General features: G+C 52.0%; 2 long non-coding RNA genes across 3 annotated transcripts; one reads left to right on the forward strand and one right to left on the reverse strand.

The window, feature by feature from the left end:
- Positions 1-9,670: 9,670 nt before the first annotated feature.
- On the reverse strand, positions 9,671-30,598 carry LOC136399615 (uncharacterized). The gene is made up of 4 exons (XR_010750176.1): positions 30,496-30,598; positions 23,972-24,128; positions 15,702-15,982; positions 9,671-11,426 (listed from the first exon to the last, which is right to left on the reverse strand). It is a non-coding gene; the product is annotated as an uncharacterized lncRNA (long non-coding RNA).
- Positions 30,599-30,734: 136 nt separating this feature from the next.
- Positions 30,735-34,502, forward strand: LOC136399614 (uncharacterized). 2 transcript variants are annotated; one of them, XR_010750174.1, is made up of 5 exons: positions 30,735-30,853; positions 32,006-32,130; positions 33,573-33,645; positions 33,781-33,906; positions 34,169-34,502. It is a non-coding gene; the product is annotated as an uncharacterized lncRNA (long non-coding RNA). The 2 variants fall into 2 exon arrangements; XR_010750175.1 differs by lacking the exon at positions 30,735-30,853 and adding an exon at positions 30,886-31,008.
- The last annotated feature ends 33,989 nt before the right edge of the window (positions 34,503-68,491 follow it).

The following is a 68,491-nucleotide window of genomic DNA, read 5'->3' on the forward strand; positions in this document are numbered from 1 at the left end:
CTTCCTTCCTTCCTTCCTTCCTTCCTTCCTTCCTTCCTTCCTTCCTTCCCTCCTTCCCTCCCTTCCCTTCCCTTCCCTTCCCTTCCCTTCCCTTCCCTTCCCTTCCCTTTTCCTTCCTTCCCTCCCTCCCTCCCTCCCTCCCTCCCTCCCTCCCTCCCTCCCTCCCTCCCTCCCTCCTTCCTTCCTTCCTTCCTTCCTTCCTTCCTTCCTTCCTTGATTTTTAAAATTTATTGATTTTAGAGAAAGGAGAGAGAGAAAAAGAAGGGAGGGAGAAGCAGGAAGCATCAACTTGTTGCTTCCTATGTGCCTTGACTGGGCAAAGCCCAGGGTTTCAAACACGTGACCTCAGCATTCTAGGTTGATGCTTTATCCACTGCACCACCACAGGCCAGGCCTGACCGCCTTCCTAAGGCGGGGTTCTTACCTGCAGGCCACGCACCTAGAGGGCAACCAGGTGCATCGATTCTCACCAATGTTCCACAGGAATCTAGCATCTCCTTGGCCTATGAAGGTGAGCTACAAGTCCTGGAGGGTTTTTTTTTTTAGGTTTTTTTGGGGGGTTTCTTTTTAGCAGTATCTCTGATTTTGCCAACAATAGAATTTAAAGATATTTTCATGTCATGTTTCATATTTCTCAAAATGCCACTCATGCTCATTACTGCTTTTAAATTATTGTTCGTATTAGACCAGCTGCTGCTGGATCTTATGTAATGTGCTAATAAGGGGCACGCGTACTACTCTAAAACATATTTGGTTTTATCAACTATTCTGATGATTACATAAGGTCTACCGGAAAGTTCTGTCCGTTTCTATCACAACAAGTTTCAACACGTAAGCACGTTTATTTGGCGCATGTGTGCCTCTCTATTTTTATCGCTTAGCAAATTAACTAAAACATAGCAAATTAACTAAAACAAAGTTGATTCATGTTAGTCTTATGTGTGAAGCGATAGTGTACCCATGGCTACTGATAAAGTTCATTTACGCCACTGTAATTTTTACAAATTTCAACAAGGAAGAAATGCTACAGAAGCATGTCTGTCGCATCCACCATATTCCCTAGACTTAGCACCCTCCGACTATCACTTGCTTTTGTCCTTACAAAATTTTTTGAAGGGGAAAAAATTCAAAAATGAAGACGGTATCAACAAGCACTGGTTCAATTTTTCGCATCAAAAGATAAAACAGCCCTGGCCAGTTGGCTCAGCGGTAGAGCGTCGGCCTGGCGTGCAGGGGACCCGGGTTTGATTCCCGGCCAGGGCACATAAAAGAAGCGCCCATTTGCTTCTCCACCCCCCCCCCTTCCTCTCTGTCTCTCTCTTCCCCTCCCGCAGCCAAGGCTCCATTGGAGCAAAGATGGCCCAGGCGCTGGGGATGGCTCCTTGGCCTCTGCCCCAGGCGCTAGAGTGGCTCTGGTCGCAGCAGAGCGATGCCCCGGAGGGGCAGAGCATCGCCCCCTGGTGGGCAGAGCGTCGCCCCCAGTGGGCGTGCCAGGTGGATCCCGGTCGGGTGCATGCGGGAGTCTGTCTGTCTCTCCCCATTTCCAGCTTCAGAAAAATACAAACAAAAAAAACAAAAACAAAAAAAGATAAAACAGGCCCTGGCCAGTTGGCTCAGTGGTAGAGCGTCAGCCTGGCGTGCAGAAGTCCCGGGTTCGATTCCCAGCCAGGGCACACAGGAGACGCGCCCATTTGCTTCTCCATCCCTCCCCCTCTCCTTCCTCTCTGTCTCTCTCTTCCCCTCCCGCAGCGAGGCTCCAATGGAGCAAAGATGGCCTGGGCACTGGGGATGGCTCCTTGGCCTCTGCCCCAGGCGCTAGAGTGGCTCTGGTCGCAAAAGAGCGAAGCCCCGGAGGGGTAGAGCATCACCCCCTGGTGGGCAGAGCATCGCCCCCTGGTGGACGTGCCAGGTGGATCCCGGTCGGGCGCATGCGGGAGTCTGTCTGACTGTCTCTCCCCATTTCCAGCTTCAGAAAAATACAAAAAAAAAAAAAAAGATAAAACATTTTTCAAAAATGGGATATACAAATTGCCCTCACGCTGGCAAGAAATCATTAATAATAATGGCAATTATATTATTTAATAAAGTTTATTGACGCTAAGAAAAATTTGTATTTTGTTTTATTCCAAAAATGGACAGACTTTTCCGGTAGACCTTATATTATACTACAGTAGTGCCACTTTGTCAATTCGCCTTCATCCTCTGGGTCCACAGGCATCGTTAGGCTGGCAGAGGGGTCTGTGGCAGAACCAAGGTGAAGAACTTGCTCCCAGGGTTTCCCTTGCTTTCTGCCTCGAGGGCCATCTGGCCATCTCTCCAGAGGACACACATTGTCCAGGTCTCAGGTTCACACAGGGGACTCCAGGTCACGCAGGGTGTATGTAGTGCTGATAACTCACCACCAGGAGGCACTGCTCTACCTGTGTTGGAGGAAGTCCAGGGACAGGTTCCACTTCCTCCCTCCCACCTTTGTCCTAACTAGGGTTGGCATCAGAACCTCTTGGGAGCTTTCCTCCCTTCTCCCTATCTCTCTCTCTTTTTAAACTTTTTGGTACTGAAAAAAGCACAGGAACCCACCAGGAGCCATCCGCCAGCTTCAATAATTATAGCAGATGATCAACCTTGTTTTATCTCAGCCCCATCTGGGGCACTTTCTCAGGGCACGGATGCCCAGGAGCCACCCTTGACAGGGGAGTCAGAGCCATAAGGCTGACAAAGCTCCCAGATGTTGGGAAACCAGTATTATGAACCCAGCACTGCCTCCTGGACACCAAGTACAAGTTTCCAGACAGGAGCACTCCTGGCTCTCAAGACCTTGACCATCCGACCCCCACCTGCCTGACGGTCTTTTCCTACCTCTGACCCAGACCCTCAATTCATACTCATTTCCCCTCGAGGGCTCCGCAGGACGTGGGGAACAGCTGGCCCCTGTCCTCCGTGCAGCCACTCTTCCTGCATCTGAGCGCCAGCGATCAGTAACCCGCGCGCCTCATGGCCTTCAGCAACCACCCACAGCCACACTCTACTGGCGGCGGGTCTTACGCTGCCTCTTCCTGTGGACGGAGAACAAACCCTGGAGTTGACAACGTCTTGGCTTTTCAGACTAGGGAGATATTGTCAAGCTGTTAACAGTTGAGTTCGAAGCATCCAGGAAAATCCCTGTGAATGGCTGAATTGTACAGATTCACCCCCCCACCCCCAAAAATGCGTATGTTGAAACAGTAACTCCCAGTTCATCAAAATGTGACATGTTTGGAACTAGGCTCTTTAAAGAGATAATTAAGATGAGGTGATTGGAGTGGAACCCAATCCAATCTGAACTTGGACACAGACAAGTGGAGGGAAGACCATGTGAAGACACAGGGAAAATTACATGCCAAGGAGAGAGGCCTCCAAAAGAACCAACCCTGCCCATACTTGGATCTTGGACTTCCAGCCTCCGGGACTGTGAGAAAACAAGTCTGTGTTGTTCACGCTGCCCAGTCTGTGGTCCTCTGTATTGGCAGCCCTAGCAGACTACACAATCCCCAGATACATACAGCTCACACCCACCAAATCCCTCCCTGAATTCTGATGAACCAGTTTCTAGTGACCACCGGAGGAAGTCCATGCATTCAACACAGGTTCCCTGTCTGTGTGTGGAGCCGGGACAGCCCTGGGTTCAGCTGGAGGGAGAAGTCTGGTCCCACTCGGCCCCCCTCACCCCGTCTCTCTGGGTCGGTCGGGCACCATCTTTTGCTGGAGCACCTGCTCTGCACCAGCCCCTCTTGGGAAGAGGGCACCAAGTCCCGTCCCATACCAGGTTACCAGCTTAGCTTTGATGTGGGACAGAGACCTCGTGCCTGCCCTTGTGATATCACCAGAAGTCACCAACTTATCACAAGGGCTTCAAATCAACCACCTGCCCCTCTGGTCTGAGCCTCATGGAAACTTCTAGACCATGACATGGGGGAACAGTGTCTATGCCTCATTAATTCTGTAAAGTTTCATCTCTTCTATCCTATCTGGGTTCCATGTTTCAGGAATGAACTCCAACAGGAAAGGATGACTCTGAAAAGTCCTTCATTTAGAGACAGGATAATCTGTACATTCTATGCATTTTGAAAATTGGACGAAGACTTGATGTTTGGCTGTGGATCCTGGGGTTGAGGGGAGAGGCAGCCAGAGGAGGGCAAAACCCCGGACTGCATCCAGTGGGGGTGAGTGGTTCCCCCAAGGTCCAGCCAGGTGCTACTAGGAAGGGATGCAGGGCAGCAAAAAAACAGCCACTGCCCACTAGTCCTCGGGCATCCTGGAAACACCCTCACGTGCAAGACACAGACTCAGTGCTGAGTCAGCACTTTCGTTTTGACTGGATTTCCCCAGCCAAGTTAACCACGGGTCCTGAAGACAGCCCAGAAAAGAGTGGCAAAGGTCATTTCCTTTTTTTAAATTTTTTTTTATTTTTTACCCCTTTAAATGTACAACAGCTACAGTTTATTTGTACATTTGCAAGCACAAGCTTGGGAAACAGAAAGGTAAGAATCTGGGTTTAAGTAGTCCAGGAAATCACAATCTAATTATTTCCATTTTTGTCTGCACCTCAGTCTCTGATCTGGAAAATGGGGTCGTATTACAATAAATTCTCCCTAGCACATGGAGGAAAGGGCTCAAGGGTCCCTACTGGGTTTTAAGCGCTCTGTAGAGTTCTTTGGAGGTTAACCAAACAAGGGAGTTAAATGATAGCACAGCTTATTTGCCAAAAGGGCCCTTACAGACCCACCTCAGAGGCATCCTTTGATGTCTCATCTAAAGAAAATATATTTTTTAGGACACTGGGTGCCTAGATCTGTTCAAATATAATACTGTGAACCATGAGGGAATAAAAGACATCTACTAAGAAGGGTTCTGGGTGGCTGAACTAAAAAAAAAAAAAAAAAAAAAATAGAGCCTAGCAGCCATTTTGCACAGGGGCCTCTGGCAGAAAGTGTAGTTCATGGAGAAGACACCACTGAACTGCCTGTCTGCACTGTGCTCCTGCCAGTTGAGCCAGCCCTTCCTTATAAAGAAGTTCCTGGGATCCTATTTCAACCAATAGGACTGAGGCTTTCCTCATCCAATCAGAGCCACACAGCTCTGACCAATCAGGAACCAGAAGCTAGGACTTCTGTCTATATAAGGCAGCTCTCTTCTGGCTCAGAGAGCGCACTTTCCACGAAGGTTCCTCTGCTGAAGCTGAAGGCTGGAGCTGAAACATCCAAGGCCATCTGGCGGGAATAAGCCAGTGCCACAGAGCCAACAAGTGCAGGCAGAGCAGAGCTGCCCAGCTGAGGAGGGGCCTGGCCCCAAGCTGCCTGGCCAGGGGCAGCCTCCCCAGAGGGCAGTGCTGTCTTCACAGTGGAGCTGTATCACCTCAAGCTGTTTGCACTAAGTAAAGTTTCCTTCTTCACCACACCCCAGATCGGGCATTCCTATTGGCGTTAGAATTGGTGCCAATGACCATCAGTTGAGAATACACACACACACATACCCACACACTCTTTTGTTTCTAATAACTTTTATATTTTGAAATATTATTAGATTTACAGAAGAGCTGAAAAGGATAGTACAGAGACCCCCACATGCCCCCCCCCCCCAGTTTCTTACAATGTGAACATCTTCTAGAGCAACCATTGTACCTTTGTCAAAACTAAGAAATTAACGTTGGCATGTGACTTTTAACTGAAGGCCTTTTTGGGTTCTACCATTTTTTCTACTCACGTCCTTTTTCTGTTCCAGAAGCCAATCCAGGGTACCACCCAGTGTCTAGTCAAATTGAAATACATAGGCCTCAACTTTCTATTTTGAAAGAATATATTACAGGAAATTACAAAAAGAAAAAATGTACAGACAGATCCCGTGTATCCTTTACCCAGCCCCCCTTCCCCAGCTGTGGTAACATCTTGTGAAATTACAGAACCATAACGAAACCAGGAATTTGATGGTCTGATCCACAGAGCTTATTACATATATATGTACACACATATTTTAAATCAAACATTTTAAAACCCCGCTTTGCCTCACCGTCAAGAAGATCAAATGCTTTCCCTCAGAACATAAAATTTGCATCCAACCCCACCTGCTTTCAAATCAAGTCCACCTATGAAATCCTGGATTCCTCTCTCCAGCCCACAGGCTCCTGACTACAGTCAGCCTATAGATTCCTAAAGTCAGAAGTGCACTCTGCCGTGCGTATGGATATCCTCAAAGTACTTGAACTTCCCAAAGTCATGGCCCATGTGTGGGGGGGGGGGGGAGGGAGGTAGCCCCTCTTTGTCTCAATCCATTCTCTAAACCTGTGAAGCCAAAACTGCTTATCTCATCTCCTTGTTCTAACAAGATAAAAAGCTAGATATATGTTCATGTACACTACCTCTACCAGTCAGAGTGATGACCCCATGCACCCTCTGTATCTGCTCTAAAGGCTGCAGAAATAAATTGAACTGCCACAAAGACATCGATTTAATCAAAGATCTGGACTGAAGAAAAGACTGTTGTTCCTGTTTCCTTATTTACAGTGTGTCCGTAAAGTCATGGTGCACTTTTGACCGGTCACAGGGAAGCAACAAAAGACGATAGAAATGTGAAACCTGCACCAAATAAAAGGAAAACCCTCCTAGTTTCTGTAGGATGATGTGGCGGCATGTACGCATGTGCAGATGATGACGTAACACCATGTATACAGCAGAGCAGCCCATGGCCATGCCAGTTGAGATGTGGACGGTACAGAGGAAAGTTCAGTGTGTTCTGTGGCTTGCTAAATTCGAATCTGTGACCAAAGTGCAACGTGAATATCGGCGCGTTTATAACGAAGCGCCACCACATAGGAATAACATTACTCGGTGGGATAAGCAGTTGAAGGAAACTGGCAGTTTGGTGGAGAAACCCCGTTCTGGTAGGCCATCAGTCAGTGATGAGTCTGTAGAGGCTATACGGGATAGCTACCTAAGGAGCCCTAAAAAATCTGTGCGTGAGCCCACATCGAACTGCACTGAATAGGTATGAAACTGGGAGAATTTTCCTTTTATTTGGTGCAGATTTCACATTTCTATCGTCTTTTGTTGCTTTCCTGTGACCAGTCAAAAGTGCACCATGACTTTACGGACACACTGTATTATCCAGGACCATTTACAGGTGAACTCCATATGAGCAGGACCACTTTTCTTGTTGCTATGGCAAAACGAAAAGCAAAAGAGATTCCTTGCAAATTATTTTTACCTGAACTCAAAGTTTAGGTTTTTTAGATGATAACTCAGGAGAGGAGGGGTCCCTTTAATTTAAAAGTTCAGGACCCTGAATCAATTGGCGGTGGGGAGAAGGCAGACATTCCTGACTTCCGCCTAAGACAGGGAAAAAAATGTGAAGACTTTGGCTGGGAAGCGATCCCCAGTGCTGTGTGGGTCAAAGCTCCTGTGAGGGATCTGAGTCTGTCTGTCCCTGCAGCCGGCATTCCAGGCATTCCATGGGCCCCACTTCAGCCCACACCCGCTCTGGCTCCTCCCGGCTCCTCCAGGCTGCAGAGCCCAGGGGAGTCTGTGGCCAAGTGGGCCTGGGCGCGGTCAGTCCAGGGTGTGTTACAAAGGGACCCTCTCTGAGGTAGGCCCTCTGAGCTCTGAGGAGAAATCGAACAATTCCTACAGGAACCCAATTTGTTCAAGAGGGTGCCGGGCAGCCCACTTTGCTCTCTAGCTTGGAGAAGCAGACTGGCTTGGCCCGGAGGACAGCCTATCAGCTGAGTGAGTCAGGGCTAAGGTTAAAGTCTGAAACCCAGGAAACCCAGGCCTCTCTCAGGGGCCTTCCAACTTTCATAAAGTGGTCAGAAAAGAAACGGCTCCTCTCCCATCCAACACTAGAAGGCATGGAGATAGGCAAGACAGAGCAAAAGATGGGGTCCAGAGCAGGTGGGCAGGGGTGGGGAGGCCCCTGGGCACTGGTTGGAAGGGGAGCAGCAGAGGGCATGAGGAGGCTGGGAGTGGGGGGCGTCACACCAGCTCCTGTCCTTGGCCGGAGTCAAAAACACCGGCGGGCCCATCACTTCAAGGACCCTGGAGGTTTGGTTTAGTTAATGGGATCGGAGGAGGAAGCCAGTGACATTCAGTCTCACCTCGCAGACTTGCGTGGATTTCTCTTAAGCATTAGACTGGGGCACCACAGGAAAATCAGTGGGACCGAGAGCTGGAGCCCTCAGGGCTCAGGGACACAGAGCACAGACACCAGCGGGAGAAAGGCCAGGGCCACGGTGGGTTCAGTGAGCTGTTGAATGCAGGGCCTGCTAACGGGCTATCCCAGACTCACTAGAGGCCATCCATGGGTGTGCCCCATGGTCCAAGACCTGGAGAAGCCACCACTGCGACTTCACTCTCCATCCTCTGGTGACTTGGGTCCAGTTCCCACTGCCATGGCAATCCAGCTGGCCTCACAGTTCACTGGACCGGAAGCTAGCATCTGGTGGGACCCAGAGAACTGAACACTCCTCAGCCAGGCTCCCCGGGAGGAACCATTCCCATCAGCCAATGGAGGCGGACACGACACCCATCATTCCCATCACCACCCTGGGCCTGGCTTCCGCAGGAAAGAAAGACCCTCCCCCCATGCCCACACGGGCACCTTCTCCGAGGCCAATGGCTATGTCAGAAATTAGTCTCGTGGGGACAGAGAATGGACATGTGTTCACATTCAAGTCACCGCAAAGCAGGTCCACAGGGTTGCGACACTACACTCAGCCCCTCTTTAAGGACATGAGCTGGTGGTTCAAGTACAGATTTTTAAGCCAGGATGCTTGGGTTCAAATCCTGGCCTTCCCTTTCTTTCAGCTGCGTCCTTACTTACTTTTGCTCATTTACTCTTTCTTCTGTGCTAGGTGGAATAATAGATTCACGCTCCGGAGGCAATGCATTTAGAATGCATAGAACGGGGCTCCCTCCGCCATCACAGCTCCATAAACACTGGCCATTATTATCCCCGTGTGCAACCTCCCCCAGCCAGAAGCCACCCATGCACAGCATGCTGCCTTTTCCTTTCGACTACCACGAGCAGGTCACTCCGGGGCTCCCAGAGCTCAGTCCTCCCAGCGCATCTCACCGACCAACATGGTGGAGCCCAGCTTCCGACGTCCCGCAGTCTCGCGCTGGCTCGGGCATCTCGCGGCTGGTCCCTCCCTCTCGAGCCCAACAACGTGCAGCATTTCTAGGGCAGTATACTTGCTGATTGCTTCCTTCACTATTACTCACAACAACCAGCTAAGACACTGCCAAAGAAACACCCACAGCTGGCCCTGGCGGTGACTCAGGGGGAAGGCCTGTCTTGCCTCGCCCCGGGACCTGTGGGTAGGAAGGACATCTGGGGAGGGGAGAGAAGAGAGAGGACGGAGGAAGAAGCCGAGACTGGCCACAGATCCCAACAGGGCGGGGCCACTGCTGGCCGACAATGAGAAAAAAAGAAACCAGCGTTTCCCTGGAAAAGAAAAAGTGAGAAAATGATGTGGTTTAAACGTCCATATGTCTCTCTGAAAGGTCGGTGATACGATGAAGCGGCCCTGATTTCTTCCCTGTGCCGGGCACTATTCAGAGTGTGGATCGGTCGGAGGACACTGCTGCAGAAACAGAGCTGAGAGATAGATGCTAAGAGATTTATTTGAAAGAAATGGCTTATGTGACTGGGGGCTGGCAGGCCAGGCTGAAACCTGGAGGGCATCTAGGAGGCGGAAACTCTCAGGCGGAATTTCTTCCTCCCCAGGGAGACCCCAGCTCCGCTCTTCAGGCTGTCAACTGATCAGACAAGGCCCACCCAGGTGATTGAGGAGCACCTTTAAAGTCCACTGAGTGCTGACGGTGACCACATCTACAAAACACCTGCACAGCAGCATCTAGAGCCGTGTTTGGTGGAATTGCTGGGTACGACAGTCTGGCCAACCTAACCTCAAATGGACCACGCCAGAGACCGCTTGAAGATCTAGTGATGGCTTTAGATGCACACGGCTGATGGGTCAGTCCCTGTTCTGTGTGGGTGTGGGGACAGGCAGGGTCGTTTTCTGGAGGGTCAATGTGATCTCTGTCTCTGCAAAGGGGGTCTCAGAAACCTGACTTCCAGGCAAGGTGATACAGATGAATGTAGCTCAAGCCCCTACGAGCTCTCTGCCCAAGGGGAGAAAGCTCCCCACACTCAGCGGGATGTGGGACACAGGCTTGTCCTTTTGGGCTATGAAGTGTCCGGTGGGAGCTGATAGGAGTTTGCTGTTACTTTAGTCCTCTGTCCCCAAAAGTGGACCTGTAATGCTCTGCCTATAAGGCAAAGCCAGGCTGGACTTAAGTGACCATCTGTTAGTGTGGGAAAGAATGCCCAGTGCGTCTGCTATTATCCCTGAGGTAAGTACCAGCAGAGCACCCGTACTGGGTCAGAATGCCTGTTCTCGGCCGCACCGTGCTGAGCCCAGGACCGGAGCTCGGAAAACGCAGGCTCTGGCCCCCCTCCGGGCCTTCTGACCCGGCAGGTCTGTGACGGGGCCACAGGCACTTTCTGCAGTGACCGTCCTCAAGTGAGCACAGGCACAATCAAGAGTCCAACTTCCAGCCTGGGCTGGACCAGGTAGAGGACCCCTGAACACTGAGAACACAGGTGGACTTCCCAAGGTAAAGGTCGGGACACAGGATTAAAGTGACAATGGCTGTGTGGCCTCTGTGAGCGTGCTCGGGCTGCAGACCCTGCAGGTGGTACTGCTGCAGCAAGCAGGGAAGGCGCCTCTGTGCTCCTCAGGGATGGAGCACGTTTGGCACTCAGCTGAGGTCTCAAGCAAGCAGTAACAGAGTATGGGAAAGGTGAGGGCAAGGGCCTTGCCAGCCCACCCTCCGGCTCAGAGAAGCAAGACCAGATGCCTCTTCTATTGCTAAGCAGCCCTCGCCCCCAATTTCCAAACAGAACCGCATTTTCTGAATCTAGACAGTGACCTGGGTGATGGTGACTGCATATCGAGACACCAGGGCTGATCAGCCAGGGCCCTGGAACTGAGAGGACAATCTTTCTAGTCAGACACAGGAAGCCAGGACTTTGGGGACAATTTTCCTAATCCGAGATTGCAAGACTAGACTTCAGGGACAATCTTCACAGTCAGAGGGAGGAGGCAGGACTCCAGGATAATCTTCACAGTCAGAGGGAGGAGGCCAGGACTCCGGGGACAATCTTCACAGTCAGAGGGAGGAGGCCAGGACTCCGGGGACAATCTTCACAGTCAGAGGGAGGAGGCCAGGACTCCGGGGACAATCTTCACAGTCAGAGGGAGGAGGCCAGGACTCCAGGGACAATCTTCACAGTCAGAGGGAGGAGGCCAGGACTCCGGGGACAATCTTCACAGTCAGAGGGAGGAGGCCAGGACTCCGGGGACAATCTTCACAGTCAGAGGGAGGAGGCCAGGACTCCAGGGACAATCTTCACAGTCAGAGGGAGGAGGCCAGGACTTCAGGAAAGGGAAAATTATCAGTCAATGCATGAAATGCGACTGTGTCCCATGATATACGCCAAGTCAGACTTTCCTGGAACGTCACAGCCTGAGGTCTGAGTGAAGACATTTAGTTCCTTTTGACAGAAAGGCTTCTGGTCGCACTACCAGGTGAGCTCCGGCTGCAGTGACACAAGGTGATTAAAGGGCCAGAGCTCAGCGGCGAGCCTGACTTTGCCTTCTCTCCACTCCTCCCAGGGGCCCTCGAGCCCCAGGCCCGACATGTCTTGCTGCAGGGTCAGTGCTGCTGGCCCAGGGAACCAGGAGGAATGTGAAAAAACCAGAAGTCATCTTTACTGGGAGAGTTTTAAGTTCCTTGTTCTTAACGCTTTGAGTAGTACAAACGTTCATATACGTCCCCACTCAAAGGGTTAACAAAAAACTCACTACTCAAAGGGTTAAGGTTTAAGCACTAAACAAAAAGTGGGTTCTGGTAACGAGGCCCTTGGATGTTATGACCCCTGAGGGAACAGGAGCCTTCTCCATCCAAAAGATGTGCAGGTAAACTCAGGAAGCCCCCTAATCCTACAGCACGTTCTTCAGAAAAAATGCACGTACCTTTCACCCAGCATCACCTGCTACGGGGTGCAGACAGCATGCTGGGTGTTCACTCGGCAGGGGGGATGGTGGATGCCCTGGGCCTTGTGGGACCCACAGAGAAAGAGAGGTGGGCAAGAGGAACTCATGGGTATGCCAAGTCAGAACTGTGAGCCATCCTGAGCCATGAGAACAAGCGTTTCTCCAGTGCCCACCCTGGTGGAAAAAGCTGGGTCTTGAGAATGAGACACAATCTTGCACCATGCACGCCACACCCCCGCCAGGCTCTGACAGGAACCCCTGGATGCAGTATACCAGCTGGAAGTGTCCTCTTGCATTCCATAATGAAATCGAAAGCTGGACAAGGATTTTCTGCCCTCACGCTGATCTCACCCAGGAAACCTGACCTGGTGGCAGGAAGGTGATGGTGGCTCAAAGGAGCTTCAGAAACTCAATCAGATTGACAGGTTGGAGCTGAGGTGGAGGAGAGAAACTTGCCTTAAGAGTGGAGGTCTTGCCTGACCAGGCAGTGGTGCAGTGGATAGAGAGTCAGACTGGGATGCAAAGGAGCCAGGTTTAAAACCCCGAGGTCGCTGGCTTGACTGTGGGCTCATCCAGCTTGAGCACAGGCTTACCAACTTGAGCTCGGGGTCACTGGCTTGAGTGTGGGGTCATAGACATGACCCTATGGTCACTGGCTTGAGCAAGGGGTCACTTGCTCTGCTATAGCCCCTGCCCCCCAGGTCAAGGCACGTATGAGAAAGCAATCAATGAACAACGAAGGAGATGTAACGAAGAATTGATGTTTCTCATCTCTTTCCCTTCCTGCCTGTCTCTCCCTATCTGTCCCTCTCTCTGTCTCTTTGTCACTATCACAAGAAAAAAAAAAGAGTGGAAGTCTTGGCCCTGGCCGTTTGGCTCAGTGGTAGAGCGTCAGCCCAGCCCGTGGATGTTCCGGGTTCAATTGCCTGTCAGGGAACACAGAAGTGCTCATCTGCTTCTCCACCCCTCCCCTTCTCGCTTATCTCTCTCTCTCTCTCTCTCTTCCCCTCCTGCAGCCATGGCTTGATGGAGCGAGTTGGCCCCAGGCACTGAGGATGGCTCCATGGCCTCCGTCTCAGACACTAAGAAGAGCTCAGTTGCTGAGCAATGGAGCAATGCCCCAGATGGGCAGAGCATTGCTCCCTAGTGGGCTTGCCTGGTGGACCCTGGTCGGGGTGCATGTGGGAGTCTGTCTCCACCTCCCCTTCTCTCACTAAATTAAAAAAAAAAAAAAGAATGGAGGTATTAGAGTTGGGACCACAAAAAAAGACCGACTTGGATGTTTTCAGTCTCAAAAATGACATCAGGTCTGTGTCTCCTGGAACCAGTGTCCCCAGCGGGGCAGCCAGCACCTTCGTTCCCCCAAGTTTCAGGAGCTACTTGTGGCCATGCTAGAGATCAGAAACACAACTCCAGCACGCTGCCAGTAGGGGAGGTTGGTGCATACCTGTTCCTCTGCTGGGCCCGCAGGGTCCCTGGGCAAGTGGCAGGCATGCTTGCTGGCTATGGATGGGGGGAGGGGTGCCGTTTGCAGAATCAGAAGACTTGTTTTGTTCATCTAAAGTCTCTTAATGTTTAGAACTCTTATTTTTTCCTATTCCAGTTCTTAGGGATGGAGCCCTGAGTAGCCAGCCAAGTCTGGGAGGCAGTGGATTCATCAAGAGGGAGTGAAGCCCACACACTTGAAAACCACCAGCTGAAATGCTTAAGGAAGAATACCTTCTTGGAGGATGGAAGGCTAAGGGTAAACACCACAATTATCTAAAACTGCCTTGGTGTTAAGAATTGAGTATAACATACATGTATTTTAGGAACAAGAGCTATTGGATTACCCCAAACCAGCTAGACATCGGAGAAAGTTTACATTTTTCTGAAGTAGCAGATGCTCTTGGCTGCCTGCTCCAAATCTATGCCCCTTCTCCTCCTCAAAGGCCCTGATTTGGTTCGGGTAAAGCACTCACGAGTCTCCCTAGTCAAGTGCCCAGCGAATTCCACTAACAATAACCCCGTCCCTTGCCATCCATTGGCTGGGGCTGGGCGTGGGGCATGATTCTAGCCAATGACAAGTGTGGGAAAGTCAGCAGGGGCGGTGGGGGAAGGTTTCCGCATGCGCATGCGTAAGGACAGAGTCCAGGTAGAGCTGGGAGGGAGGGGAGCAGATGGAGCAGAGCAGGAACATGGCGAGAACCCGACCTTGACATCGCTGAGCTGCTGGATGTAACCCGCCAGGCAGCTGCCTGACTGCTGGGCTTGACGCTTTATACAGTTATTTCATGTTCTGATTATTTAAGTCATTCTGAGTGGAGTTTTCTTCTACTCAGAGGAAGGAGCCCTGACCATCATCTAAGCAATTTGGGCATCACAAATAACCTTGGAATTAGAGAAAAAGAAAAAAGAAAACTACTTAATAAAAACACGTTTCTGTTACAAAAGGTTGCAGGTCTCCTGTCCCCCCTGCAAGTGCAGCGTGCAGGGGGGATTCCAGGCAGAGGGGCACCTGCCGGCCACGTTTCACTTCCTAGGGAGGTCCCTTCCCAGGAGGCATCGGGACGACTATCCACAATGGTAGCAGAGAGGAGCCCACCCAGGCTGCGGGGAGGAAAGCGGTAAAGACATTTCCCACAATGTCAGCGAGGCCAAAACCAGTCCTTGTTTCAGGTGGGGAGGGGGACTGGGTCTTTTCTTCAGACCTGTGCGTCCCCCCTTCCTGTCCTTGGGCCAGAAACCCCTCAGAAGCTGGTGAAGGGAACACTCCCTGGCTGAATCGTTGGTGTGAGAACGCTATCACCTGGCCTTCACAAGTGGAGTCTTTTTTACCAGGAGAGGTGATTCCAGAGCCTCAAACAATCTCACAATAAAAATCCAGCCCAAGGGGCTGGAATGTCAATTTTAGTTTTGGAAGAAGCCCAGCCGTCCAGTTTTTCTCTGAGCTGGGACTGAGAATGCCGCTCCCCCCCCCCCCATAAAGCCTAGCCCCCACCCAACCCCTTCTCACACTGAAAGTGCAAACAGCTCCCCAACTGTGGCAAAGCCTTCCTCAGGGCTGTCAGTGGTTACAAATAATCTCATCTTTTCTGGACCCTTGCCTTCCCAACTGGCCCTTAAAAAAAAAAAAAAAAAAAAAAAAAAAAAATATATATATATATATATATATATATATATATATATATATATATATATATATAGGTTCTGTAAAATACTTGTTTTTTTTAAATTTATTTATTCATTTTCGAGAGGAGAGGGAGAGACAGAGAGAGAGAGAGACAGAGAGAGAGAGGAGAGACAGAGAGAGAGAAGGGGGAGGAGCTGGAAGCATCAACTCCCATATGTGCCTAGACCAGGCAAGCCCAAGGTTTTGAACCGGTGACCTCAGCATTTCCAGGTCGACGCTTTATCCACTGCGCCACCACAGGTCAGGCCTACTTGCTTTTCAAAACCAAGGACCGAACAATTATTATTATTTTTTTTTCCCTAAAACCAAGGCCAAATTTCCTATGCAAACACCCCATAAATCCTCTCCAAACAAATTCACACTCCCCTGCTCATTCCAAAGGCCTTTCCCTCACGTTGACAGCAAACTAAACCAGCAGAAAAAAATGAAAAGGCCGGTTACCTGTTCTGTGGGCTGCGGGAGGACAGGGATCGGACCTTCAGCTGTGGCCCCACGGCGCGGGGCTGGCTCCACCTGTCCGACTCGTTGGGCTTGCTGCCGCCTCCGGGACTGGCATGGCTGCCAGGGGCAGGGCTCGCTGCCAGCGCCAGGGCCCCTCCGTAGGTGTGCATTCACCTGCAGAAAGGTGCCAACACCTCTCTGCTCCCCACCCTGTGACCTGCCCGCAAGCCAATCAGGGGCTGGAACATCTCTCCTGAGTCATCTGGGTTCCAAACGTAAAGCTGGTGAAGAGAAAGAACAAAAAGGGAAGAGGAAGAGGGTGGGGAAGAGAGGAAAACTCCGGCCCCACACCCACCAGCAGTCCCTCGGTGACGGTGACGGTCAGGTGGGGCTGGCTGGGACCAGGAAGCCTAGGCCAGGCTGTCGGGGTGACCGTCGGGGCCAAATTCCAGGGCTGCCCTTTCCCTCTGGGTGGCTATTTTGGGAAGGCAGCTTTGCTCTGGCAGTCAATAGACGGGCTACTGTGGACTCTGGAATCCGGAAGCCTCAGAGCTCCGCCAGGCCCCAGCGCAGGTGAAGGCAGGGAGAACAGCCCGGGAGCAAAGGGAAGTCCAGGCGCCCCCGGAACTCTGCTGAGCACACACAGGCCCGCCCACCCATCTTGTCCTCAGCCCTGCACACCTGGGTGCCGTCTGGTGTGTGGGACGAGATCCTGGCGTGAGGTATTAACCAGGGTGCCGAGGAGCACGGCCGGCAGGGCTGGTGGCACCAGGGCCAGCAGGGCCACTGCCCATTTTCCTGCCGTCCAAGACTGAGCGGCCTTGGCAGCCAGCTCTAGCTCCCCTTCCCTCTCCCTCTCCAGCCCCCGATGCCCGTCCTGCACAGTGGTTTGTGGGCCCGGGAGCTCACAGCTGTCTGAGGGCAAGGACACAGACCTGCCTGGTAGGGAGGGTGCAGGCGAGAGGGACCGGCCATCCCAACCATTGCTCAAGTTCAATCGTACGCTTTTCAGAGGCAGCCAATCAGACCGAGCCACCGGGAGCCACTGCGGAGGATCCGCAGGCACCTGAGATCTCCTGATAACCAGGATTGTCAAGTGCGAGGTCGATGGTAAGATCTACTCCCCTGCTTAGGAAACCAGAACCCATTTCCCCAAAGAGACAGTGAAGCAGAGAAAGGAGCCAAGAGAGGCCCAGTGGTGAAATTCAGACAACCCCACCTCCGTCCTCTGGGTGACAGCCCCGCTCACCTAGGCAGAAGGGAGAAGGCTGCCTCGCCCTGGCATGGCCTCTGAACTCAGGGTTGTGTCCATCCATCCTCACAGCCCACTGCACTTTGTGAAGCCCCATCTCAAGGCCAGCGGCTCTCTCTGTGACCCCAGAGGGGCCAGCAACAGGCTGCTTCTTTGCTCAAGGAGCTCAATGCATAGCAGTGGGGGGGGGGGGGAACCCCAGGTGGGTGCATCCTGCAACCTGACTCCCCCTCCTGGCTCTAGAACAGCCAGTCCTTCACTCTCTGACCCCAGGGTTGGGTCAGAAGCCCTAAGAAAGTCCCCTGAGCGCTAGCCAGCGTCAAACCGCCCTGGCCCTTAGGTCACCAGCTCGTCACTGAGCGAAAACCAAAAGCCACGGGAGAGCACTGCTTGGCGATTGCAGAACACTGAACTGCAGAGGTACCCACGGTAAAAAGAGTCAGCGGGAACCCTCCTTGCTCTCAAAACACTTTAGGGAAGTATCTACCAGGAGGAGCTAAAAAAGAAGTTGAAGGTTCTTGCCTTCAATTTAGTAGATGATAATCTTTTAGATTTACGTACAAAGTCCCATGATAAGTCATTTGGGATCCCCCAAAGTGGGAAGGCTGCTTGTGGTTAGAACCGGGTGAGTCAAACAAACAAATGAGCCCATGAGCTCAGCCTTCTGGAGAAAGAACAAAGGAAACCACCCTAGTGAGACGTGGCTCATGACGGTGCAGAAGCAGAGCTCCCAGAAAGCCCCCTTCTGATCGAGTCCTGAAAACGGGTTCTCAGTGGGCAGGGGGTGGTTTGACCCCCATTTGGCAATGACTGAAGACATATCTGGTTGTCACAATGAGGGAGGGGTGCTTCTAGTGCAGGGGTCCCCAAACTACGGCCCGCGGGCCGCATGCGGCCCCCGGAGGCCATTTATCCGGCCCCCTGCCACACTTCCGGAAGGGGCCCCTCTTCCATTGCTGGTCAGTGAGAGGCGCACATTGACCATCTCATAAGCCAAAAGCAGGCCCATAGTTCCCATCGAAATACTGGTCAGTTTGTTGATTTAAATTAACTTGTTCTTTATTTTAAATATTGTATTTGTTCCCGTTTTGTTTTTTTAATTTAAAATAAGATATGTGCAGTGTGCATAGGGATTTGTTCATAGTTTTTTTTATAGTCCAGCCCTCCCATGGTCTGAGGGACAGTGAACTGGCCCCCTGTGTAAAAAGTTTGGGGACCCCTGTTCTAGTGGGTAGAAGCCAAGGATGTTGCTAAACATCTCACAGAGCACCAGACAGCCCCCCCACCACAGACAACTGTCCCGCCCCAAATGCCAACATCACTGCCAACAAGAAATGGCTATAAGGCAACAAAATTAAGTATTTTCCTGGGAAAATAGTCACCTTTAGTCACTAAACACGTCCCTCAGCCCAAAGGGCCCCTGGCGGGGACACGAGCTGCCTGTGGTGCAGCCAGGTGAGAACGAGGTCAGTATCCTTGGAGGGGCCTCTGGGGACAGGTCCCCGGCTTGGGCGAGCCGTCTGGCTGCTCCAGGCCTCCACTTGGCCCCCTGGCCGAGGGGTCCAGTCCTCAGAACTTACCCCCTGCCGTCAGCAACAGGGAGAGGACGGTGACAGTTCTCATCCTCCAAGCAGGCACCTCACCTGCGCCAGGTACTTTGTGGGTGGCAGTAGCCTTTCACCTAGTTTGTCTTGCCTGAATAAACAAATCCTCATCCATTAAAGCTGGCTTTCTGCGTTCCTGACCTGCCAGGCCTGTGGAACACACAGAGGTGTCACGTCCGAGTGCGTGGGGGGCGGGGGGATGGCATGGGGTGTCTGCCCTCACGTCAGGTGAAGGCAGGGAAGCAGAGAGCTGACTGAGTGCCCCTAGCCGAGTCCAGCCGGACTTCACCCCCACCTCCAGAGACAAACGGTATGAGGGTGGGAGCGAGTGACGATTCGAAGAGCTCGAGGCTCTGGAATGATAAGGAGCCCCTTAGGGTCCTGGAGCGTTTTCTGGTCTGCCACACCGCTCAGCAAAGAGTCACCAGAAACCACTGAGAGCTGGGTGGACACACTCCCAGGGCTGACAGTGGCTGCCCGTGGGGAGTGGGGAGTTGTGGGGAAAGGCAGGCCAGAAAGGAGCTTAACCATTAACTTTATTTACCTCTGGATCGTTTGCTGTTTTATGAGTATTATTACTAATTTCATAATTACTAATTTCATTTAAAAAAAAAAGGGCAGAACATGTTATATCCACACCCACTTTCCTGGGAACGTGCTCACCTGCTCAGAACACTGTCCACCACAGTCTCCCACTGGCTGCTGATCAGGGTCCCCAGCCCCCAGATGGTGGCTCCAGGTGAGACTCTCTGCAAAGACGGAGGCAGAGAGCAGAGCATCCTCTCTCCAGCTCGTCTCAGGAAATGAGAAAACAGTTCCTGCGCCAGGCCAGGCACCCACACAGCAAGGCAGCTGTGGACCCAACAACCCCAGTCTCCTGCCAACACCTCAACCAGGTGGCCATTACCATGCAGGGTCCCCTCAGACCACAATGAGGCTCTAGATCCACCACTAGCCCCTGAGGTTCATGATGAGGAAGAAAGTCGTGGGTGCTAAAACGCTCCCCACCCACAGCACCTTTAAGCTTCGAGCCTTCTTGCCACCGGGAACTGCCACGCCAGCCACCACCGCGCCCTGATCCCCGAGCCTCAGAGCCCTCCCTCTGGTTTTCCAGGCCTGAGACCCAGCCTTGTCCCTGCTGCTGCATGCTCTTACCTCCCTCCACCGTGAGAGCTACGTGCACCCCTCCGCTGGCTCTGCTCCCCACAGCCTGGCAAATAACACGCAGCATACAAGGGGGTGTCCCCACGACCTCCCACCTCCCCAGGTTCCGCCGTCCTGCCAGAGGAACCCAGACACCCAGGGACAAGGCTGGAGCTGCATGGACAGGAGCTGACCCAGATAGCAGCTGGGACATCTCACAGATTCTAACATCCTCATCACTTCCCACTAACATCAATGGCAACACTAGCAATGCAACGTTGGGCTGTAAAAACATCATGTTTTCACGATACAGTGCACATTGTAAACTGTGGTAAGGAAAAGTGGATAGATCGGCAAAACGAATAACTTAAAGAGAGAGAGTGTGTGTGTATGTCGTTAGCTTAAGAATATAACACAGTGGGGCAAATGTAGGTTTACAGTTGTTCCTATAGGAAATAACACAATAATTAATAAATAATACAAGAATTAACTGTGTTTCACATACTCACACCTATAAACCTACTTTGCCGCACCCTGTGTAGAGGTACTAAGGCAAACGAGAACAATATTCCTAGTAGGCTGGACAGAGAAGTCACTTTGATGCCACAGAGGTGCTGCCCCCCTGGGTCACAGGGCAGGGAGCAGCTCCCTGCAGCCCCATCCTGGGGTCCTGGCACTGAGAAGGCTGCCGCCTCGGGGTGCTAACTGGGGATCTGGGAGGCAGGAGGGAAGAGAGGAAGAGGCACAGGAGCCAAGCAGACGGGAGTCCACTGCAGTGGGCGGGGCGGGGAACTAACGGGCAGGAAGTAACGGAACCGTCCTACCCTCCAGAAGGAAGGGCCGGAGGACAAGCACCAGGACCCAGCGCTGGTCTAGACATGGTGGGACAGGTGCGGGCTGGGCTGGGAGAGATGATACAGCAGGGATGCTGGTGGACCCCCAGTGCTGTCCCATCTGCTCCTGTCCCACACCCTTTCCACCTGCACCTTCACCATCCTCAGACCTCGCCTGACCTGTGTGTGGTTCACTGAGCAAAACCTGCCCTCAGAAAACCCCAGACACCCTGACCCACAAACTGGTGGGCCGAGCGGGAGCCTTGCCCCAGTGCAGGGGATTCTGCATTTGCAGCTAGAGTAAAGGTGCCGCCTGGCTCAAGCCAAAAGAACGAAGTTCTCATTTTTCACTTCCAGCCGCAAACCAGCTCACTGAAGGAGATGGGTGGGCGTGGCAGGGCAAAGGGAGATCTCCCTGGGATCACAGACCAGGGCCTGCTGCCCACGGGGATGCCAGCTTCCCTGCTCTGTGCCTCAGTCTCTCTGCCTGGAGGATCCTCCCCGCCAGCTCCACCGAACAGCCCTCCGTGGTCCTTCAGGCCTCGGTCAGCCCTCCCTTCCCGAGGGGAGCCCAGTACACCCCGCAGCAGGCTCCAGTGCCCCCTTAAGAGTTGCCGGATCAGCATATCACCCTCCTCACAAGACTCAGGGTGAGCCCCCTAACACAGGAGACAGGGCACACCAGGTGCGAGCGAAGGTCTGATGAGGGAGCCAGGAAGGACGGGAAGGAGAGGGGGACAACGGGGCCGCCGCCGGCCTACACCTGGTCAGGCACCCCCTCACATTTTTCCCTGGCTTACTGGCCTGGCTGAGCCACAGGAGCATCCTGTCCAAGGGGAAACACCATGGCACAGGTGAGGCTGCAGGTGGGAATGTGGTCTAACAACTGTGAATGCACGGGAGTCCCACTCACAGCTCAGATGGTCCTCGGGCGCACCGCATTTCTACAGTAACAGTGACTTGGACTTTTCCTAAGTTTATTTGTAAGTCGGGTGCTTGGAATCAGGCATGCCATGCCCCAGAGTGACAACACTGTAGTCTGGGTGGGAGCTCAGAGCAGACCTCAGACATCTGGAAACACCTGCAGGTGCCCCCTCCAGGGCAGGCCACACCTCACTTCACTTCTGTGTCAATGCACCTGGCATGGTGGGGGCCGTGAGGGTGGCGGGCACCCAGACACTGAGTGAACGCATAACAAGATGAGTAATATGACTGCAGCAGCACCACCAACATCATGTGGCCCCACTATGCGCCAGACACTGTTCTATGCTTCAGTGAAAAACATCGTGCCCCCCCCCCCCCAGAGTCACATCAAATCCCTGAAACCTGTGAATGTGACAGTATTTGTAAAAAGCATCTTTGCAGATGTGATTAAGAATTTTGAGATGAAGTCCTCCAGGTCATTTGGGTGGACCCTACAATCCAATGACAAGTGTCTGTCCTGATAAACTGAGGCAGACGGAGGCTTAAAAGGCGGAAGAGGAGACACAGACACAGAGAAGGCGATGTGGAGACAGAGGCAGAGATTAGAGTGACGCAGCCATCAGCCCAGGAGTACCAAGTGGCCAGCAGCCATTGGGAGAGGGCAGGAAGGAGGCTGCCCCAGAACGAGTGTGGCCCTGCTGGATTTTGGACTCCTGGCCTCCAGACTGTGAGAGAGAAACTTTCTGTTCTTTGAAGCCACCCGGTTGGTGATCATTTGTTAGAGCTGCCACCAGAAACTCATACAGTCCTGGAGACATCAGTGAACTCATCAATCGCAGCAGAAAGGAAGAGCAAGGGTTTGGGGGTGCAGGGGGGTGGGGAGGAGTATGAATGAGGACTCCGGGCACCCCAAACAGCAGTAACCACTTCCTGCCCTTCCTGAGGCCATACTGTGACCCCCGCATATAGTGTTCTGTTAATATTCTCATCCTCTATTAGCCTATACTCCCCTGGAATAAACACATCACCCCCGCTTTACCATTACCTGACACTCAGAATCCAGTAAGTGGTAGGAGGACTAACATGAAGCCAAAGCAATGCTCTGTTTTCGGCCGACGCCTACTGCCTCACTGTGATATCAGGGAGGGGCAGGCCTGCTCTTGAGGTCCATCCACCCGTTTCTTCCACATAATGCTGCCTGACAGGGGTCTGAGTTTGTGGCCCCCCACCCCCGTCCTAGTACTTTAAGAGCAGCAACTCAGAAGGGAGGAAGAGGTTTGCTGGAAGCAGATTCATTGCCAAAACCAAGGAGAGACACGGAGGGGCAGAGGACATCAGAAAAAGTGGAAATGCTACAGAACACACGGAGGACAGGGCAGCACCCTGTGCTCTGAGGCTGGGGCCTTCCAGCCACTCACACAGGACGCAGCACCGCCCTGAAGGTTCAGCGTGATCATCCGACTCAGCAGAAAAAGGTAAATTGTGTTTGTTCTGTTTTAAACAAGCATACTGTTGCCTTTGTCTGCCTGTCCCTGCAGGGGACTCCAGGGTGGTCTCCCCCACCCATGGGGCGTGAAGCCGCCCACTCCGTCCCTGGCAGAGGGTGTCCCACCCTCTCCTCTCTGTTAACTATGCCTTGGACACGGCAAGGGGACGGGACCGTGTCTCTGTTGGCGCACAGCATGGTGCTGGGCACACCACACCGAAGGGGCAGGAGCGCACCCAGTACGTCGGACGCGTGGACACACGCACGCATGGGGAAAGGGATAAATAAAAGAATGGAAAATTTTTAGAGTTTTGACTAAACGTCTGGATTCTCCACCGGGCTCTCCCTCTTTCTCTGCTGACTCTGCCTCAAGCTTTTCTGTGGCTCCGATTCTCTTTCATAAAATTCCCGGGACCATTCACCCGGGAGAACAGCCAGAAAGTCTTCGCTCCCTGCAGGGCAGGTCCCCGCAGGGCAGGGGGATCAGAAAAAATCCCGGGGTCCTTACATTTTTTTTTTCTGGTTGTAAACTGTTGACATAACAAGACACGGTGAGGACAAAAGGTCCACAAATAGAATTAGAAGCTGTGGTGGGCAGACCCTGCAGTAGCTCCAGCGATGGTGCCCACACCCTTATGCAGTCACCAACCCCGAGTGTGGGCGGGACCTATGACTTACTTCTAACCCACGGAATACGGCTAAGGCGGAGGGACGTCACCCCCCACAGTAACAGTTCTGAAGGTGTTTTCACACCACTTCAGTTCCTGCAGCGGGAACCTTGCTGTCCTCCTCCATCAAGGACATAGCAGAGCGACTGAGTCATATGCACGCATTCAAGCCCTGGTTCGGCCCTAACCACACTGGTGCCCAGAGATGTAACCTCCCAAGCTTCAGTTTCCTCATATGTAAAATGAACACAATAGTAGCTTCTCCTCACAGCCTCATTACAAGGATTCAACAAAGTCACAGCGCCCGCCACACAGTAAACGCTCAATCCACGTTTTGTTATCTCCGCATTACTTACTTACCTTCTGTTGTCCTCACTGCGCTGTGAAGAGGGGGCCCCCACAGCCTGTCTTGTTTGCTGTTCTGCGGTGCTCTGTGTTGTCCGCCGTTGCCAGAGCCTTGAACTTGAGGTAGACCGAGGAATACATGTGAAGGAATGGGCCGTCTCACGCGATCCTCCTAGCAAAGTCGTGAGGTAGGCAGGACAAAAATAATTTATTCCAAGGTAAGAAAACGGGGTTGAGACCTTAAATTCCTACCCAGGGCCACGAAGGAAAGGAGGAGTAAAATGAGGACCATCTCACACCCGAACAACGTTCTTTACATGTTTGTACTGCTTCAAATATAACTTCGACCCACGTTAAGTTGACAGCATATTTAAGGGGCAAGCGTAAGAGTGGGCCTCCAGTACAGTAATTCGGCTTAAATGGAGACAGTTCCCATAAGTGAACAGAATGAGTGGTGCGTGTACACAGGTGAAGCTGCGTTTCTGGAAGCCTCTGGGAGAAAGTGCGGTTCCCCGGGGGGGGGGGGGGGGCAGACGGGCAGGGAAGTGTTTGCACTTTTAAACAAAATTCGGTGAGGAATGCTGTGGCTGATGAGTGATGCACTAGTGGCTGGAAGGGAATGGAGGTTTTAAAGTATTCTGGGGTCAAATGGCTTTTGAGGAGCTAAGTCAGTTCCTGGGAGTGCCAAACTGTCACCCCTCCCAGCCCCCGCCCAGGGGGTGGTTGAGGGGAGGGCTCAGCTAGGCCTGTCCCACCTCCTCCCTGGTAGGTGGCCTCCTGGTTGTCTTCTCACCCTCACAGGCTCTCTGTCCCCCATCACGTCCCTCCCTAGTTCTGCTCTGAGCAGGGTGGTGCCGTCCAGGGCAGGGAGACTGCTGGGTGGTACTCAGGGCGAGTAAATTCAACCCAGGCCCCTGAGCTGCTGTGTCTCGGCAGATTTTCAAGAACTTTCCCCGTCTCTTGGGGCTGGAAGCAGTGACTTGGATCTGCTTTGGGGCTTGTATAGTAATACTGAGTCCAAGCACTCGCCTGGCAGGGACCCTAGAGGACAGGGTATTGATCAGGGGTCCATCACAAAGTCCAGGGTTTTAAACTGCTTTACCCCATCACTGGTAGTGGGGTTCAGAGACTGGGGGGGTTATAGCAACAGTAGTCTTGTCATCCACTGCCAACTCCATTTTCATTCATTTTGTTGTGAGATGATGTGACAACCTCTGAATATGTTTCATGCCTCTGCATGGCATCTGCCATGAAACATAGGATTGGGAATCAATTCAGCTCACGGCAGCTGACGCCCCTCCCACCACAGGGGCACCCCTGCCCCCACTGTAGGCCAGCTCTTTCTCCTCCGGGTGGACCTTCCCTTTCCTCCACCCACTCTGGACTGAGTGTCGAAACTCCACTTTCTCACAGGGTGCGAGGCACCCAGCATGAGGCCGATCGGCCAGGAGGAAGGGTGGCCTGCTGCCTAGAGGACGGAGGGGAATGGATGGGAACCAGGCCGGTGAGGTGGGGAGGCTGGGCGGAGTGCGTCGGCCCTTCAAACGGCACCCAGTGACAGTGCAGAAGGGGCCACTTGGCACCATGAGACCAGGGGGGGCCCCGGGCCTAGACGGGTGGACAGGGGACTGACTCCACACATTGGGGTCAGCTACCACCTGCCCACAGCCAGGAACAGGGGAGCAGGGTGTCTCTTTGCATCCCCACCCAAGGCATTTTATCCCCTGAAGTGTCTGCAATACTAGCAGCTACAACAAAGAAAAGCATCGGGCTTTTTTTAGGAAGTGGAAGTAGGGATTTTTGCAATGCAAAACCAATGAAGAACTGCAGGATTCCATACATTGGTGGGACATAAAAATGAGACTAAGAGACATAGACAGGAGTGGGGTGGTAACGGGGGGGCGGGGTAGGAGGGAGAGGGAGAGGGGGAGGGGTACAAAGAAAACTGGATAGAGGGTGACGGAGGACGATCTCTCTTTGGGTGATGGGTATGCAACAGAACTAAATGACAAGATAACCTGGAAATGTTTTCTTTGAATATATGTACCCTGATTTATTGATGTCACCCCATTATAATAAAAATTTATTTATAAAAACAAACAAACAAAAAAAACCCCAATGAAACTAGAACCTCCAAGAACCTGGCTGGATGTTATCAGTGTAGACAGAGGAAGTTTCTCCTGATTTAGTGGAATGGTTAAACATCTGGGAAAGCAAGGCTCCTTATCACAAATGATACCTAGCCGCGCCCACAGACTCCTGCTCCACGGCTTATGTTCATGATCTAATTTAGCTGATATCCAGGCTCATGAAATGGGTCCTAATAAAAGCCCAGCTTTACAGATGAGGAACGCAACCCAGCAAGGTCAGTCATCTTTCCAGAGTCGCGGCAACGGCAGTGAGAGACAGAGGTGGCCCTGGGAAGCAAGCCTTTGACTCAAAGCCACGTGCTTAATGGACACTGGGAGCCGCCACGGGGAACCGGGGTACTTTCAGTGGAGAAAAAAGATCCCTACTCGGTGCTAAACCCTGGCCTGGAGCAGCCTCTGCACGGCATCTGCAGCCAGACCCGAACGGGAGGGGACAGCCCACAGCTGGCCACCGATAGTTTCCTTTGCCAAGGACTCTAATCCCTGACGTTGGGACTTAAAGGGCTCCTGCCAGTCCTCCCCAACGGCACACACCAGCAGCCCTGTTGTCACACAGCCCAAAAGAAAAAGATGTGACTTGTAGTGGCTCTGGAGTCAGTACTCTCTTCCTCGTGCTGTGATACAAACAGGTGTTGCTGCCTGCCCAGGTGCTAACACCAGAGATGCGAGCAAGCCCTCTGGCAACGGCCACAGGTGCACAGGTGCAAACTGGGCAAGAACAGCTGGAGAGCCAGGGTGAGGCTGTGCCCACATGACCCCCAAAGGAGGTGAGGCCCTGCCTCCCTGCACCTCACTCTCCATCTATCAAAAACGAGGATCACCCGAGAGGGTGGAGGCCAGGGAGTGAGGGCAGGGCCCAGGGGACTGGCTCTCTCTCTGCCCTGCTAGACCCCCTGCCCTCTAGTCTCCCCGAGGAGGTAGGAGGGTAGACTGCAGCCATTCTTCCCCACCAACGCCCCCTTCATAAGAACCCTCCACCCAGCCCCCCTCCTGTACCTATAACAGACAGCTAAGTAGTAAGTAGGCCTTACACATTCCTTATTTTGCTCAGGCCATTCCCTTCAAAGTACCGTTCCCTTCTCTCCAACTGTCTCTAAATCCTGGCTGCTCTCTCTCCCAGGCTCAGCTCAAATCCCTTCTACTTCCCCCCAAACCGCCTCGGCCTCCCCCTACCCCCGTGAGCCCCTGAAATCCCAGAGCACTCACTGTCTCCTTACAGTCTCCCGTCGGCCGCTAGGTCCTCTGCATCACACAGCAGCCCTGCCACATTTCCCGCATGTGTCTGTCCATCCGTCCACCCAACCAGTACTGATCAACCAACTGCCGTATGTCAGGCGCTGTTCGGTCCTTTTCCTTATCCATCCTCTCCCCATTCTCCAAGGAGACTGCTTCCTGCCTTCAGCTCCACCACCCACCCCCTTGGCAACCTCACCCAGTCCCACGGCATCAGGTACCATCTTAGCCACAGAAACCTCTCTCCTATTGTCCAGGTTCTGACACCCCAAACCATCTCCACGTGTGGGGAGGTCTAACAGGCAACTTACCGGCCAGATCAGAACTCCAGAAAACCCCGCCGCCCGCTCCTTCCCCGTCTCAGTAAGTGGTTCTTCCATCTGTGCCAGCCACAGACTGAGCAGTCAGCCGTCTCCTCTTCCTTCCCCGCATCTCCCTGCGCCCACCCAGCCGTGGACTGCTGGCTGTACCTCCCAAGCCTCCTGCCTCTGCCCTCTCCACACTACAGCCCTAGTCCACTATGGTTTCTAGCTGGACCAAGAAACAGCCTCCAGAGTGTTTCCCTGCTGCCACTCTAGCTCAGTAAATTCTTTACACAACAGCCAGGGTGACCATCTGAAAACATCAGGTCATAAGAGTTGCAGCTCAAAACCTTCCAACGGCAGCTGCACATCACCCTTTGGGTTTTTAGGCTGAGGCCCCAGGGCCCACAGAGCCCTACCTGACCTGGCCTGGCTTCACCTGTCACCCTCTTCCCTGGCCTCATGGGCTTCCTTGCAAACATCTCAAAGGCTGCAAACACAGGACCTGCATTTGCTGGCCCCGCGGCCTGGAAATCCAGCCCTGCTCTCACCTCGATGACTTATCCCCTTGCCCATCAAAAATAACACCCCTCCCTGGCACATTTCACCCTCCTACCCCTTCATAGCATTTACCGTAACCTAACCTGCTGTTTCAAATATTATTTTATTCATTCATCTCCCATTTCCTCTATCAGAAGACCAGCTCCACACAAGCAAAGATGTGTCTTTGTTTCACTCTGCAGCCTCAATGTGGACACGAGGCCAGCACATAGCAAGGACTCAGGAAGGGTCTGTTGCATGCATAAATGAATGAATCAGTGAATGAGTCCCATTTCCTTCTTGCAGCGACTTTCAACCTTTTGCATCTCATGGCACACATAAACTAATTATTAAAATTCTGCGACACACCAAAAAATATATTTTCTACTAATCTGACCAAAAAAAATAAAAAAATAAGGGCCCTGGCTGGTTGGCTCAGTGGTAGAGCATTGGCCCTGCGTGTGGAAGTCCCAGGTTCGATTCCCAGTCAGAGCACACAGGAGAAGCACCCATCTGCTCCTTCACCCCTCCCCCTCTCCTTCCTCTCTGTTTCTCTCTTCCCCTCCTGCAGCCAAGGCTCCACTGGAGCAAAGTTGGCCCAGGCACTGAGGATGGCTCCATGGCCTCTGCCTCAGGCACTAGAATGGCTCCGGCCACAATGGAACTATGCCCCAGATGGGCAGAGCATCGCCCCCTGGTGGGCATGCCAGGTGGATCCCAGTCAGGCCCGTGCAGGAGTCTGTCTGACTGCCTCCCTGCTTCTAATTTCGGAAAAATACAACAAAAAGGTATAATTTTGATTGATTCACACTGTATGGCTATTGTTGTGTTGGCTGTTGTCATTTTTTTTTTTTATGTGAAGGGAAAAGAGGTCACTGTCCCGACTAAATAGTCAGGTAGTGCATGTTTTAAAATTCTTGCAGCACACCGGTTGAAAATTGCTGCCTTGTTAGATATGTCTGATCTCCTCTAACCTGAGGTTGAGTAGCTGCTGACCAGGGGCATCTTGTTCATCTGTTCATCTTCCTACACCTCCTAGCCTGGGGGCTAGTTCCAAGGGCAGGTTCGGGGTTGGGATGGCAATCAGGTTACCCGACCCATAGACAGTGCTGCTGGCATGCTATGATGAGAAGGTCCTGGTTGAAGTTTAGTGTTGATTTGTGATGTGTGCCAAAGGCACAGGGTGGGGAGAAAGCGTTTGGTCCAGGGATACTTGAGACTGGAGAGAAAGCTGATGGACAGGGCAGAACAGGCCAGTCCTTGCCAGTCCTCAGGTTTGGGAAGCTCAGGAGACAGGCCAGTAACCCACATGGCAGCAGATGCCAATGCCAATGGGCCCCAGGGTCCTAGCCGCTGTGCCCCATCAGCCTCTCACCCCTGGAAAGTCAAGTAGCTTCCTTGCCTGCTCAGCCCACCCATCTCGGCCACTGCTGCACAGCACTTGTGGCTCATGCAGAGCGCAGAGCCTCCGGGGACTGGCCGTTTGTCTCAGAGCTCTCAGACCTGGAGGCAGAAACAGAATAGGCCCACACAACTTACAGGGGCTCGTTTTGCCCTCTTGACAGGACTTGGCATCTGCTAAAGAGTTCCACAGGCACTATTCCAGGAAGCCCAGCCACTCCATGTGCAGGAGACTGGCAAGGATGTATCAGGAGGGCACAGGCCCTGCCTCCTGCCAATCTCAGCAGGAGCGTGCACTATGAGAAATGCCCTCCCTCGAATTCCTGGGCCTGCGGGTAGGGGGTGGGGCGCGAGGGAGGGTAGTGCTCAAGTTCACGTTGGGAACAGAAAGACTGAAGCCCCTTCTCCACCCCCCCCCACCCCGCCTCTCTTTAAAACACAAGTGGGGAGACAGTCTCTTCTATCACGCTACTTTAGTGATCGTAGCACTTTCCACACCCTCTAAGATTTTTCACAGCCACCCTGGGGAGCCAGTCTCAACGCCCCCCCACCCACCCCCACACTCAGGGGGTCGAGGTGCCTGCTCCGCTCTTACGTGGGTGAGCAGCGGCAGTAAAAGTAGAGCCCCATTTCCATTCCAAGACCCGCGAGCCCCCTGCACCCACGATGGAGCGTGAGGAAGAAAGAAATAACCAGCCAGCAAAACTCAGAAAAGGAATCCTTTCTCTCCAGAGATTATGAAATCAAAAAGCATTCTGTTGCTTCTGGGAAAGTCTTCTCTTTATGACTCGGAAGCCACGCCATTCAACAGGGTTTCCATTAGTATTATAATTCAAGTACTTGGTCTAGTTCCTGCCTCCTTCTATAGGAACTTGCATGCAGACTGAGAACACGAGTGGTTACCTGCGCTCACCTTTGGACTCGGTGAGCAGGTCGAGCGGGCTCCAGCCCCCTCCTCCCATGGTCCGCCGCGAGGCAGCTAGGCGGCAAGGCTCCCGCAGATTCTCCAAATCCCCCGCTCAGCGCGGTCACGGAGGGAAGCAGCCCGGCTCTGGACAAGCCCAGGCAAGCCCAGGCGGAGCCCGCTTCTGGGTCCTCCCTCCTGCGTGCGCCACCCTGGGCGGGAGACGCGTCTCCACCGCCCGAGATCCTGGCAGGCGGCGCGCCCCAGACGCACCGGTCGCGGGTATTGCCTCCACCTGAAAAGGAAAAGAGCCCAGGTGGGAGAAGGAGGAGCGAGCGGCGGTGGCGCCAGCCTGAGCCGGATCAGGGTAGGGGGCGCTGTGGACACCGGGGTCACGTCGGGGTTTGGGCTGTGCGCGCTGCACCAGGCGCTTTGCAGCGGGACGACGCCCGTTCGCCCGTGGGGCGGAGCCCAGTCCGGGAGCCCTTTCTTCGCAGCCGTCCCCTGGGTTGCGCTTTTCTGGTGAGAACGCGAACTTTGCGCAGCGCCCCTCACCAATGTCCGCTGTGGAGTCCTGGGGCGCACCTCGTCCAGGCTCCAGGGCCATGACGACCCTTGGGAGGGGGGCTCCTCACTCTCCAAGGTGGGACCGAAGCTCTGGCGGGCGGGGATGGGGGTGGGAGACGTGAAAGAAAGCAAAGAGAAACCCCGGGGGCGCTCCCGTGATGCCCAGCCCGCGGGCCTTTCCTGGAAAAGAGGGGAAAAGTTGAAGGAGGCATTCCGAGTCTGTAACCGTAGCCTCCACAACATGGCCAGCCCGGAGAGCCAGAAGGTCCCACACAGCCCTGGACTCCCGGAGCCGAGAAATGACTCCTGGTGCCAGGAACCAGCACTGTGCCGCAGCCACCGCCCGCCAGCCCAGCGCCCCGCCCCCACTCACCCAGCCCCCAAGTTCCGGCGCTGCCGGCCACTTGGGTGACAAGACTTGGCGCGTCTGGTCCCGGGGCACCGACGGAGGCGCAGCGCTTGGAAGCTGGGAGGGGGGCGCGGGGGGGGGGGGTGTCAGCTCAACTGAGGGCCGGGTGCAGCGCTCCCCGTCCCCAGCATAAAGGTTTTCCGAGACACAACTGAGCACACGGGTCCTGAGCGCGGAGCTGCGGGAAGGCCCGGTCAGCCCGCATGGCTAGTACCTCCCAATCTCCCAATGCTCTCGGTTTCCAAACTGTCCTGAGCGAGGGCAAGTCACCCTCGGAGTTGGTGGGGACACAAGTGAGTGCAGGAGCCCCCGTGAAGACCCCCTCCCTGTGGGGAAGGGGCTCGGCAGCCTCCATCCCATAGGCAGCGGTGGCAGATCCCACCCAGTGCGCCAGGCGGGATCTCCAGACCGCAGGGGACAAGCTGCAAGCTGCCCGGCTGGCCCACGTTGAAGGGGAGGGAGTCAGTCCCTCAGGCCTCCCTCTGCCCTGGAGGTTATTGGAAGGACAGAAATCGCTTCATCAGAAGCAAACCCTCCTCACAGACTCACACTGTGGCACAACTGCATGACTCCTCACGATGTCCCCGGGATCTGGCAGGCACTGCCTCCTCCACACAAAACTGAAGGACAAAGGTCTCCTTGGCCTCATGAGGCAACATCTCCCAGAGGTGCGAGTGGGAGACCCATCGGTCCTGCACTGGGAGACAATGGTCCTTGGGAGGGACAGCAGGGAAGTGGCTCTGGCTGTGTGTGTGATTACTTTGGGGCATGTGGGAGGGAGCGGAGCAAGCAGAGGCCCGTGGGAGCTGCCCCGCTTGGGGCATGAGGATCCCAAGGCTAACAGGGCTGAGTCTGTGTGGAGCTCAGGTTTCCCACACTTTTCCAGGGATTCTAGAACAGAGAAGGAAAGAGCCTGCCATCAGGTGAGAAGACCCAGGTGCAGGTGGACGGCCGCAGGCCAGCCTTGCCTTTCCCACACCAGCGAGCAGGGACAGGGACGATTCCCTGGGGCAGATTCCCTGGGGAAGATGAAGGCCTCTGCAGATAGATACTCAACGAGAGGGTTGGATGAGGCAGATGGCTCTGGAGGTAGCACACAGAGATGGAAGGGAAGTGGGTTCTAATCCTGACTCACTGTGTGACCTTGGGCAGTGGTAATAGCCTGCAGGAAGTGTTCAGTGTGCCTGGCATCCTCCTGAACCCTCCCCCAGGCAATCTCATCCAATCCTCAAAATGGTCCTGAGACAGGTGCGAGTACTGCCCCATTCACAGGTGAAGAAATCGAGGACCAAAAAAGGAAAAACGTGGCTACCACCAAAAGGAGGAGAGTGGAGTGGAACCAGCGCCCAAATCTATGCCCCTTCAACTCCAGGCTTCACTCCTTAAACACCTGCCATCCTGCCTCAATTTAGCAAACTGCTTCGCCTCCCCAAGTCTCGGTATCCACATGTGTACAGATAGCATCAGGCTTGTGGTGTGGATTCAATAAATATTGTGGTCCTGGCCTGTTGGCTCAGCGAAGAGCATTGGCCCCGCATGTGGAAGTCCCAGGTTTGATTCCTGGCCAGGGCACACAGGAGAAGTGCCCATCTGTTTCTCCACCCTTCTCCCTCTCCTTTCTATCTCTCTCTTCTCCTCCCGCAGCCATGACTCCATTGGAGCAAAGTTGGCCCGGGTGCTGAAGATGACTCCATGGCCTCCGCCTCAGGTGCTAGAATGGCTCCAGCCACAATGGAGCAGCACCCCAGATGGGCAGAGCATTGCCCCCGGTGGGCATGCTGGGTGGATCCTGGTCAGGCGCATGTGGGAGTCTGTCTCTCTGCCTCCCCGCTTGTCATTTCAGAAAAAGACAAAAATAAATAAATATATAAATAAACATTGCCAAATGAATGAATGGATGAAGAATGAGGCACTCCCACCCCTCAGGGTGACTGTAAGGACTGCACTGGACAGAATATCTGCACACAGCAGGCACTGTCGTACATTCAGCACTCATCTGGAGTGCCAGGCCCCGAGGAAGCGTTAATTAGCTCTCTGCTCCATGCACACATCGGACACCTGGGAGCGCCCCTGTCAGAAAGACCCCTGCCCATTCTTGCTTTCCTTTCAGAGCTGCCCAAAGGCCTTGACCCGGGCAGGCGATGAATGAATACCCTTTGGAGACGCCAGTCTCTGACTAACGAGTGAGTTATCTACTTTTCTCTCCAGAGAGGCCAAAACAGATCCAAACCTCTTTTTTTTTCTTTTAGAATTTTTGTGTTCCTGAGGATTGTTTTGAGCGTCTATAAAGACTGAAGTCTGTCTTGTTCTCTCTCCAGCCCCTTCCCAAGCACAAGGACACCAAACTTATCTGTATTTCCCCTAGAACCTATCCAGCACCCGGACAGACACACAGCCCTAACTTCCAAGCGGAACAAGGGCTATTGAGGAAGGGAGCTACGGAGGTAGAATCAACAAGCTTCGCTCGGGCCCCTGGGTGTGACCTGACCACCTCCCCACACACGGCTGTGAAACAGTGCAATCCCAGAGGCCTTCAGGTCTTAAGTTTAACCACAGAGGCCCAAGGAGTCCTGCTCCCCAGTCAGCCTAGGGGTCGATTTTGTCCAAGAATGTAAATTAGTTTGATTCCCTGTCAGGGCACACAGGAGAAGTAACCATCTGCTTCTCCCCTCCTCCCTCTCCTCCTATCCCTCTTACCCTCTGCAGCCAGTGGCTCTATTGGTTCAAGCATTGCTCCGGCACTGAGGATAGAGCTCCGTTGGAGCGCATCGGCTTCTGGCACTGAAAATGGCTCTGTACTCAAGCATCAGCCCCTGATGGGGTTGCCGGGTGGATCCTGGTCGGGCGCATGTGGGAGTCTGCCTCACTATCTAACCTCCTCTCACCTTAAAAAAAAGAAAGAAAAGTAAATTAAAAAAGAATAACAAGGTCCTGGAATTAGAACATGGTGATGGTTGCACAATTTTGTGAATATTCTGAAACCCACTAAATTGTACACTTTAAAATTTATGGTATGCAAGGCATATCTCAGCACTGAGAGTGTCTATTGGAACTTCTGAAGTAAATAAAATGTGAAATTCAGTTCCTTCCTCATTGTATCAGCACGTGCGACGAGTGGCTACTGAATTGGACACTGTGGCTCTAAAATCGATCGTGAATGAAATCAGAGCACCAGAAAATTGCAAGCCTGAGCCATGTCACACATTGGCTTGCTGTCACTGGCTTACGTTGAGGGGCCTTAGGAGAAAGAACCCTAAGACACAGTTCCCCACGCGTGGTACTCACACAAAGACACTGTTCCGTACATGAACCATAGCAGGTATTGATAGGTGTCTCCGTGACAACCCACTTTGGGTGCCTGGGATCCCCCAATGCAACATGGTAAAGAGACTCCTTTGGTCACCAACTTGTCTTTTAAATTACTTAAGATCTGAAGGCCTTTTGATACCCGCCAGCCAATGTGCTCTGATTTTAAAGCTGCGATCTGAATACGAGCCCAAGGATGGTGTTTGGAAAGTAGCAATGTGACTGAGGTTGGGAAAATATTTTGAAAGGTTAGACGGGTCACGGGTGCTGGGCAGCCCCCAATAAGGAGCAGAACTAGATTGGGGTGGGGGGTTGGCCCCACAGACTAATGGCCCTGGAGGCAATCTTTATGCAATCACTGGAGACCAGAAGACAGGTGCCCTGCCCCTGCAGCTGCACCTTCCGAGACCTACAGCAAAAGGGACAGGGCTCCCCTGCGCCTGTGAGGTCTCAGAACCTGCAGGCTGCTTGGCCAGAGCCCACCCACTTAGCTGCCGGCGCCGAGTCTGAACATTCTTCCTCACCCGGATCTAGGGAGGCAGCATGGAAGCTTGCCTTTGTCCTACTCCTACTTTGTCAAGGTCAAAGTCGCTAAACCCCATGGTCAATTCCAAGTCCCCATCTTGCTTTTCCATTTGCATTTCTGGATACTACTCTCTCATGGTTCTTACCTACCTCACCGACCTCTCCCTCTTGGTCTCTCTGCTGGTTCTTCCCTCAGTTCCCACTCTGTTCCTGCTGGAGGACCCCCGGGGTCAGACCACCTACTCCCCCTCCCTGGGTGACCTCATCCCGCCTCATGGCGTGTCAACCACATTGTCGCACACTCCCAAGTTAATATCTGCAGCCACACCCTCTCCGCTGACCTCCAGACTGACAGCCTAGTGCCAATTCAAAGTCTCATGGCTATGGAACAGGAATCTGGAAACACAAGACATCCCACACTAAAGTCCTGATTGCACCCTGATTCCCCAGACTGCCCCCCAAAGCCTGCCCCCACCCCCACACACAGCAGCCCCATCCTGTCGGCTCGCTGGCAAACATCCTTGCGGGCCACCAGTGACCATCAGCACAGCCTGCTGGTTCCACCTTTAAAATACAGATGGGAAAATAAAATAGCCTAAAAGCCAGCCAGAACCTGACCTGTGGTGGTGCAGTAGAGGAAGCGTCCACCTGGAACACTGGAGTCACCGGTTCGAAACCCCAGGCTTGCTGGGTCAAGGCATATATGAGAAGCAACTACTATGAGTTGATGCTTCCCATTCCTCCCCATTCTCTCTCTCTCTCTTCTCTCTAGAATCAATCAATAAAATCTTTAAAGAAAAATACAGCTGGAATCCAGACCCTCCCTGCTTTTTTTTTTTTTTTTTTTAATCACATTCATTGCTTTCACTCAGTCTTGCCCAAGCGACTGTCATCCTGCCACCTGCACGATTAAGTTGGTCCTTAGCACCGCTGCAGGAGTGATTTATTCAGAATGAAGCCAAATCACGTGACTGCTCTGCTCAAACCCCTCCAGTGGCTCCTCCCCCCACTCAGAGTCAAAGCCCAAGGCCTTTCCCCAGCCTAAAAAGCTCCCATGAACCAGCACCCCCACCAGCTCTTGACCTCCTGTTTTGCCGCTCCCTCCCTCGTGCTGGCTCTGTTCCAGCCACACTAACTTCCTCCCTGCTCTGGGACCCCGCCCAGTCCCCTCCCACTCCCCCCACTCCACCCAGAACCGGGCTAGAGCACCAGTGGCTGACATTCACCAATCCTTAGTGCCGTAATCGTCGCCACGGGACAGTGAGAACCAGAGGCTGTAACCACTGAGCCGTTTTCTGCCCTGGGCACCCAGGGAGACATCAGAGGGAGTGGGACTAAGGGGGTTCTCAAGCCCATGGTTTCAATACTCGTTCTTACAGCCAAAGCGCCCCGAAGGGGGAAATAATGACCATTCTCCCCTCATTCAGAAAAGATGAACATGAGCTCATTATTTCTGATAACCACATTAGTGATTCATCAGAAAGGGAAAAGAAATAAAAAAGGAAAAGTCACTCCACTCTGGTAGGAAATGTGGATTGTTCTATAGACGTGAGAGTCATCCATTGAAGGGGGTGGGAGGGTTGAAGAGAATTACACACCTGGGCTTTGAGACTGTGGAGTGGGGGATAGAAATGCCTAAGACAGGTGGGACCCTCGTGAAACAGGGCAGATGTTAAAGAGAAACAGTAATTGGTGGACTGGGTGCCTACCTACAGTAAGTCTACCTTGAAGGACAGCTGAGGTCCACAGAGAAAGCTAGAAAGAAAGGCGCCCAGATCTTAGATATAGAAATAATTCCCACTGATGGACCACGAGGGGAAGCCTCATTAATGATGCAAGTCTTTGTCCTGGAGGAACCCCCTTTTCTCCCATCCAGCCACACCCACACTTGCCCTCCACCTTTTGGGCAGACACTACCAAGTGACAGATTTGCAGTCATCACTCCTTTCACTGTAGGTGGCCACAGACCAGCATCATCCAGATCTTTCTATAAACAGGAAGACCGCTTAGCACAGCCCTCGGAAGACTGTACTGCCCACATCCGGATTCCTGGCCGGAGGAGAGGAAGGGCACTCACAGGATGTCTTCACTGGAACTGTGTCTCTCCCTTGTGCCTGAAAAGGACGCCTCGGGAGAGCGGTCATTTTTGGCCTGTGGAGACCCAGAGAAGCAGAGAAGTAGAGTAGTTATGAAAACCAAACCCACTCTAGGGCCGACTGTGCAGGGAGGCAACCTGTGGGCACTTGGCAGGCCTTCCCAGGTAACCCTCACTAGCCTTCTCTCCCACAGGTGATTTTGCTGGTAGGAACCTCTCCTTTGAGTTAAGGCACTCTGGCCCTGGCTGGTTGGGTCAGTGGTAGAGTGTTGGCCTGGCGTATTGACATCCTGGGTTTGATTCCTGGTCAGGGCACACAGGAGAAGCAACTATCTGCTTCTCTACCCCTCCCTCTCTCCCTTCTTGCTCTCTATATCTCTCTTCCACTCCTGCAGCCATGGCTCAGTTGGAGCAAGTTGGCCCTGGGTGCTGAGGATGGCTCCATGGTCTCATCTCAGGTGCTAAAATAGCTCGGTTGCCAAGCAACAGAGCAATAGCCCCAGATGGGCAGAGAATTGGCCCAGTAGGGGACTTGCCAGGTGGATCCCAGTTGGGGTGCATGTGGGAGCCTGTCTCTTTGCCTCCCCGCTTCTCACTTAAGAAAAAAAAAATTAAGGCACTGCTGTGTCCAAGAAATGCCCGAGGGAGCGTGTGCCTTCCAGAGGGCTACAGGCACTGGTATTCCCAACAAAATCTGTAAATGTCTAAGGTGGGAGAGAGACAGGTCAGACCTGATACAAACATGGCACTTAGACCACAAGGCTAATAGCAGCATTAGGGTGAGTCGACCTGAGGTCCCTTTGAGCCTGGAGAAGTCAGTCACCTGGGAGGTCAGTGAACACAGTGGGGGAGCACCGAAGACAACCTTGACCCATTTCACAATTTTATCAATTTTTTTCTAGTCCCTCCTGTTTTGAAGAAAAACCAAATTTGTACTTTCTTCATGAAACCACCTATGTCTGGTCCACTGCTGTGAAATAAGCACGTCGATGACCCAGGAGGAAGGCTGATATCTCTGAGACCTTGAGCAGACTAGTGACAGCAGTTGCGCTATTGGGCAAGGTGACCTTCAGACCACACGGGACAACGCCTTGTGTGCAGCAGGGCCTCTCTGGGGACGTGTGACACCCAGGGGCTGACAAGATGAAGAAATGTCAAAGCTGGGTTAGAAAAATGCTTTTCAAACGTTTAAATTTCAAAAAGCAGAATACACACACACACACACACAACACCCGAAATAACAAAAGAATTGAGCTGTTGACTAGAAAACAGATTAAAAAATCTGAAGGCCCTTTTTGAACATAAAGCTCATCCTGACCTGCCCCCAGCAGACAGACACGGAAGCAAGATCTCCCAAGAAAGCAAGCGGCGGGCATTGCCCCTGGGGAACTGCAGTAGGTACTTGAGGCCTGGGACTGGACAGGTCAACAAGCCACACTTTGAAACTCAAGTGATTTAGCCAATGTCCACCTGTCCTCTCTTGACCAGGACTTGGTTCAAGGAGGGAGGAGGAAAAGGCAGAACTTCAACACTGTCATGGAGAAGCGACCCCTATCCCTTGGTGCTTTGCCACCCTATTGTGATACAGTGATGGGCTGTTGGGTTTTAAAGGCAGGGATCAGATCTTACACCAGTGGTTTTCAATTGCCAGGCCGCAGACTGGTGCCGGTCTGCCAGAAATTTCCTGCCGATCCGCAAAAGAGTTAATCACCCTGACGTAGTATTCTTCCGCAGACCGGCTGAGGTCTATAATCTTTACACAACATCAAGGTGGTTAACTCTTTTGCAGACGGGCATGAAATTTTGGGCAGACTGGTGGTTGAAAACCACTGCCTTATACCATTTGTACCCACTCACAGCCTGATAATCATGTCAGGGGATGCTGCATATAATACTTATTGGGTTGAACTGAATTATCAAGAATTCTTGGGGGAGATATAATAATTTAACAACACTAAAGTCAAAAGAAAACCTATGTGTTGCCTCTTGGTCCCACTTGAGACGGCCCTAGTCAAGTTCCTGGGTTAACTTTCTCCACCTCTGTCAAGTTCACCATCTGCATTTTAACCAAGGGGTGTGGCAGCTGACCTGCCCTGCCGCCTTTACGCCCACAAGCACTTGACCAGGCAGCCCTAAAGTGGAGAACTAAGATGTTACCACTTGGAATGCTAACACAACCTGGAAGCCATATTTTACCATAGGTGAGAGAAGTGACCTCATAACATAGGGAGATGGGCTGTCTTCTAAGCTAATCATAGTAATTCACCTCCAGGTAGCAGTAGGTCCTGAGGATGCAGCATGTTAGTTTCAAAGGTATTCAGATTGGTCCTACTCATAACAACACCAGGTCAGAATTAAACAGGGGAAAGCCTTCAGCAGGTCAGAGGAAACTCACTGGGCACAAAAGTGACTTAAGACCCTGAGTAGAAACTACCAAACAAGGACAGAAAGACAGATCATCAAGGGAGAGGCTGGTGGGAAAAGCATGACACCAAACCCCATGGCCAATCCATGTGGACTTCTGGCTGGATTTGCTACTGTCATTCTAAAATATTTCCCAAGCCAAGGGTGGGCATAAGGCCTGGACTGAAATACAGAGGCAGCCTGGAGATCTTGCAAATGGGGACCAGTGTACTCAGTGTTGCTGGTGGGCTGTCCTATCTGTCCTTTGCCACCCCGTTCACAGATGGTCAGCTCTCCTAGGGAATACTGCTAAATGTTCTCAGATGACAGACGTATGCACAACTAGCCCAGGCGGCTGGCTCTAAGAAACGAGAACAGTAGTGATAGACAGCATATCCCTCCGCTGCGTGCTGGAGGAGAGCTCTGTAAGAAGCCCAGACGAAACAGGGGATGACCTAGGAGGTGACACGTCTGCTGAATGGCAGGGAGAGTTCTAAGCAAACGTTCTGTTTTTATTAGGCAAAACAAAATCTTGCAAAACCCTTCTGCCTGAACGCATGGGATCAATCATACAAAACTAAACACTTCATCCCCACTCCATCCAGAAAACCCAACCCGCACCGCCACAACCGGCTGGATTTCCTTCCCGCGTCCTCAGGAGCCCTCTGCTGGAAGAAGCCTGAATCACAACACTAATAACCTGACTGGGAGCCGCCAGACTTAAGTGGCCCCAATTTCCCAGAAGTGAAAAGCGGAGTAACTATAAAAACCCCATGTTTTCTCCCGCGGCACTTTGCCCAGTGGGAGTTATAAACTCCCTGTCAGAGGCAGCGTTCGGTTCCCAGAGCAGCACAACCTGATGTCCAGTAAGCTTCGCCTGTGGGTTTTTTTTTTCTGGGGGTGGGGTGGGGGTGGGACCCCAGGTCTGTGTCACCTCCCGGTCCCCAATTTCCTTACCTTGTTCTGTTTTGCCTGAGTCAGCATGCCTGATGGGTCTAGCGCTGATGACTTTATCTCTGTCCCACCTGCCAGCTCAGAACACGCCCCATGGACTGCCAGGTCTGCCCTGAGCTGCCCGTGTCCTTGGGCAGATAGCCGGGTTCCTCTTTGGGCCTCAATGTGCTCATCTCTGAGTCTGGGGCTTGCACCAGATGATTCCTAAGCGTCTCTCCCCCGCGAGGCTGAAGTTCACGTGCAGGAGAGGAGAGGCAGCTTCTGCTCCCTTGTCAGATCTGCAGAGAATGGGAACAGCTGAGAAACTGCTGACTCCGCATTCCGTGGAAAGCAGAAAGAGTCAGGCGGGGCGTGCCATGGATCAGGGTCAGGGCCCCGGGGCCCTAGGGTCCCAGCAGCACCTTGGAAACCTCCCCCGCTGCCCCCCACCTGCACCCCTGGTAATCCCCATCTTCGGGATTCTAGATGCTGCCGCCTTCCCAGGCGAGCTCCATCAGTGTCCCGTCTCTAGCTGAAAACCAGGCCCACCATTGTTCTGCTGGCCCTCCTCTTTTCCTTAGACCTTTGTCCCTGGAGGAGCCGCAGGGACTTCAGGGCTAGCCAGTTGGCTCAGCTTAGAGGGTGCAGGCAGTTCCCTGGAGAGCCGCCTGTCCCTGTGTCCTTGGCAGGGAGTCTGGCAATTGCAGTGCTGTGATTGTCCTGGGCTGAGCAAGAGGGCTCCTGGTGTCAGTTCTGGGGCAGCCACAGGCCCAGGCAGGCCCAACACGCTGATGACGTCAGTTCAGACCAGGGTCCGCAGTCCCCAGGACCCCTGCCATCTCTGTCCCATCTCCGACCCATCTCCAATCTCCCTCCCAGTGCAATGCAGGCTCCAAGGGCAGCCTCCAAGGTGGAGACACCCGAGTGAGCAGCCCTCGGGGCCGAGGCTCTTCCCGCATAAGTTCAGGGTCCAGGACAGGAGGAGGCGTCCGTCTGTGCTCGGCCTCACAACCGTGAGCAGCCCCAGAGGGGCAGGCTCATGTGCACAGTGTGACATCACTTCCCATCTTGCCAGCAGACAAGGCTTTTGCCAGGAACAGGCCCCTGGGGACAAGTCGGGCAGCATTTTCATGACGCTGGCATAAATAAAGACCTGCACCAAAGGCTGCTATTCTGGGCAGGCGGAGCTGTCTGGATGCCCTGGGACTGCCCTTTCTGTCCCCAGGCCTCTGGTACCTGCCACCTAAGGCCCTCACATCATCCGGGAGGGTCAGCAGCTCCTGGGCCCTATCCACATCTGCTGGCCCAGCCTCCCTCTGCAGGGGAAGCTGCACTCCCTGCATGTCCACCTTTAACCGTCTGCAACCAACTCCATGACACGGGGGGGGAAAATCCCTTCCTCCTACCACCTTCTGTGCCTTAGTCCATCTCCAGGCCGTCCCAGGAATCCTGAGGGGGAGCATTCAAAACTGTGGTCCGAGAACGTCTCATCTGAGAGGACACTTGAGTTGCGAGTCCCCTCCTTACCCGCCAACTGGAAAGGCAGCTTCACTTTCCAAACTGGCATCCACGATCCGAAGGAGAGCAGAAGGCAGGCCCCGGACACAGGTCCCTTCGGCTCATCTCGGAGCCACACGTCCCGTGCCTCTGTGGAGGTTTCCAGGCGCCGTGCCCCCACACTTGGTGGGTGCTCAACACCAAAAGTGCCTGTGGGGGAAATGGACGCACCTGAAGCCGGTTGGTACAAGAGCCTCATCCATCACTGTTCCTTCCCGTGGGCAAGGCTGCCTCCGGTCCCAGTCCTCAACTCCGAGGGAGTCGTGTAGAAGGTTGTATAAGTAAAACAAGAGGCTCACTCACTGCACCAATCAGGGACTGGGTCCTGTCTCAGGCTGGCTGTGCGCAGCCGCCAGGAGGTGGCCGTCAGGACGCGAGGCAGAGGCGCCAGCCCGGAGCAGTGGTGCAGGGCCTCTGCACCGCCTGCTGCTGCAGCCTCGCAGCGGCCTGCACTGCTGACTTGGCCCCGGGCGGCAGGGGGGCGGGGGAGGGCCTGCAGCAGCTCGGGTTCCCACTGCCCCTGCTCAAGGAGGGGAGCCAGCAGCCAGGGCTCGGCTGGCCAAGGCTGGGGCAATTGCTGGGGTAGGAGCGGAGAGAACGGGAGAAGCTCTGAGTCAGCACTGACTGCTGCATTGCAAGGCGCCCCAGCCTTGGACCAAGACATGCACCCCCCTCCTGTCCAAAGCGCTCCTCCAGGCACCCCCCCCCACCTAACTCAGGGACCGGCTCCAGCCTCGTCCCCCCCCTCCACAACCATTCCTGTACAATAATGCACTCTGCTCTGATGGCTCTGGGGGATGGAAAGATAGAGAGTTCTTTTTAAAAGACCAGCCCAGATCCCTATTATCCTCTACCTTACGGTGGGGTCAGGCACAGGCCATGGAGATCGGACCCATTGGCCAGGCAGGGAGGAATCTCTTGCTCACTCCCATCCCCCTGCAGCCCCCTGGCTAGTGGGCCTGACACAGGTGTGGGGGGGACCCTAGAGGCATGTGGTGGTTGTCACCAGTTGCATTGGATTTTTCACCTGATGAAACCTGGGAAACGCTGGCCTGTCGCTGGCCTGGGCCAGCTCTGGCTTCACCAGCCCTTGGCAGCTGGCCTCCCTGTCCTGCCCCACAGATGAGGGCCTCCAGGGGCCTGCAGGGGTTAAGGCCCTCCCCTACCTAACCATCCCTGAGGATCCGGTGTGACCTCGGCTGCTCATCCCCGACCGCCATGACGGGTCACTTTGGCCCAGACAGGGCTGCCTGAGGCCTCTCACAGTGAGAAGCTTATAGAAGCCCCTCTTTCAGCGCAGATGAGCAGTGTATGTAATTCAGGGCACAAGCCCCGGTGAGGTCAGAGTGCTGGGCTCAGGGGTCACCTGTTCCCCCTTAGCGCACATCTGTGAAGTTTCTGTCTCACCTGACCTCCCCACAGGGGACCAGAGACAAGGGGACAGGGGTGGGATGCTGGGGGCCAGCAGCACTATTATTAGCCTTGCAGCCATGGACAGGAGGCCTGTCTCTCAGCTGATTCCAGATATAAAGAAATTAACTCTAGGTATAAAGGCTGCTCCTGTGTCATCCGGGCTGGGCACGCCAGCTCCCTTCTCTCACTCCCCAAGGTGGTAAGAGGCCACTCACACCGTCACTTCATTGATAAGAGAAAACTCATCACTCATCCTATGTCCAAACGGCGAGTCCTAGCGGCTTCCTGGTGGCAGGAGCGGAGAGGGGTGGGCAAGTTCTGCCTGGTACCCCAGTGAGGCGCCCTTCTCCAGCCTCACACAAAGCTGACCCCAAGAGACCCTGGCATGTGGGACCCCAACACCTCACGGAGCTCGAAATCTTTCGCGTTCCAGGATGTTAGTCCAGAAATACAAAGTGGCTGCCTGTCACCCAAGGGGTCCTGCAAACACACCACATAGGTGGTTTGTTAGCAGAGGTCAGAGATGGCTTTAAGTATCCAGAGGAGGCATGAAAGTGGGTGGAGCCAGACAAAGGCCCATGAGGGACAGAATGAGGTGTTCGAAAGGAATGAAGCAGAAAGATACTCCTAATTGGGGGGTTGCTCTTTCACCCGTGGAGCACTTTACAGTCGAGGCAAATGCGGTACAATTCTGCGGTTTGTACCGCATTTGCTCACAAACCCACATTTCCCCACAAATCTACTGAGAATTTGATCAGAGCCCCTCTCATGCGCCGAGGAAATTCAACGCCAACAGCCCCTGCTGGAGCCCAGGCAGAGCTTTCCAAAGATGAGCCTCCAAGTCTGGCTCCTGCCTAGAGCATGAACCGGACCACCTCGGAGGTCATGGCACATCTCCAGCCTCAGTCCAGTGGCAGTTTCAGTGGCTTGCCTGGCTAACTTATATCCCAGAGGTTTGCTGCAGCACCTGAGAGGTAGACCTGATTTATTGCGAGAACTAAAGTTTTCTTTTTGTTGTTGTTGTTGTTAAAAGACACCTTTGTGCTTTAGGAGGAATGTTGAGAAGCTCAGCCCTTCCAGGGCCTGGGACCACCTGGGCAGACGCCACCAGTGGCCCCGCATGACATCACAGCCGATGCAGACCCTGATCCAAAGCACCATATGTCTGGGAATGCCGTCCGAGCTGTGCCAGCCCGGGACGTCCTCCAGCCGGCACCTACGGAGGCAGCAACTGGCTTTGGGGCTGTCCTCTACTGGCTGGGGGGTGGGGGGGAGTCTGGCCCTCCGGCTGTCTGTGCATTTCCCCAGAAAGAGCCCCAGCCCCAAGTGTGCTCTCTGCTGCTTCCGCGTAATCCCCGCCTGGAGGAGCCCCCCACAACTGCCTGGCACTCCGCATCGTCGCTCAACACCTCCTACTAATGCAGAAGGGAGTTCATCTCCTCTTAAATGCTGCAGCCTCAGGCCCTGCAGTCGCAAAGCACTGTTTCCGACTTTCCCTCCAAAGCTCGTCTCAGTAAACCCCAAAGAATAAAAGCTCCACCTCCAATTAATATGGCAGTGAAGGCTGTGCTGCATCTGGGTCCCCAGGGTTCTCACCACCGGGCTGGAAAGATCGCCCCGTAGAGATCAAGACCAAATTCTACAGCTCGATTCCACAAGGCTCCAAAAGCCAATTAACCTGCCGCGAACCGAACCGAGCCGGCACGCACCCAGGCAAGGACTCAGCTCAAACTCATCGGTGAGTCCGTGGGGTCCCCCCCCCCACCAGAAGCTTGTGGGAGGGAAACCAATGCAAAGTAAGGTCCTGATTGTGCTTTGAATTTTGCAGGGGGCGCGGGCGAGCACTCCCCAGTCCCAGGTACCCAACAGGCTGACTGAGAGTGGGTATTCCTCCTCCTCCTTCTCCTTCTCCTCCTCCTCCTCCTCCTCCTCCTCCTCCTCCTCCTCTTCCTTCCTCCTCCCCCTCCCTCCCCTCCTCCTGCTGCTGCTGCTTCTGCTGCTGCTGCTGCTGCTGTGATTCTGCAGTCACTTGAAGGAGAAAGATTTCGCAGTACGGCATTCTTAAAGCTGCAGTGTCCAAATTCTCCTTCAAACCCCGAGTGTCACGGACACCTGCTCACTTACCAGGGGCTTCTGCAGTGGGTTGGGTGGGCAAGGAGGTGGAGAACGGGGTGGGGAGTGCTTGGAGGAGCCAGGTGAGTGGGAATCGAGGCTCAGACGCCCTCCGGGTGGAGAAGAGGCTGCCTGCACGGCGGCGGCGGCGGCGGCAGCCTCTGCAGTTACCCAGGTGGCCGGACCGCAGCAGGGCTGCAATGGAGAATTTTTTTTTAAATACTAACCACCCCCTCTCAAATTTCTGCCACAAACTTAGATTCTTTGTAGCGTAATTCAAATGCAAGGCGCAAGCCAACATGAGAAAGAAATCCATTTGAAAATAATACTTCGAACAGCATTTTAAAATGATTTTGGGAAATGGGCTGCCCTGAACTGACTCAGCGCTACCCCACACCACCCTGGCTGGAAAGCCAGGCAGGGCAGGACCTGGAGGAAGTTCATGGAACCCAGAGTTTTTGTAAAGTGCAGGGAGTGGGCTGCAGCTTCTTAGCGGGGAGAGCTGCTTCAACCCCCGAGGAAAGGGCATCCTTCCGGGTACCCGAGGAGCGCGGCAAACGGGCAGACCCAGCCTCAAGCAACCCACACGCCGCTCCCCGAAAGTTACCTCTTGCTTCTCTGCTCAGCGGCTGGCCGATGTCCTGCCCGGATGCCGGCAAGTTGCAGACTGCTGCTGAGGAGGCAGCACCCGAAATCAGAAGTGTCAGCTGGGTCCCTGCACCCGAAAGGATGCCGGAGTCGATGCTGCAGGCGGCTGGGATGGTCCCCCCCCCTCCTCCCGGCTTAATTTAAACCCCTGACACTGCAAGATGCCCACTCCTACTGAGACACAGCTCCAAAGAACCCCCTCCCTCCCCACACTTCCTCACAACCAGGTCCTGGGCTTTGCTCCACCCCCCCACATTGGTTCACCTAAGATGCTTTTCTGGCAAAAAGAGAGAGGGAGAGAGGGAGGGAGAGAAGGAGGGAGGAGAGAGAGAGAGAGAGAGAAAGAGAGAGAGAGAGAGAGACCGGGACTGCAGAATTCTTAATTCCTTCCTTTCTCAAGACCACATTTTAGAGAAGGTGCGACTTATTCAGAAGTTTGGGAATTGCAGCCTGACAGCCCAGAACAGTGGCAGAGAACAACGGTCTGACCTGCTTCCGACAAGTCCACACCATCAATTTACCGACACAGGACAGAGGTACAGCCAGGGCAGCAAAGACGGCAGGAACATCTCTCTACTGTCTGCTGGCAAATTTTCGGCCATTTGGGAAACCTGTCTTTTGTTTGTTTGTTTTTTGCTTTCTTTCAAGAAAATTCCACGTTAAAAAAAAAATTGTGCGTGCGTGAGAAACATACAAGATGGCCACAAAGTGTAAATTTTGCCCTGTGATGTGTCTGTGATGCTTAAAGTTTCTGCTCCCGTCTCTAGACAAGTTAATATCCTTTTAGGTTGAGGCACGAATTTCATTGGGGAAATTCCAGGAGAGAGAAGCTCTTCCAATGCAGAGATGTAAGCAAAGTAAGTCAGAAAAAGCTAAGATCCACACATGATTTTACTCATATGTGAGATATAAACCCGAAACTCATAGACTCACAGACAACAGTCGTGGTTCCTAGAGGGGGTGGGGGTTTGTAAAGGCTAAAGGGGGTCAAATATATAGTGACGGAAGATATTTGACTCTGGGCGGTGGGCACACAATGCAATGTACCGACCATGTGTCACAGAAATGTACTCTTGAAACCTATATGATCTTATGAACCAATGTCACCCCAATAAATCTGATTTAAAAATAAAAATAAATGCAGGTATGGTTACAACAGTGCACCCCACTGTCATGCGCAAGAGAGAGTGCAGACAGACTAGATAAACCGAGAAACAGAAGAGGGTGGAGGGAGAAGAAAGAATATTCCCAGATTTTGAATGAAATGCAAACTCAGAGTATGAGAAAGGACAATAAAGGAGAAAGTGGGGGGAGGGGAGGGGAGACGAGTGAGACTCCTAAATGAATTGTTCAGAGGGACCAATTGCAGCAATTGCATGTACGTTCCATTACCAAAGCGAGACCTGGTGTGTGACTTGTTTCTAAACAGACCAGGAAGGAAGGCTCTGCATCCTGCCTGGGACACCTGGCCACGCTGCTGCAGTGCCTTGTGGCCAGTGTGGCCACCACACCGTGCCAGCTGCCCTCGCTCTTGGGCTTTGGCAACCAGGTAAGGCTGTGCAGCAGCAGGGGGTGTGTGTGTGTGTGTGTAGGGGGGGACGACAGAGCCTCTGTCCCTCTGTGTTAAAACCCTCCTTGTGGCAGGGGTGGCCAAGGACCCATGGAGTGTCACAGCAAAAGGGACTTCAGAGAGCACGCAGCCCAATTCCTCCATTAAACAGACAGAAAAACCAAGACCCAAGAAATAAATGGCTGAGCCTCACCCAAGGTCGGCTGGCCAGCAAGATGTACAGCTTAAGTTAGAATGAAGTCTTTAGATTCTTCGTCCTGTTGTTGCTCTATACCTGTCATCACCTCCCCGTTCGATGAGCCGCCTGCCTCTGCCACCTCCTCACATGAGCTTGAGGATGACCTCTCTGCTCTGTGACTCAGTTTCCCCTCCCTCCATGGGTGATATGCAGTTGTAGGCCAAAGAATGCCAACTCTTTGAAAGTGGCAAAAATACCGAGCAGTTTTCTGGTCAGCAAAGGCAGCTTGGGAACCAAAGCAAGCTCTTCGGTCCCCTTCAGTCTGGACACTCCAGATTGTCATCTGCACTAGTCTCCTGGGGCTGCTGTAACAGACCGCCACAAATGTGGTAGCTTAAAACAACAGACACTTATGGTCTCCCAATTCTGAAAACTAAACATCTGAAATCAGGGGGTTGGCGGGGTGGGTGCTTTCTGGAGACTCTGAGGAAGAGTCCATGCCCTGCTTCTCTCTCGGCTTCTGGTGGCTGTGGCATCTTCAGCGTTTTCTGGTTTGTAGACACATCACTCCAACCTCTGTCTTCGTCTTCCCGCGGCATTCTCGTCGGTGTATCTACTTCCCTTTTTTTTTATTTTTTGCCTCTTTCTTTATAAGGACACCTGTCATTGGATTTAGGACCCACCCTAATCCAGCATGATCTCAAGATTTTAATTATATCTCAAAATATATATATATGTTTTCCAAATGAGGTCATCTTCACAGTTTCCAGCTGGAGATACTTTGGGGGGGGGGCAATGGGGTGCATTATTCAACCCACTACATCGCCCAGTGAAAATTTTCCTATGAGAACGGACAGCAATGAAATGTGGCTGCCAATCCTGTCTGAATCTTCAGAGATGCTGTCACATGGGATGGGCCCCTTTGGTTAGAAGTTAAAAGCTACATCTGGCCCTGGCCAGTTGGTTCAGTGGATAGAGCGTCGGCCCGGTGTGTGGACATCCTGGGTTTGATTCCCAATCAGGGCACACAGGAGAAGCAACCATCTGCTTCTCTCCCTTCTCTCCTTCTTCCCCTCTCATAGCCAGTGGCTTGATTAGTTCGAGTGTCAGCCCCGGGTGCTGAGGATAGCTCAGCTGATCCAAACTTAACCCCCGGCACTGAGGATAGCTTGGTTGATTCGAGTATCGGTCCCAGACAGGGGTTGCTGGGTGGATCCCGGTTGGGGTGCATGTAGGCGTCTGTCTTACTATCTTCCCTCCTCTTACTTAAAAAAAGAAAAAAGCTACATCTACAGAATGCTGGGTCTCCTCAGTGCTTTAGTTGTGTTGGCCTATTTATTCTTACAACAACCCTCTGAGGCAGGTACTGTGCTGTCACCTCCATTTCACAGTCACGGAAACTAAGGCGCACGGGTTTAGGTCCCACGGCGGGATTTCAGCCTTCTGGCTCTGGAACGTGTGCTCTCAACCACAGTCCTGTGTCATCGTGCTGGGGACAGGGATTCTTCTCACTGTCACCTTGACATCATGGATTTGCACACGCACACCTTTCATTTGTTTTTTTCAGAGATATTTATTGGGCCTTTTTGATGCATGTTCTGTGGTGCTCTGACTTCAGGCATCGTCCTTTAAACACACAGGAGGGACTCAGTCAAGTTAATTATGCAGAGAAGCACACAAGGTCATCCTAAGAGTGGAGGCGAGCTGTCACCGCAACATCTCTCTCTGTCACCAGTGATTAACCAAACACCTGCCAGGCTAATAATTAACAGAAAATGAGCATTCATTTTTCAATCAATAGGAAAGAAGAGACTCAGGAATAACCGTGGTCTTTTGGAGCCGCCCACGTTATCGGTTCCCTGACTTTCACCCGTCTTCCCATGCTGCTTTCAGCACGACTGGTGGTTCTGTCTCTTTCCTCAAGAGCGAGTTCTAACACGTGTTAGATTCCTTTTTAGCCCTGAATCTTCGTAGCTTTGGCATGCAGATGACCCTGTTGACTCAGACCTTGAAAAATAATGCATTTAGCCTGACCAGGCAGTGGCTCAGTGGATAGAGCATTGGCCTGGGATGTTGAGGACCCAGGTTTGAAACCTCGAAGTCACCAGCTTGAGCATGGGCTCACCAGCTTGAGTGTGGAGTCACCAGCTTGAGCATGAGGTCATAGACATGACCCCGTGGTCACTGGCTTGAGCCCAAAGGTCGCTGGTTTGTAGCCCAAGATTTCTGGCTTGAGGCCAAGGTTGCTGGCTTGAGCAAGGGTTCACTGGCTTGGCTGGAGCCGCTCCTCGGTCAAGCCACCTTTGAGAAAGCAATCAATGAATAACTAAGGCGCTGCAACTATAAATTGATGCTTCTCATCTCTCTCCCTTCCTGTCTGTCTGTACCTGTCTGTGTGTCTGTCTGTCTCTCTCTCTCTCTCTCACAAAAAAAAAAAAAAAAAAAAAAAAGAATAAAGTATAATGCATTTAGTATAGATCCTATTTGGGTCTCCTGCACCGGCTGGCCGTGAGCAGTTTGCACACACGAGGTGGAAGGCAGGCGCGGTCCCAGTTTTCTCTCCTCCAGCGCCTTGTGTTGGGTTAATATACAATAATCGCACTGTCTCTTTTATGTTTAGTAGCGTCTGTAGAAAAGTAGGTTAGACCTCAGGAACATGTTCCAGCTGGAAGTGGTTCTAAAATATTACTCTCGAGTTGATTTTTCAGTCTTCCCTTTTTGGGATGAGGCCGAACCCCTGAAGGGAGGGCCAGGACGGTGCTGCCCAGAGATACACTCTAGATAACGATCTGACTCAGGAGACTCCCTGCCTCCTCGCTCATGAAAAGTCCCCCTACCTTTTAGTTAAGAAACATCTGGGCTGGGACTAGCAAACGCTGAACCATTGCAGTGGCTTCTCTTTCTGAAGCAGTAGAGCCTTCTGTGATGACTTTCTTGTGGTTGGTTGGCTTTTTCTCTACCAATGCCAACACCGCCATCATCTCCATCACCGGGAGGGTGACTTTGGTCTGCAACAGAAGAGAAAGCCTTTTCTCGTCTTTGCTCTCCTACACAGTTTGTGTGGATAACAGCCCTGTGCCTGGTTCCTTCTGTTCTGAGCAGTGCCTTGGGAGGGCACAGGGATGACAAAGACCAATGTTTTTATAATTAATAGGAATGCTTGCACCCCAAACAGTCACATTGCTTCTTCCTCCGGCTTCTTCATCATCTGCTATGGGATGGCAATCTCCTACCCTCCCAATTGGCCTCTCAGTGAATCTAAACAGAGCCACAGAGGCTCAAATAGCTTTCCTGCCTTGTTCATTTACAAAGTGTTTGCCGAGCACCTACTGTGTGCAGAGCAGTGGAGAGATACGAATCCTGTCCACGCTGGTCTAACCTCCATAGATTGTTAGCGTATCTCTCTAAGATGCTGGAGGTTCATTGGCTTAAGCTGCGGTCCTTCCCAAGGGTGCCTGTGTTACAGAAAACCGAAGACATTTTTTGCAAAGGGATGACGGAGGCATTGTCAGGCCCCGGCTGCCAGGTGGAAAATATTTTCAGCACAATGAACCTGCCTGGGGTACTTGAAATGACCGCCACAGCCATGGAACCTGCATCGCTTGGTCTGTGCCCTAATGTCCCCTCATCAGAGTCCTTCCCTTCTTTCAAACAGCGCACGAGCACCACCTCCTCACGCGACCCCTTGTCTGGCTTTATTTCTCTCCCATCTGTGCAGGTGTGTCAGCACCTGACACTGTCCACCTATTTGTTGGTTTGTCATGATTTGGCTCCTTACAGTGAAGTGCAACATCCCCAATGCTGAGAAGTTGACCTTTTCATTCACTGCTGTGTCCCCAGTGCCAGAACAGTGCTCGGCACACAGTAGGGCTCCAGAAATATTTCTAAATGAATGAATAAATGAATGAATGAATGAGTGAACACATTCCCCCCTCCCACCTCTGCCCAGTGGAATTCTCCCTCAGTTCCAGGCAAACCTCTGACCTCCATTTTTAGGGATTCTCATTTCCCCCATGAGTGACAGCTGGCTTCCGACCAGCCCACACTGCAGCTCCGCAGCTCCGAAGTCACGCCTTCCAGGCCTGGGTGTGCAGGCTGGGAAGAAGGGCTGGCCGAGAGGGTTGTCCTGCAGCTGTGCACCCTTCAAAGCTGGCCCTCAGCTTAGATTGAAATGCAAAGGCTGAGGCGCAGGAGGCTGTGGGGTCCCTTTTTCCTCATCCATTCCCCCTCAACCCCAGGCCACCCTTTCCTCTCCCTGTTCAGGCCTCCTTAGGACCTCAGAAATGCCCCTGCAGTTCCCTGCCCCTGGGATTCCCCCCCCCCCCGCTCACCTGCAGGTGTCAGCCTGAGCCCTCTTCCGACAGCCTCTTTTGACTGCGCCCTGTCTCCTTGCCCCTTCCCTGTTCCCAGACAGTCCCCAGGCCCAGCATCTGCACTGCTTTCCATCCTCTTGATTCATCCATCTGGTAATGTACGTTTCTGACCCTTCTCAGAACGATGGCATTCATCATTGAACTCCCTGTGCCCAGAGGGGTGCCTCACATCAATAACAACAACAACAACAATAATAATACCTGTTGGAAAAAGGGATGAATGACCGCTTCCAGACTCTTTTCGCAGCCTTCTGTTCTGCGTTCACCTGCTCAGGCCGCCTTGACAAAGGACCGCAGGCTGGAGAAGCTTGTTTTCTCTGAGTCCTGGAGGCTGGAAGGCTGAGATCAGGGTGTTGGCAGGCGTGGTTTCTCCTGAAGCTCCTCCCCCATCTTGTCTTCTCATTGTGTTCTCACATGGTCATCCCTCTGTGTGTCCTATCTCCTCTTATGATAAAGATACCAGTCATTATTGGGTCAGGGGCCACCCTAGGGACCTTACTTTAATCACATCTTCAAAAGCCCTATCTCCAAATACAGTCACATTCAGAGGCACTGGGGGCTAGGGCTTCAGCATATAAATTTGGAGGACACATAACAACACCTGTGCAAGCCACCAGACCCTCCCTACCCACCATCAGCTGATTTGCATGAGCTCTCTCTGTCCTCTGACCTCAGCCACTCCTCCCAGAGACCTCAGCACACCTGTCGCTCATGTTTTACTCATGGAAGGTGTCCCCATAGGTCCTAGTTTCTCCAGCTTGGTTATGTGACTTTAAGCCCTCTGCCCAGCAACTGGCCTGTTGGCTAAGTGCTTACTTAGTCAGTTAAGGGCCAGGCACCACCCTAGCCGTTTCCACACTTCAGCCCGTGTAACCCACAAGGCAGTTCTGACAACCCCCCTATTATTATAGGTGGGGATCCAAGCTCGGACAGGTCAAAGGACTTGCCCAAGGTCATAAAGCTGAACGTAGAGGGGAGGCCTGGAGTGGAATCCAGACTTCCAGTTCCAGGGCAGGTGCTCTGGACACCATGTTTGCCCACAGGTTCTGAGGGCACACCGCCAACCGGGTGGGGGCTAGAACAGACAGGCAAGCATGCGTAGGGAGCAACAGACAGGGCAGTGGGAAGACTGACAACCAAAGGGGAGACAGAGACATTCTTAATTGGAGGGTAAGAACAAAAAGCTTGGCATCTGAGGGCAAAGAGCCTTACCCGCCTGAATAGTCCCCACGGCGTCACCGTGCACCTCATTATCGTTAACAGCAGGGAAGAGTCTGTTTGGTGAGGGCCGGTGGAGTCAGCAAATAAAAATACAGGACTCTCTGTTAAATTTGCATTTCAGATAAACAACGAATTATTTTTTAATATCGGTATGCCCCACGCAATATTTGACACATGCTTTTACTAAAAATTCATTTGTTGCTGATCTGCAATTCAAATGGACTGGGTGCCCTATATTTTATCTAGCATCCCTATGTTCATTACATGCTTGGTTTAAAAAGGCAAGAGAGTATGTAATGCAGTCCAGAGAGGTTTCCTTCCAAAATTGATAACATAAAAAAGTTGGTGCTTACATGATCCTCTGTAACAGATGTAACAGGTAAGAACTAGCTAAATGGCATTTGAGCCCTGGTCAGGGTACATCCAAGAGTCAACCAATGAATGCGCAAATGGGTGAAACAACAAATCAATGTTTCTCTCTCTCTCTCTCTCTCTCTTCAATCAGTCAATAATTTTATGCTAAAATAGACTTAAACAAAATAGAAGTTTCTCTTTCACATAAAAAGATAATTTCAGAGGTTAAAGGTCCTGGGATGTCATAGTGGCACCACAGTATCATCAGGGACCTGGGCTCCTTCTACTTTTTTCTTCCATCATTCTTAGCATATGACTTCCAGTCTCACAGTAGCCTTGTGAGCCAAAGAGTTGCTGGAGCCCCAGAGATCACATCAGCATTCCAGGCAAGCAGCATGGAGCAGACAGGGGAAGAATATGACTAAAGCACATGCCTGCTGCCTATCCCCCTTTTCATCCTTTTTTTTTTTTTTTTTTTTTTTTTTTTTTTGGTATTTTTCTGAAGCTGGAAATGGGGAGAGACAGTCAGACAGACTCCCGCATGCGCCCGACTGGGATCCACCCGGCACGCCCACCAGGGGCGACGCTCTGCCCACCAGGGGGCGATGCTCTGCCCCTCCGGGGCGTCGCTCTGTTGCGACCAGAGCCACTCTAGCGCCTGGGGCAGAGGCCAAGGAGCCATCCCCAGCGCCTGGGCCATCTTTGCTCCAATGGAGCCTTGGCTGCGGGAGGGGAAGAGAGAGACAGAGAGGAAGGGGGGGGGGTGGAGAAGCAAATGGGCGCTTCTCCTATGTGCCCTGGCTGGGAATCGAACCCGGGTCCCCCGCATGCCAGGCCGACGCTCTACCGCTGAGCCAACCGGCCAGGGCTTCATCAGTTTTATATGATGACTTTTCCTTTTATCTCATTGGCCAGAACTTAGTCACATGGCCATATTTAGCTGCAAGAGAAGCTCAGAAATGTAGTGCTATAACTACATGGTCACACTAAATAAAATCAAGGGTCTGTTACCAGAAGAGGAGAATGGATATTGGGTAGGCAAATAGACAACAGAACACCATGTCTTCTTTCCTTGTGTATTAGGACACCCAGTCTACAGGAGGGTGTTGAGCCCGCTTTTTAAAAACATAGGCACTTTTAATGTGCCTGCTATTTTGTTTTATAGACTTCACTTGTTATGGTTCTAAACCACCAAGGGCACAATTTACTATAACAGAAGAGTAATAAAATAAAGCAGCAGATCAGGTTTTTTATTCCCAAGATCTAATTAAGAAGAATGTTTTTTAAAGAGAAGAGTAAACTCCTTGAAGAATACCTTCCTGGTCCCTGTGGACCTCCGCAGAGATTGTAATTCAAGATTATAATTCAATTCCGGCTTCGTCTAGATCCTACTGTGTGCCAGTTGTGGTAGGGCACCAGGGGACAAAATTATGTGAGGGGCCCCCACCATTGGGGTGCTTGCTCACGGAGGTGATAACTGTGTGAGCAATGGCTTGCGTGGGTGCCTGGACTCCTCCCCTGTAGGTGGGATGAGGAGAGAGACTGCAGCACCGAGGAAGGAGGGCACTGGAGAAATCTTTCACGTTCCTGACAAAACTCATCCCACGCAGGAGAACTGCGGTTCGCCGATCCTCCCTCCACATGGGCCTTAATGACCTTCACCAACTGTTAGAGCTCTTACCAGGGACTCGTGTTTGGGGGCAATTTTCTGAGTCTCCTAAAGTCACTCAGTGATTCACATGGGTCCCTGGAGTTCTACTGGTAATATTTCACCTTTTAGGTTTAGTATTATATTAAGCAAAACTCTTAAACAACAACAAAGGAATTCTTGCTTTGCACCCCATCTTTTTGTGTTCAATGGGATGTGTCTCCACGTCAGTCACAGGCCCAGGCTTTGGAGGCTCCTACTACCAGTTCCAGAGTGTGGGGTGGACGACTGTGGCCAAGTGACCTTTTGGCATTATAAGCTCAGTAACTACTTTGAAGAAGAAAAGAGAGGCAGCACATTTGCAATTAAGGAAAGTTTCCCAGGCCATGGCCGGTTGGTTCAGTGGTAGAGCATCGGCCTGGAGTGTGGAAGTCCTGGGTTGAATCACCCTGGTCAGGGCACACAGGAGAAGCACCCATCTGCTTCTCCACCCTTCCCCCTCTCCTTCTTCTCTATCTCTCTCTTCCCCTACTGCACCCAAGGTTCCATTGGAGCAAAGTTGGCCCAGGCACTGAGGATGGCTCCATGGCCTCTGTCTCAGGCGCTAGAATGGCTTCGATTACAGCAGAGTAATGCCCCAGATAGGCCAAGCACTGTCCCCTGGTGGGTATGCCGGATGGATCCTTGTCGGGTGCATGCGGGAGTCTGTCTGCCTGCCTCCCCACCACCCCCCGCCCCCGCTTCTCACTTCGGAAAAATACAAAAAAAAAAAAAAAAAAAAAGTAAGTTTCCCAGGGGTCAGTGTTTTGCAAGAGAAGCTGGCTAGGAGGGGGGCGAGGGGGGTTTTGCTTCCCCTGACCTGCTGACCAAGAGTAAGGTAGGCAGTTAGACACAAGCAGAGCGAGCAGAGCAAGGACTGTAGGACAGGCAACAGAAGGCCACGGGGTGGAAAGCCCCAGGTGCCTAGTAACAAGGAAAACAAGACCCCCGCCCCGAGGGTGACCTCCCTCCCTTAGCTGGTCATGTAGTTCAGACCCCCTCATCTTTCACATCACTGTTCCTGTGAGTCAGACCCTCCCCTGACCTTCCTCCCCTACCATATCGCTAGTCATGTGGTTTTAGACCCTTCCAGAGGAGGAACAAGGGCAGGAGAAGAGCCTCATATGGCAGGCCCCTGTGTAAGCCCTCGCGCGACCACTCCCTTCAGAATGAATCCCTAGATCGAGGCCTCACTGTTGCAGCTCCAGGCCCACAGAAGCTGCAAAAGCAGATGAGGGGAAGCCACCGATGACTTCAGCCAGCTGCACTGAGTAATGACCCCTGCCCTGGTGCTGACCAATCGGTAGAGACCACGACTGGGGTGTGTGTGTGTCTGATGAATATTCTAATCAATCCTCCCCTCGGACCTCCCCTAAGATCTCCCCCCCCTTTAAAGACCTTAGGCCTGAGGTCCCAGGGTGCTCTCCCTTCCAGAAGCACGTTTATACCTTTCTCTTTCTCCTTCTCCTTCTCTTTTCTTCCCACAGGTGCGTTTTCCTTGCCTCTTTCTTTCTCTGAAGCTCTAAGGGACCCCATGAGACTTGCAACCAGGGGAGCAGTGGTCAGCGGCAGCTCGTCCCGGGCTCACCCCCTGAACCTGTCTCCATGCCCCCTTTTCTCTGACTTTCTTCCTGCTCGGCCAGTGAATTCTTCCTTTACTTGTTGTGCTGTGTCTCCTGATGTAACTCTTTCTCTCAAGAATCGAGGTCTTGTCACGTCTCTGGTAGCAAAAGGATCTCTAAGGAGAGTATTCAGAGGTCAGGTCCATGCCCCTCCAGGGCCAGGGAGACAACGGCCTGGGGTGCAACACCTACCCGGGAACTCCAGAGGTGGGGAGGGGCGCCTGGTAAACGCAGCAACGTTCCTTTCCTGACAGCCAAGGTGGGAGCTTCTGGGGGCCAGGCGTGGGTCTGGGAGAGTCTTGGATCTTCCCAACGGGCCACCTGGAGGGGAAGGAGGCCTGAAGACATAGTCTGATCTCCAGGGGTTGAGGGTGGAGTTAAATAACAGACCAGCCAGAGAAGGTGTTTTCACTGGAACCAAGAGAGCAGGGGTGAGCTGTAGAAGGAGTCCCCAAAGACCCTTGAAAGCGCCCCCAGCTGAGTATAGAGCATTGTCCCAAGAGGCCAAGGTTGCGGTTTGATCCCTGGTCTGTGCACATACAAGAAGCAACCAATGAATGCATAAATAGGTGGAACAACAAATCTATTGCATATTTCTCTCTTTCTTCTCTCTCTCTTTCCCTTTTACTCTCTCTGTAAAATCAATTAAAACAAACAAACAAGCCCTGGCCGGTTGGCTCAGCGGTAGAGCGTCGGCCTAGCGTGCGGAGGACCCGGGTTCGATTCCCGGCCAGGGCACATAGGAGAAGCGCCCATTTGCTTCTCCACCCCTCCGCCGCGCTTTCCTCTCTGTCTCTCTCTTCCCCTCCCGCAGCCGAGGCTCCATTGGAGCAAGGATGGCCCGGGCGCTGGGGATGGCTCTGTGGCCTCTGCCTCAGGCGCTAGAGTGGCTCTGGTCACAATATGGCGACACCCAGGATGGGCAGAGCATCGCCCCCTGGTGGGCGTGCCGGGTGGATCCTGGTCGGGCGCATGCGGGAGTCTGTCTGACTGTCTCTCCCTGTTTCCAGCTTCAGAAAAAATGAAAACAAAACAAAACAAAAAAAACAAACAAACATAAAAACAAACAACAAAACCTTAAAAGTGTCTTTCCTGTGATGGGCTTTGAATAACTGCAGGAAGCAGCCAGGCCAGCCCCTGACCTGCCAGCCCGGGTAGACCTCACCTGACTTCTTCCTGCCCCTCTGCAATCCAGGAGGCAGGGACTAGCAAGGGAGAAACTTACCAGCAGAAAAACAGGACCCCAGTTCCTTCCCACCAGGGCCGGGGAGAAGCTGTAACTGGAATTTTGACTATTATATGGGACTAGGGGGGGTGGGAGGGGGAGTTAGGTTTAATTTGAGCATTCCAGCCCGTTTGTGCTAGCAGTGTGTATGTGTGTGTGTGTGTGGGGGGGATAAAGTTTTCTTTTGCACTCAGTGAGTCCCACCCGCTGCACCCAGAAACTTGAAAAACATGCCAGGGTTCAACTCCCAGTTGCAGGGACTCACAATTGGCACGTGCATTAATCAGGGCTCCATTTACACTTCCTGCCTCACCTCTAAATACCTGTTCCTGCGCAGCTAGTTCCAAGGGCCGCACTCATTAGTGTTCTATTTGTCATTCAACTATTCTCCAGGTACCTGGGAGCCCCGCTCTAACGTTACTCAACGTCCTGGAACTTAATACAGATAGACTCATTTGGGGCTTCACCCACGTGACGCTAAATTCTAGAAGAGTTAGGGAAACATCACTGTCACATAACCCACCCAGTTGCATGGGTTCTGGGAACGGCGCGTTTTGGAGGCCTTGGCGTACGTCTGAATTTCACGTGTCGTTTATCTTGGAACAGGGACACATGTGAACTCAACCTTCTCCCATTCTGGACCGGTGCTCAAGGCAAGGTATCTGAGCTAGCACATAATTACCCTCCACCTTAAAACGGCAGCTGCACAGGTGCGGCGGCATCGAGCGGGCTATGGGAGAAGTGGAGACAAGATCTGGGTCCTTGAGATGTTTGCTGTGTGGACATGGGCTGCTGTCCCAGCTCTGACGAGTGTCAGTCTTGAGGATTAACCTCCTAGGATGTCCCCATCCCCATACAGTGTAAAAGGGTAATTGACTTGTCGTAACCCCTGGGCACAGGATACACCTGGGTTAAATGACACTATATAAGCCTCTCAGCTCCACATCCACGGGATGCTGCCCCAGTGTGATGGGTTTTTTTTTTCCTTTTAGTAATTTGTTTCAGTTGTGGCAAAGTACATGTAACATAAAATGTGCCATGTTAACCACACGTAAGTGTTCAACTCAGTGACATTAAGTCTTCACAATGCCGAGTAACCGTCATCCCCATCCATCTCCACAACTTGGTTCCTCTTTCCAAACAGAAACTCTGCCCCCAATAAATACCAACCCCCATTCCCTCCTCCTCTCCCCTGGCACCCACCATTCTGCTTTGTCTCTCTGAAGGTGCCTATTTTATTTAATTTAATATTTTATTCATTTTAGAGAGGGGGGGGGGAGGAACAGGAAGCATCAACTCCCATATGCACTTTGACCAAGGAAGCCCAGGGTTTTGAACTGGCGACCTCAGCGTTACAGGTCAATGCTTTATCCATTGCGCCACCACAGGTCAGGCTGAAGATGCCTATTTTAGCTATTGCATATCAATGGAATCACACATTTGCCCTTTTGTGTCTGGCTTCTTTCATGTAGTACCACGTTCTCAAGCTTCATCCATGCTGTAGCGTGTACCAGTATTTCCTTCCTTTTGGTGGCAGAATAATATCTCATCATGTGGATATCCCACATGTTGTTGATCTACTACATTTTTTCTGTTGACTGATTCTTAGGTTGTTTCCATCTTTTGACAGTTGTGAATAATGCTGCTATGAACGCTGGGGTAAAAGTATCTGAGTCCCAGCTTTCTTCTTTTTAAAATGTATTTATTGATTTTAGAGAGAGAAAGAGAGAGAAACAGAAACATTGATCTGTTCCGGTATGCGCCCTGACCGGGGACTGAACCCACAACTTTTACTTATTGGGATGATACTCTGACCAACCAAACTCTCCGGCCAGAGTTGAGTCAGCTTTCAACTATTTGTGTATAAACCTAGAAGTGGACTGGCCATAATCCTCTAGGAATTCTCTGTTTAACTTTGTGAGGAGCCTCTAAACTGTTTTCCACAGCTGCTGCACCGGTCCACGTTCCCTTCAGCAACCCGTGAGGGATGCTGTTTCTCCACGTCCTCACACTGTCCCTTTTCTGATTGTTTGATTCCGGCCATCCTCGTGGGTGTGAAATGCTGTCTCCTTGTGGTTGTGGTTTGCATTTCTCTGATGACTGATGACGTTGAGCATCTTTTCACGTGCTTATTGGCCACTGTGTATTTTCTTCGGGGAATAAAAAAGCTTCTATCCAAGTCCTCGCCCATTTTTAAGTTGGGTTGTTCAGTTTTCTTGTTGCTGAATTGTAGGATATTTTTTATATTAATCCCTAATCAGACATGATTTTCAACTATTTCCTCCTATTCTGTGGGTTATCTTTTCACTCTTTTGATAGCGTTCTCTCATGTACAACCAAATGTGACATTTTGCACATGTAAAAAAAAAAAAGTTGACCTGAGAAAAATCTGCCAGCTGACCACTATGCTATATTAACTAATTCATCCATCTAATCAATACGCATGTGTTATGGAGAGCCTGGTGCTGCTTGCTAGGGAGGGGTTTACGTTCATAAGATATAGTAGCCACCAGACAGCTCACCTTCAAAGTGTCTATTCTATAGTCTAATGGACAAGACACAGAAATCAGAGAGGCTGAAAAGCAATGACAATGACTATTGGCAGGTGCCATATGATCATTTCAAACACATGAGCTCAGTCGATGTGACCAGAGAGACCCAGCATCCAGGGCAGGTCAGGGCAAACCACACAACCCCCTTCCTCTCACCTGCTCCAAACCACACAATCCAATTTCTCACCAGCAATCGATACGTCCATCCTCTCAGTACATGCAGTGTGACATCCAACTCGACAACGTTAACTTGAGGTGTTATAACATCTGCAGCTCATTTAGCCCCTTATCAGGTCACGGTTATAGTCTAGAGAGAGAGAGAAAGAGCGTCTTTGTGGTTTTCAGACAGAGGTAAACACATCACCAGCCCCGCCTCCCGTGGAGCCTACGTCGCCAAATCGAGTCACAGAGAATATTTCATTGAGCATGTATATTAGGTCATAGGTTTTTTGTTTTCTTGATAATCTGGATTTCGAAATAATAACTTAAAAAAGTGACTCCTTGCTGTTATATACCATCGAATTTAATGAAATGAGATCCTACAAAAGAGTGAAAAGACAATCATTTACACGAGCAAAAAGGGTATTTTTGAAAGGCTTCATCTTAAATGCCTATGAAGAAATTTCCGAACATGGATAAAATGAGTTTATAGAAGGGTTAAATTCCTGGACGAGAGCAGCAGAGACCTCCAGCACGGAAGGGTCCTGAGCCGTGGACAGACGAAAGCTTATCAGAAATCGTGGTTGCTGAAATGAAGGTAAGTGCATGGGGGACATATAATTTCTAAAATACCTTTTGCACAATGTGTTGCTTTTTTAGCTGCTTTTCTGTTAGGTAAGGCAGGGAGCCTCACTGACAAGCTTTGCCAGCTCTCCCTACTTGAAGGTGGGCTCCCCTGTGAGAGTCTAAGCTCCCTGCAGGTAGCTCTGTTTCCTGGACCCCCCCCCCCCCCCGCCACAGACTTGTTTTGAGAGCAAGGAAACCCACTTGCTTAAGCCCTTGATCTCCCTTGCAGCATCCTTGATTCTCCCTGCCCTCCTCTCCTCTCTCCTGCATCTAACCCATCGGCGAGCCCTGTCAATTTGCTTCTTGAGCCTTTCTCGGCTGAACATGGGGCCTCCTGTGTACTGACCAGGTGTTTCTGAGACTTGGACATCTGAGACCTGACTCACCCTGGAGGAAGTGCCCTCTCAGGGACAGCCAATTCCTAGACATAGTAAATGATTCACCCTGGAGTGCACATTTCACATACAAACCAACCCATCCAGAGCCTGCACCTCCACCCTCCTCCTCTATGGGGCTCGCACACTCAGGGACCTCACCTCCTGCCCTAATCACCCAGGGCAGGTGCCAGATAGTCAGTGCCAGCCCCTGTGCCCCTGAACCACTGAAACAACTCAAACTGGCCAGTCCAGGCCTGCTGACCTGTCTGCCTGCAGAAACCACAACACAGAGTCCTGTCCATGTTTCCCCTGCTCCCTCTGCTCTGTGACCAATCCTGGGGCCACTCCACATGGCCGTGGGGGTGGCATGGACTGCAACAAACTATCTTTCCAATGACAGTCATCTCCTGAATAATAACACATTTTCAAACACCTTGGAGTTGTGTTCTGTGGGGGAAACAGCTGTGTTAGGCTTGCTCGCTGGTTTCCCAGCTGCAAGCACTTTGCATAATTAGTGTGTGAGCACGTGGCAGAAAGCCATCTGTGTGTGTCTTTGAAAAGCTATGGGTGCTTTCCCTCGGTAGCGCCTCTCCTGGATCGCTCTCCTGCCACTGTGAGGTACAGTTCCCTGACTCCCTCAGTGGCCACCTTGAGGAGCGGTTTTCCTGATCCCGTGCCTTCCACTGCCAAAAGCAATTTTTCTTGTTCGCTCACCTGTCTCTGCGAGCCTCCAATAAACAGATAATGGTCCTATGCTTTTAGGCTCTGCAGTTCTTCTAAGGTCTGTCTGAATCCAATGTGCACCTGCCTGGCCTCGGCCACCAGCATTCCACCAAACTATTTCCTGCCTCAGGACCTTTGCATGTGCTATATCCTCTCTGCCTGGAACACTCTTCCCCTAGTTTGGCCTCTCTCCTGCTATCTCAGCCAGATGGCATCTCTTGGAGAGGCTTCCTTAACTAGGCAGCTGGATGTCCCATTCCATTTTCCTGTTTCATTTTCTTCATTGCACTTGTCACTCCATGTTCTTGTTTATTGTTTGTCTTCCCACCCAGACCCCCACTGGGAGTCGAACATAAGCTCTTTGAGAACAGGGGTCTTGTTCACAGTGGTGTCCCCCAAGTCCACACCGCCTGGCATGTAGTATTGGACAAATGAACCAGGGGCACCTTACCTGTATCTCCAGGACTGGAGAGGGGAGGGATGGGGAGTGGAAGGAGTTGATGAGTGCAGAGATGTCCCCTGCTGTGGTCCTGCAGCCAGGTGGGAGTGGCTGGCTCAACCGAGGCTCTCCAAGTCCTGGCCCCAGACCAGGCTACTGCAGTGTCTGTCTGGGCTGGGAAAGCCAGACAGTGCCTGCTTCCTGGACGAGCCGGCAGGAAGCTGTCTCTGTCTCCTGAGCACCAGCTGCCCAACACATTTCCCCTGCAAGGGTGCCCTGTCCTCCCCTAGACCCCCGGCTCACACACCGCCTGCTCCCCAGGCGGGGCTGCCCCCAGGCTGCGGCTCCTCTTGGCCCAGATGCTATGCAGCTTTCGCTGGTGCAGAGATGTCTGGGGAGGCGGCCAGCACTTTTTATCTTTTCCTTTCATCTGCCAGCCGAGAGCTTTTCCCTTCTCTTGCCTCTTAAAGCTAAAAGCAAGAGAGGTTGACCTTGAGTACAGGTGGTGCCTCTTGCTTTGTTACTCAAGGTCCCCTGCTCTGGTTCACATCCAGGCCGGTTGCTCCCCAGTCTTCTCTCTTTTTTTTCTTTTGACCTGCACACCCCCCAGGCAGCCTCAAAATAAAATTTGGGATATTTTTTCCCCCTGAGATCTGGCTCAGGCAGTAGTGGCATTGCTAGTTTTCCCCAAGGGCACCAATGCACCTCTTCAGATGGTGGCCAAAGTGGCCACTCGGAGAGAATGTTCCCAGAGCTGCTCAAAGCCATGTGCAGAGTAAAGGGGACTCCAGCACCTGAAGTTGGAGGCTCTGGCTCCCCACCTTGCATCACATTCATTTTTTTTTATTCAGTGAGAGGAGGGGAGGCAGAGGCAGACTCCCACATGCGCCCCAACCAGGATCCACCGGCAGATGGGCGATGCTCTGCCCATCTGGGACATTATTCTGTTGCTCAACAACCAACCTCTTCTTAGTGCCTGAGATGGAAGCCATGGAGAGAGAGAAAAGTGAAATAGGAAGTGGTAGAGAAGCAGATGGGCACTTCTCCTGCGTATCCTTACTAGTATCAAACCCAGAACATCCACATGATGGGCCAACACTCTACCACTGAGCCAACTGACCAGGGCCCACAGTCATTTGACAAGCACATTTTGAGGGTCCATTCTTTTTTCCCCGATGTGGTAAGGTACCAAAGAATTGAAATATTAGTATCAATATTTTAGGAGAAAAAGTCAGGTTTCTTGTCCTTTCCTTTCTGTAGGGAGTGAGGGAAGAGAAATGTGAACATTTCCTGGCTTGCAGAGACATACTGTGTAGGAAACCCCCTTTTACTAGGAAGATTAAAGGGCATTTTATAATTTGGGCTAAGCATACAGAGAGATTTTGTAAATATGACTTTTATACTTGTGTGTGATTTGCACCAACTCGGGATAGACGACAGCATTATATTGTAAATAAAAAGATTTTGTACTAAGTTTTGAATGGAAGTAGAAGAAAACTTGAATTCCCTCCCTTCCCCCGCACCTGTGGGGGGGAAGGGAAGAGAGATTAAGCCTTTCCTTTCCCTTTCTTTCCTTCTTTAAATGGGCCATTCACTGACACTTATCCCCTGGTGCCATGCAGGCTCCCCCTCCCATCTTGGAGGAGTATAGTTAATGTATATACCTCTAGACAAAGGGATAGCAGATGAACACTGAAAAATTTGGGAATGTCTTTTAATATGTAAAACAACATTTTTCACTATTGTGTTACCTTATAAGTTTTAATATATAGAAATTTTTTTATAAATCCTATAGACGAATGTTATAAGCTTGCTAATGAATTGTGTCATCTTCCCCTCCTCCTCCTTTTCCTGCCAACCTGCTTGTGATCAAAGGTATATAACCTGCCTCAGGGCTGTAGTCTGGATGGCACGATTTGGGTCAGCTTTGCCCCGTGTTGGTCATATGCGGCTAGCATATTAATAAATCTCCTCCTTTTAATAAACTCCTTAAAAATTCATTTGGACTTGGTGTCTCTACGTAAACCTGGTGGAACGGTACTTTACAACAGTTAGAAGCAGGGAGACAGTCAGACAGACTCCCACATGTACCCGACTGGGATCCACCCAGCATGCCCACCAAGGGGCATTGCTCCTTTGTGGCCAGAGCCATTCTAGCATCTGAGGCGGAGGCCATGGAGCCATCCTCAGTGCCTGAGCCAACTTTGCTCCAATGGAGTCTTGACTCCAGGAGAGGAAGAGAGAGATAAAGAGGAAGGAGGAAGGGTGGAGAAGCAGATGGGCACTTCTCCTGTGGGCCCTAGCCAGAAATCGAACCTGGGACTTCCAAACACTGGAACAACACTCTACCAATGAGCTAACTGGCCAGGGTCGAGGATCCACTCTTTGCTAGACATTGGTCAGCCAGGGCCTGTCTCACTGGACCAGGCAGGGACTGTGGTCATATCAGTGTTGTATCCCTATCCAAGCAGGTGTTTTTGGAGCTCATTGTGTGATAGTGCAACAAAGCATGCTGGGACCACTGAATATCCACATGCAAGAGAATGAAGTGGAACCCACTACCTCTCACCCACTGCCTCTAGAATACATAAGAAATTCTAACAACTCAATCATCAAACTGAAAAATGGACAAAGAATCTGACTCGATTTCTGCAAAAAAGATATACAAGTGGCCAATAAGCACATGACAAGATGGTCAACATCATGAGGCATCAGAAAAATGAAAATCAAAACCTCAGTTAGATCCCACTTCACACCCATGAGGATGGCAGGAATAAAAAAAGTCAGATAATAACAAGTGTTGGTGAGGATGTGGAGAAACAGAACACTTGGAGATTGTGGGAGTGTAGAATGGTGCAGCCAGTGTGAAAAAGTCTGGCAGTTTCTCAAAAAATTAAACAGAATAATCACATGACCCAGAAATTCCACTCTTAGGAATGAAAACATACATCCACATAAGAACATGTACAAACACGTTCATAGCATCCTTACTCATGATAGCTAAAAAGTGGATGGACCTGTCCATGAACAAATGAATGAATAAATAAAATGTGGTATATCCACATCAAATATTGTTTAGCAATCAAAAGTAAGCACTGTACATGCTACACCATGGATGACCCTTGAAAACATTACGTAGATACACACACATATATATATATATATGTATGTAACATATGCATATATAAACAAAGGGCCACATAGGGTATGATTCAATTTATAGGAAGGGTCCATAATAGGCAAATCCACAGAGAGCATATCAGTGTCTTAGGGGGAAATGGGGCATGACTGCTAATGCAGACAGGGTTTATTGTTGGGGTGATAAAAAATGTACTAAATTGATTGTGGTAATGGCTGCACAACTCTGTGACAATACTAGAAACTGATGAATTGCACACTTGAAATAGGTGAATGGCATAGTGTGCAAATTACATCTCAGGAAAGCTGTTATTAAAAGTAAAATCATGTCATAAAAAATCCTGGACCATCCAGAGGGTTAAGAATCTGCTAACTTGTTGTTTGTGGTGGGCAGAATGACTCTGTGAAGATATCCAGGCTAGAATGTCCAGGGCCTGTATAACAAACGGACTCTGCCCATGAGACTAAAGGTATAGACTGACACGGGGAGATTACCCTGGATTATACAAGTGTGCCCATCTAATCACAAGAGTCCTTAAAAAAGCAGAGGCCATTTCCCAGCTGGGTCTGAGAGATGAACCTAAAAAAAAAAAAATTCATAGCACTTGACCTTCTGGTGCTGGCTTTGAAGATGGAGGTTGGGGGCTACAAGCCAGAATGTGGTGTCTCTGAAAGCTGGAAATGGTCCTCTGCTGACAGCCAGCAAGGAAACAGGGGTCTCAGTCCCAAACCACAGGACCTGAGCTCTGCCAACACCCATCTGATCAAGAGACAGGCTCCCCTAGGAAGGAACGCAGCCCCGCCATTCCTTGGGTTGAGCCCATTGAGACCCATGGGGGACTACTGACACGCAGGACTGTAAGATAATATACCTTGTGTTGGTAAGCCACTAAGTGGTGGCAGATTGTTATGGCAGCAACAGAAAGCCAATCCATAGCTACTTCATGTAGACTTTGCAAAACCAAGCTTAAAAAAGAAAAGAGAACAGATTGCGGAGGTCTCTCATGTCTGGGGAAGGAAAGATCTACTCGTGGCTGAAAACCCACGACACCTGTTCTCTCCCCCACCGGAGAAAATCAGAGTGAGCAAGTGGGGCTGACTGAGTGAGTGCTGCCTAAAAATAGAAGCCCCATAGATGTCTCTTGTGAGTCATTCATCACTTTGGGTCTCGCTTTCTACGTCTGCAAAGCAGGCTGTTACCCTGACTTCTGCCTACCCCGCAATTTAGGAAGACAAACAAAATCTGCTCACAGAGAGAGCTCCAGTGCCCTCCTCCCTATGGACAGGCACAGTTCAAGTCACAGGACCCCTACAGGGTATCACTCCTTTCTCTGGTTTCCTTCAGAGCATTTTGGGCACAGCTGGTCCCGGCTGAGGAGGCCTCGAGTGTCCACTGTTGGTACAGCAATGAGTAAAGCTTCCGGTTGGCCACCGTGCTGAAGCCCGTGACCAGGGCCAAACGGACGGGGTTTTAGATTTTTAGTTTGGCGGGGGCAATACTCACACTGGATGACACCCAATTGCTAGCATGATGGGAAGAAAGTGAAGCAATGATCCAGATCAGACGAGAAGGCGCCGGGTCGAGAGGAGACGGAGATAAGCAGGAAAGGTGAGGGAGAAGGGTAGAGACTCCGCAACACCCAGTGATGCGTGGGGGTAGAAACTCTCTCTGCGCCTTTCCATCACTCCTCAGACCCCGCCCCACAAGCATGCAAGTCAACACCCACATTTTCTTAATAAGCTGGTTACAATCGACTGGCTTGGGGATGTTTTTAAAATGCCTTCAAGGTAC

Source organism: Saccopteryx leptura, chromosome 3 (assembly GCF_036850995.1).
Source record: "Saccopteryx leptura isolate mSacLep1 chromosome 3, mSacLep1_pri_phased_curated, whole genome shotgun sequence".
Taxonomy (NCBI): Eukaryota; Metazoa; Chordata; class Mammalia; order Chiroptera; family Emballonuridae; genus Saccopteryx; species Saccopteryx leptura.